Genomic DNA, 71829 nt, shown 5'->3' with positions numbered 1-71829 from the left:
GAGCCGGCTGCCTGAGACCAGCTTCTGCTGGGATCGAACTCAGGCCGTGGGGAGAGTTTCGGCTGCAGAAACTGCTGCTTTACCGCTCTGCGCCACACAAGCCCGAAGCAAATCATAACACGTCAAAAGCACACAACGTTTAAATGTGCTAATGACTGGGGAAAGCCAAGGTAAACAAGGCTTTTAATAAACATCAAAAGCCGGTACTGCAGAGGGGTGGGCATTCCAGAGGCATTCGAAATGCCAGCAAGGCTTTAAGAATAATCTAGTACGGTGAGCAAAGAAATGCAGCCATCCCTTGCTGGGATTTCTTGGCCTTGTCAAAAGTTAAGAAGAAGGGGGGCTAGCTACTTTGGGATGACTACAGAACAGCAACTTTCCCTGGGCACGTCCTTCAAGAGTAATTGGAGTTTCTGAGGTTAACCTCTCCGTGAATGAGTCAATGCTCAATTTTGATTTATGTGAAAGGCCTTGGGACAAGCCTTGTAATATTACGTTATTTTTGAGCACAGACCTCAGAGCGGACCTCCTCCAGCTGGTTCCAAATGGAAGGAGGGCGATGGGAAAAGGAGGAGCAAAATCTCCGTCTTTAAACAGAGCGTCAGGTGGTGCGGGAGTGCAAAGATTTCTTTCCATGCAGCCATTTCTGTGCCAACGAAGCGGATTGTCATTGTGGGACAGGCCTCCAGTTGTATGTCTCTTTTATTTGTGCTCCAGCCGCTTCCAAGTACTTCTCCCAAGTTATCTTAGGTTATCCCTGATTTTGTACTCAGGCAGCAATTATCCTCCATCTGTGTGTTTCATTATTACCTAAGGGCTCATCTACACCAAGCAGGATATTCCAGTATGAAAGCGGTATGAAAGTGGTATATAAAAGGCAGGAGCCACACGACTGCTTTATTTATTTATTTATTTATTTATTTATCTATCTATCTATCTATCTTATATACCGCCCCCATAGCCAGAGCTCTCTGGGCGGTTTACAGGAATTCTAAAATTAAGATAAAAACGAGTATACAAAATTTAAAATTCTAAAACAGAACATACACACATAAAGCATTAAAACCCGTTAAAAACAACTAAACATGTGGGTGATTAAGATGTGCCGCCATATGCCTGGGCAAAGAGGAAAGTCTTAACCTGGCGCCGGAAAGATAGCAGCGTTGGCGCTAGGCGAGCCTCGTCAGGGAGACCATAGTCTGGGGGCCACCACCGAAAAGGCCCTGTCCCTCGTTGCCACACTCCGAGCCTCTCTCGGAATAGGCACCCGGAGGAGGACCTCAGATGTTGAACGTAGTGACCGGGTATATTCACGTCGGGAGAGGCGTTCCGTCAGGTATTGTGGTCCCAAGCCGTGTAAGGCTTTATAGGTCAAAACCAGCACCTTGAATTGGGCTCGGAAACATACAGGCAGCCAGTGCAAGCGGACCAGAGCAGGTGTTATATGGTCGAACCTTCTGGTTCCCGAAATCAATCTGGCCGCTGCATTTTGCACGAGCTGCAGCTTCCGAACTGTCTTCAAAGGCAGCCCTACGTAGAGTGCATTGCAGTAATCTAACTTGAAGGTTACCAGAGCATGGACAACTGAGGCCAGGTTATCCCTGTCTAGATCATTTATTGTGGTACTGAAGTGCACTGACAACTGTTGGGGCCCATTGACAGGCCATATACCACTTTCATAGTGCTTTATCCTGCTTGGTGTGGCTCCTGCCTTTTATATACTGCTTTCATACTGCAATATCCTGCTTGGTGTAGATGAGGCCAGTGTGTCCTGGGCAGTAGTGTAGATCCTGCCAGGGACTGTAGACGCCAGCCTCATTGGGACGGTTCTTATGCCAGCTAAAGTATTGCTGAAATCTCAGCTAAGTCACATATCCGCTACCAAGGCTGCTCAGCTGTCCTTGACGTAGTCACGGACTGTTTGCAAGTAAAGCTCAACATTTTCTGTTTTTGCTGTTTTCAGACGGAGAATCTCCTAGCCCTGCTGGTCAAAAGGCGTGTCGCTCTTCCGCTTTTCTCTCCTTAACAGATTTTTTTCATCTGGTGAGAAAAATGATGGAAGAACCGATGGGAAAATGCAGGCAGGTTACAAATGGAATTATGCTTGGAAGAAAGGAGGCTGAAGGGGAGACAGGATAGAGGTGTACAAAATTAAGCATGATGTGGAGAACGTGGACAGGGAGACATTTTTTCTCCCTCTCTCAAAATACTAGAACCCACTGGGGTCATCCCATGAAGCTGATTGGTGGGAGATCCAGGACAAATAAAAGGAAGGACTTCTTCACACAGCGCAGAGTTAAATTATGGAACTCACTAACACAAGATGTAGTGATGGCCACCCATCTGGATGGCTTCAAAAGGGGTTTGGATCAATTCCTTGAGGAGATGGCTATCCATGGCTACTAGCCCTGAGGGTTGTGTGCTTCCTCCAGTATCTGAGGCAGTAAGCCTCTGTGCACCAGTTGCTGGGGAACATGGGTGGGAGGGTGCTGTTGCACCATGTCCAGCCTTGATGGTCCATGGACGGTGGCTGGTTGGCCACTGTGCGAACAGAGTGCTGAACTAGACGGACCCTTGGTCTGATTCAGCAGGGCGCTTTTTATGTTCTTAGCACCAGCACCTGGAGAGTGGGCATAGCTCAGTGGTAGAGCACTTGTTTTGTATACATAGAAGAGCAGAGTTGGAAAGGGCCTATAAGGACAGCAGGTGTCAGTTGTATGCATGCAGCACCTGATGAAATTCCTCCATCACAACAGTTAAAGCTCCCTACCAAGAACGGTTATGTCCCTCTGAGAAGGGTAAAGTGGAAACAGTAGGCCATGTTCTGCTGGACAACCATCTGTGAGGGATGCTTTGGGGTGGATTCCTGCATTGAGCAGGGGGTTGGACTTGATGGCCTTGTAGGCCCCTTCCAACTCTGCTATTCTATGATTCTATGATTCTATGCTGTATAGTTCCTTTTACCAAGATTTGCGCAAAACATTTATAACCTCTATCTTGCAGCGAACTCCCGGTAGATCAGATGAATATACCATAAAACATCTTCTATCGGATCAGAATCCTCAGGTTACTCTAAAAGTGGCCAGTTTTTGTGCAGCTGCCATGAGTCGACAGAAATTGATGTTGAAGAATTTTATTGTACTTTAGACTTAGGCTGAGACTGCCATTTTTTTGTATTTTATGTATGTATTTTATTGTATGTTGGGGTTTTCTAATATTATTGTTGATGATGTTTTCTGCTGTGCTGGTCTATGACCGAAATAAATAAAATAAACAATAATGAAATAGTTAAAGCTGCAGAAGCCCTGCCCCCTTTTGTAATTGGTCAAGAGGGCAGGGCTCCTGCAGCTTTAACTGTTGTGATGAAGAGGGAATTTCAGCCGGTGCATGCCTACAAATGACACCAGCTGAAATTCCAAACTGTTAAAGATACAGGAGCCCGGTCCTCCTTTCCAGATGGTCACCCCAGCGGTATAGAAATATATTATTATTATTATTATTATTATTATTATTATTATTATTATTATTAATTTATTTATATAGCACCATCAATGTACATGGTGCTGTACAGAGTAAAACAGTAAATAGCAAGACTCTGCCGCATAGGCTTACATTCTAATAAAATCATAATGAAACAATAATGAGGGGAAGAGAATGCAAACAGGCACAGGGTAGGGTAAGCAGGCACAGGGTAGGGTAAAACTAACAGTATAAAGTCTGCACAACATCAAGTTTTAAAAGCTTTAGGAAAAAGAAAAGTTTAATAAATATATAAAATTTATATATGCGCCAACACTTGAGGTTGGAAGCATTTATTCAGAATTCAAATACTGAATTCAAATACTTAAAAGGTTGTCACACAGAGGAGGGCCAGGATCTCTTCTCGATCCTCCCAGAGTGCAGGACACGGAATAATGGGCTCAAGTTAAAGGAAGCCAGATTCCAGCTGGACATCAGGAAAAACTTCCTGACTGTTAGAGCAGTACGACAATGGAACAGTGGGCTCTCCCACACTAGAGGCATTCAAGAGGCAGCTGGACAACCATCTGTCAGGGATGCTTTAGGGTGGATTCTTGCATGGAGCAGGGGGTTGGACTAGATGGCCTTGTAGGCCCCTTCCAACTCTGCTATTCTATGATTCTATGATTGTATGAAACTTGGGAATCCCTGCAGTCTGCATTGTGCAACAAGCTGGGCCCCGTTCATTCCAAAGGATGTCCTCTGCAAATCGGACCTGCCCTTTCAGTGGTTTGTGCTTTCTTCTGCATTTGTCAAGTCTTCCACTGAATGTGAGATTGATGCGTTGGGGTGGAGAGAGTGGTGGAAAAGGAATGGCCTGGTTTGAAAGGAATCCGTTTCGGGGGAGGCCTTTAGAGGATATCGAAGATCTTAAACCCAGCCATGTGTTAGAAAGGAATGAGCCACTGGAATGGGCCAACGGAGGCTAATAAAAATGGCTTTGTTGCTCTTCCCAACTCAGCTGAACAAATCTAGCTGATCTCTGCTGTTATTCCTAGCCCTTCGTTGTTCTCAGGCAGTTTCCTTTGTGACAATAAGAAAGCGCAGTTTGGAAACACATGTTTCGTTTTTTTTAAAGGGAGAAGTAAGAGGGTCTATTTGGACAGGCATCCTGTATCGCTTTTTAAAATTGCTTTAGACAAATCAGTGAGCCCAGCTAAGCTCGCCTTCTCACTGCCTTGGATAAACACACACCTTCCTTCTAACTTGTGCTGCTTTGTACTCTGTATTTTCCTAAAATAAGAATCATAGAATAGTCGAGTTGGAAGGGGCAGGAATCTACCTTAAAGCATCCCTGGCTGATGGCTGTCCAGCTGCCTCTTGAAAGCCTCTAGTGTGGGAGAAGAGCCCATGACCTCCCTAGGTCATTGGTTCCATTGTTGTCATACTGTTCTAACTGTCAGAAAGTTTTTCCTGATGTTCTGCAGGAATCTGGCTTCCTGTAAGTTCAGCCCACTAGGCCGTGTCCTGCACTCTGGGATGATCAAGATGAGATCTTGGCCTTCCCCTGTGTGACAACCTTTCAAGTATTTGACGAGTGCTATCATGTCTCCCCTCAATCTTCTCTTCTCCAGGCTAAACATGCCCCCAGTTCTTTCAGTCTCTCTTCATAGGGCTTTGTTTCCAGACCCCTGATCATCCTGGTTGCCCTCCTCTGAACACGCTCCAGCTTGTCTGTATCCTTCTTGAAGTGTGGAGCCCAGAACTGGACGCAATACTCTAGACGAGGCCTAACCAGGGCTGAATAGAGGGGAACTAGTACCTCATACATGGCTGGCTACGGGATGCTGGGAGTTGTATTTATTTGTTTGTTTTTTCTCTGGGAAATGTGTTTGTGGGGAACCAACTTGTTTGTTTTTAATTTGAGGGTTCCACTAAAAAAAGCATTGGGATCAATCAGACCTCAATTAAAGTGAAGGCGGGGGAGGGGGGAATGAACGATTGCATATCGAGGGTCCTGGGTGGGAACTCTAACAAAGTGTACATAATGAGACAAAGAGCAGTTTGAGGCAGGGGAAGAAGGCATTTTTTTTAATCAGGAAAGCAGCATGTTCTGGGGAAGCATTATGCCCCCACATCACAGTCACATCCCACTTGCTAAAAGTTAAACTTTGATCCAGTCATGGATTCCTGTCACATCACCTAGAGCTTGCTTTCCCAACACTGCTTTGCCGCTACGCCCTGTGATTTCACTGCTACGGGGTGGGGGGCAAGTAATCCCCATGGCAGGAGGCAGTGGGGGCTTTCTGGCGGCCATCCAGGGACTCCACCCCCGTCCCCTGCCCAGCTTCCGGTGACCAATCAGCAGTCACCATCCACCCTGGCACGTCCCTGGCTCAACGCCAAAGTGAGGCCACATGGCAGGAGGGTCGTGGTGACTTCGCTTCAAAGGGAAAAGTCGGAGTAAGTCCCCAACATTTTTAAGCCGCAGCTTCAGGGAAAAGGCCCACGGTGGCTTCAGATTGGTGGCTGCATAGTATAACTGATGCGGAGTCACCATGCAGCCACTGCAGGGCAAAGAAAACATACAGACAGCTCCTTCCTTAGGCTTATATAATGCTTTATAATCTTCCTTCCTTCCTTCCTTCCTTCCTTCCTTCCTTCCTTCCTTCCTTCCTTCCTTCCTTCTATCTATCCATCCCACCTTCCTCCAAGGAGCCCAAGGTAGCAAACATGATCCTCCTCCCCTCCATTTTATCCTCACAACAACCCTGTGAGGTAGGTTAGGCCAAGAGCCAGTGAATGGCCCAAAGTCATTCAGTGAGCTTCATGGTCAAGTTGGAATCTGAACCCTGGTCTCCCGAGTTCTAGTCCAATACACTAACCACTACACCACACTGCCTCTGACATTTACAGATGTAACACAGAGGGGGGCACAGAAGTAGGCACACAGGCAGGCAGCATTCGTTCCGCCCAAGACCAGCCCTGTCCCCCACAAACCAAACGGGGGTGCAGCCAGTGCAAACCTGAACTGCTGTGGCCCCCGTTATCTTTGTGAACACACTCTCCAGCCCCCGTTCACACGTTACAGAGGGTAGAGCAGGACTGCACCCCCTCGCCTCGCTTATTCAGCATAATTTCTATGTGAACAGGCAGCGTTCAGACCGGGTTTGGCTCTTCTCAGTGAGCAAATGCAGGGAGGGCAAGAAAACAACCACAAGAACCACTTTTAAAATTCCACATCTGGGGGGGGGGGGAAACCCTGTTAACGTCTTTCTCAAATCTGTCTCACATTAGAATCCCAGGCTCTGCCGCAAATTGCTGATTCTAATGATCTAAAGTGAGAACGGCTTGAAGATTGGTTTGCGTGCGTCCTGGCCAGCCCCAGCAATTTTATTAAATATGTACAGGGACTTTGCATGCTTGAACATGATGTTATGGGTTGTATGTGTGTGAGTGTGTGCTCAGCATTGTAATCGGCACGCTATACAACAATAAAACTGCGTTGCCAAAGGGCATCGAACACACTTGCAAGCCGGGGGACGAGGACAAGGGCTGTATTCTCTGTCCTCAGTAAAGCGCTTACTCTCCTAGCCATCAAGGAAGGAGCCTGTGCCCCATCTCCATCAGAATCCTCTGTTGCACGCAGGAAGGGCTGGACAACATGACACCCATGTTCGGCACACTTACTCTGGAGTAAGTCCCATTAAACTCAGTGGGTGTGCTACCTACCCCCCAAAGGCCAAAAATAGAAGCAGTGATTTATTTGCCATGAGAACATCAGAAGTGCCCTGATGCTGGATCAGACCAAGGGTCCATCTAGTCTAGCACTCTGTTCACACAGTGGCCAACCAGCCACCGGCCAGGAAAACATAAGCAGGACAGAAGTGCAGCAGCACCCTCCCACCTATGTTCCCCAGGAACTGGTGTATATAGGCCCCGTTCAGACAACACGCTAAACCATGCTGCTTAACCACAAAATGGTTAACGGAATGCATTATGCATTCCATTAACCATTTTGTGGTTAAGCAGCATGGTTTAGCGTGTTGTCTGAACGGGGTCATAGACTTACTGCCTCTGATTACGGTGACCCTATGGAAAGGAGGACAGGGCTCCTGTATCTTTAACAGTTGTAGAGAAAGGGAATTTCAGCAGGTGACATTTGTAGGCATGCAGCACCTGGTGAATTTCCCTCTTCATCACAACAGCTAAAGCTGCAGGAGCCCTGCCTACCATGACCAGATACAAAAGAAGGCATAACTGTAGAGATGAAGATGGAATTTCACCAGGTGCTGCATGCCTACAAATGACTCCTGCTGAAATTCCCTTTTCAATACAACTGTTAAAGATGCAAGAGCCCTGTCCTCCTTTCCATATGGTCACCCTACCCCCCGCCAATCACTTCCCCCACTGGAACCTCAGTCCCTCCACTTCGTTCTGTTACTCCTAGCACAGGCCCATCTCTTTTTCTAGCACGAACATCCTTTTATAATATGGATCTGATCTGGTTTGTGTGTGTGTCTCTGTGTGTGTGTGTGTTTTAACCATCAACTCAAGAGTTGAACTCATGGGATGAAAACAACTTGTGTGTGGTGGTCCAGCAGTTCGAAAAATTGTGCCTTGATCTTTTCCTATGTATGTCTGGATAACTTTATATATTGGCACATTATTTCTATTTTACAAAGCAATAAAAAATCTTTATGCAGACTTTTTCTCCAGCAACATGGCATTGTGCATGTGTTCCCAGTACACCCTGCTTTCAAGGATTGCCTTGACTTTTCTTTAGATCCTGACCCAAAAGGCCTTAAATCTTTTTTTTGGCTGCATTCACTGCCTGCTTCATAGGCTGGTGGGGCCTCTAAACCCATTGACAATGGCTCTTCTATGAACATTTTATTGATCTCCCAACCCACATGCTCCCCACCCCACCCCGTTCCTTTAAAGCACACACATATACACACACATGCACGCAAGGACCTGAGTCCACCAGATGTCCGGAACTGGCTCAAGCCACCGGCTGCCTTGTCTTCCCCTCCAGGACAATCTGCCAATCTAGAAATATAATATTGTGTCTTGAAACAGGTCCGCACAACTTGTAATGTCGGCTGAACCTTTAGTTGCCAACACAAAAGTGTTGATAACACAACGGTCTATTAAACAGGGTTATTATATACAGCTTCCTAGCATGATGCTAAAGCAGAGACCTGCAACCAGCTGGGTTCTTGGTAGCGCAACAAATGAAAGAAAAGAAGGACGCTAGACTCTGGGTTGTACCAGAGCTTGCACCATGGATAACTACTTTAGAGTTCTGAGTGGTTCTCGCTGAAACCCGGAGCGGATCCATTGCCTCACAGATGTTGGAGCCGCTGGCCTTCATTGAGTTGTACTTAAGGGGACAGGGCTGCAGGGTCTTGCTATTTACTGTTTTACTCTGTACAGCACCATGTACATTGATGGTGCTATATAATAATAATAATAATAATAATAATAATAATAATAATAATAATAATAATAATAATAATAATAATAATGCAGCATGTCTGGGTGCACCCTTTGCTCAGAATTGGCTTGAGTGATTGACTGGTTGCCAAGCCCAGCCTACACTAGATTGTCCTGGGACAGGTGTGAATTGCTCGTGACCCACCAAGCAAAATGCAGGTTGCCTATCATACATGGCACCGTCACAGGCTTGCAGGTAGGACTAGTTCAAGACACGGATGGCCAGAAGAGTCTGTAAATGTGGCATTTTATGATAGGGTGACCATATGACCGGATTTGCCCGGATTTGTCCGGTTTTTTGATGACAAATCCGGGAGGGGAAATCCGGATTTACCCAAAGAGCAGCTCTAATGGGAAATAATAAAAATGCTTATAACTCCGTCATTTTTTAAGATAAATACATGAAACTTGGCATGGTGGTAGCTCTTAGGAAGGGCTTTAGTTATATCAATTTTGAAACTGATCTGTTCATCCATTGATTTTTTAGAATTTTTTTAAAAATTGAGGTTTTAAAATTATTATTTTTATAATCATCATTTTTAAAGATAAAGAGCTGGAAGTTGGCACCATGATAGCTTTTAGGTAGAGCTTTAGCCATACCAAATCTGTTCATCCATTGATTTTTAGGAATTTTTTAAAATTTGAGGATTTAATTTTTTTAAAAAAATATGTTATTTTTAAAGATAAAGAGATGAAATGGCACCATGATTGCTCTTAACAAGGACTTTAGCTATGCTAAGTTTGAAAAAGATCTGTCCATCCATTGAGTTTTAGGATTTTTTTAAGGTTTGAGGTTTTAAAATTATTTTTTAAAAATAATTTTAACATGGCGACCATGTTGTCCTCCTTTTTGGTTTCCAAAATATGGTCACCCTATTTTATGAGTCACATTTGAAAGCCAGTGTGGTGTAGTGGCTAGGATAGGGTGGCCATATGAAAAGGAGGACAGGGCTTCTGTGTCTTTAACAGTTGTATAGAAAAGGGAATTTCAGCAGATGTCATTGGTAGGCGCGCAGCCCCTGGTGAAATTCCCTCTTCATCCCAACAGTTCAAGCTGCAGGAGCCCTGCCCTCTTTTGTGTCTGATCACTCTAGTATAGCTCCTGCAGCTTGAACAGTTGTGATGAAGAGGGGATTTCACCAGGTGCTGCGTGCCTGCCAATGACACCTGCTGAAATTCCCTTTTCTATGCAACTGTTAAATTCCCTTTTCTATGCAATTGTCCTCCTTTCCATAGGGTCACCCTATAGCGGCTAGGACTATAGGACTGGGATACAAGAAACCCATGTTCTACTCCCTACTCGCCCATGAAGCTCACTGGCACTTCTGGCAAACGTTGTAGGACTTTCTTATTTTTTGTCTAAATGTACATAGGATTGCACACAAGTGCTTAGAAATGCTCCCGATATGGGGTTATGGACAGCTCTTTGCTTTTGAACTAACTGCAGTTTCATATTTTGACCTGTTCAGACAACACGCTAAGCCATGGTGGTTTAATATTTTGAGCTAACCATTATAGCTTAGTATGTATTGTGAACCATGACTTAGTGTGTTGTGTAAACCATTCCTAATCATGGTGGCTACACAACCACGGTTTAAACACACTCACTAACCATTTGCTGCAAAAGGTAGGGTGTCCATATGAAAAGGAGGACAGGGCTCCTGTATCTTTAACAGTTGAATAGAAAAAGGAATTTCAGCAGTTGTCATTTGTAGGTATTAAGCAACTGGTGAAATTCCCTCTTCATCACAACAGTTAAAGCTGCAGGAGCCCTCCTCTCTTTTGCATCCTGTCACTCAAAAGAGGACAGGGCTCCTGTTATAATGAAGAGGGAATTTCAGCAGGTGTCATTTGTAGGCATTAAGCACCTGGTGAAATTCCCTCTTCAGCAGAACAGTTAAAGCTGCAGGAACCCTGCTTAGCATGATCAGATACAAAAGAGGGCAGGGCTCCTGCAGCTTTCACTATTGTGATGAAGAGGGAATTTCACCATGCCTACAAATGACACCTGCTGAAATTCCCTTTTCTCTGCAGCTGTGAAAAATACGGGAACCCTGTCCTCCTTTCCATAGGGTCACCCTAGCAAAAGGGTTAGTGGCCTAACCATGGCTTAGTGTGTTGTCTGAACAGGCCCATCCAGTCATCACAGGAAACGGGGCTTAGTTCTAATAGCCATGCTGGCTGGGGTTGATGGGATATGTAGTCCAACACATATGCAGGGCAGCAGGTTGTTCTAAAGCGGGAGTGTAAGTTTCTGTTCTCTTGTGAAAAAGTCCAGGAGAGGAAGGGCAGCGCTCCAGCGAGGCCCAAACTCACGTGTCGTGTGAAACTACGTCTGAACCCGCCCAACGTGCATAAGGAGTGTTCTCTGTTAACGTCAATATCTGGCATTGACACGAGCAGTTTGTCCACATTCTCTCTGTCTCTCACCTGCCGGATGCCCTGAGACAGCTACTTAGGAGTGATTCCCCAACCATTGGCAGTTGTAACAGTTTTGTCTCAAGGCTATATCACATTGTTAAAGCTGTGCAGCCGCTTAAAAGCCACTCCGAAAGCAATTAAGAAGCATTTCTATAGGCACTTCATCCCAAAAGCAAAAAAGGAAAGGGGGGGGGGGATTGCTTCCGCCAAGCCGGCCTTTAAGAGAAAAAGCAGCCTCAGCGAACAGCTTTGAAATGGAGGAGATCAAATAAGCGAAGTTGTGCGCTGCCGCCCACCGTTAAAAGCGCTATAGACAAACCTTACAATAGACAAAATGGCCCTTTAAAGGGGCTATTTACGTTAAGTAGTGGAAATAGCCCCCAGGAACTCCCTGGACCGCTGGAAAAGAAAATGTAGGGCTTCTGCATAGGATTTCTCTGTTCATTTTAAAAGAGAGAGTTTTGCATTGTGGACTTCAAAGTCTGGAGCTGGAACCTTTTCTTTCTTTTCAGGTCTTATGTGCCTATGTGCTTCTGGGTGGTTTTTTGTGTGTGTGTGTGTGTGTGTGTGTGTGTTTTGATATATCATAGAATCATATATTAGCAGAGTTGGAAGGGGCCTACAAGACCATCGAGTCCAACCCCCTGCTCAATGCAGGAATCCACCCTAAAGCATCCCTGACAAATGGTTGTCCAGCTGCCTCATGAATGCCTGTAGTGTGGGAGAGCTCACAACCTCCCTAGGTAACTGATTCCATTGTCGTACTGCTCTAACAGTCAGGAAGTTTTTCCTGATGTCCAGCTGGAATCTGGCTTCCTGTAACTTGAGCCCGTTATTCCTTGTCCTGCACTCTGGGAGGATCGAGAAGAGATCCTGGCCCTCCTCTGGGTGACAACCTTTTAAGTATTTGAAGAGTGCTGTCATGTCTCCCCTCCATCTTCTCTTCTCCAGGCTAAACATGCCCAGTTCTTTCAGTCTCTCTTCGTAGGACTTTGTTTCCAGACCCCTGATCATCCTGGTTGCCCTCCTCTGAACACGCTCCAGCTTATCTGCGTCCTTCTTGAAGCGTGGTGCCCAGAACTGGACGCAATACTGTAGATGAGGCCTAACCGGGGCCGAATAGAGAGGAACCAGTACCTCATGTGATTTGGAAGCTTATCTTGAAGACTGTTCAAAACTAGGACCCTACACTGGAGGAAGAGGTTTTTAGGCAGTGGAGGCTGGTGCCTCCGATGTCAGTGGGGCGGTGAATCCACTCCGAGTTTCAATCAGAACCCGTCAGAATTCTAAAGCAGCTTTCCAAGGTGCTTCCGAGATTCTGACTGATTTGGACTAAAACCTGGAGTGGATTCACCACCCCACAGACATAGGAGCCACCAGCCACCACTGATTTTACATCACCAAAATTGGGACTTCGTTGTCTGAGGCTCCATCCCTTCCAATTGTTAGGTAAAACTATCCAATTTAGCTTCTGATCATTTTTTTTTAACCTAATACCACATCTATAAAGAACCCTCAGCTTTAGTACTGTAAAGACGGTCTAGTAGATCTCTGCTTCTGTTTTCCACCAACCAAGGAAGCGGTCCAGTTCGCCCTGGACAGAGATAGTTTTTAGTTAACAGCTAGATTTTATGTTCTTGGAAATGAAGATCAACAATTATCTGAGATTTTGTTCTGCCCAGTGGTCCTATGGGGCACTGAAATCTGAAACCCTCACATCACCTGGCAGAGCCTAAATTGAATGACTGCAAACCTTATCTCCGCCATATCACCTTGGGACAATGACCAGACAGACATTGGCCCCGTTCAGAAGACAACTTAAACCACAGCTTTAACCACAGTGGTTGAGCCAGAAAGCCAGGCTGTGTTCAGAAAACCATGGCTTAACCACTTTTCGCTTTATTCACCATGGTTAAAGCCATGGTTTATGGTGTCTTCTGAACACAGCCTGGCTTTCTGGCTTAACCACCATGGATAAAGCCATGGTTTAAAGTTATTTCTGAACACAGCCTGGCTTTCTGGCTTAACCACCATGGATAAAGCCATGGTTTAAGGTGTCTTCTGAACACAGCCTGGCTTTCTGGCTTAACCACCATGGTTAAAGCCATGGTTTAAGGTGTCTTCTGAATGGGGCCATTGTGAGTTCAGCATCTACTCAGCCTTCCCCCACTTCCATTCCCACCACCAACCCTAACCCATCACCACCAACCTGCTTTTTGTAACATCTTGCCTGATAAAAGATCTCCAGGGATCTGATCATTTTTGGGGGGTAATTTAGGGTGACCATATGAAAAGGAGGACAGGGCTCCTGTATCTTTAACAGTTGTATAGAAAAGGGAATTTCAACAGGTGTCATTTGTAAGCATGCAGCACCTGATGAAATCCACTCTTCATCCCAACAGTTCAAGCTGCAGGAGCCCTGCCCTCTTTTGTATCTGGTCACTGTAGTATAGCTCCTGCAGTTTGAACTGTTGAGATGAAGAGAGGATTTCACCAGGTGCTGCATGCATACAAATGACACCTGCTGAATCTCCCTCTTCTCTACAACTATTAAAGATGCAGGAGCCCTGTCCTCCTTTCCACATGGTCACCTAGACTGTTGGTCTAATAAAGGTTTTCTATATATGGGTCTGGTGATTTTTCTTATGGTCAATACAGCTGCCTTTGTTGCCTTTCTTTTTTAACATATCAACTGATTCTTTAGTCCTAACTGAGATTTGATAGCACTGGAAATTGAAGCCCAAATAATTATAATAGTGATATTTGGCATTTCTATTTAGCATCCATATATTCAAAGAACTTCATATACACTATAGTACAAGAACTCTGTAGACAAATATTATTATGCCCATATTGCAAATGGTAAGCTAATGAATTCATAGCAGAAATGAAATTTAAACTAGGGCCCTTCTTAACCAGCTATGCTGGATCAGAACAAGCAGGCTAAGGGGTGACATGATGGAGGTGTACAAAACTATGCATGATATGAAGAATGTGGATAGGGAGACATTTCCCCACTATCCCATAATACTAGAATCCAATTGGGGTCACCCCATGAAGCTGATGGTTGGGAGATTTAGGAGAGTTACAAAGAAGTGCTTCTTCACAAAGCACATAGTTAAACTATGGAACTCACTACCACAGGATGTAGTGATGGCCACCAATTTGGATGGCTTTAAAAGGGGGTTGCATAAATTCCTGGAAGAGAAGGCTATCAATGGCTACTAGTCCGGATGGCTATGTGCTACCTCCAGTATCTGAGGCAGGAACCCTGTGTGCACCAATTGCTGGGGAACATGGGTGGGAGGGTGCTGCTGCACCCATGACCTAGTCAACAGCTGGTTGGCCACTGTGTGAAGAGTGTGCTGAACTAGGTGGACCCTTGATCTTATCCAGCATTGCTCTTTTTATCTTCTTATTTCCATCAAATTTTATTTTATTTCACGGTGTAAACTACTCTGGTCTCCAAAGAAGAAATGGGTAGTGATGTTTTACAATAAACCATTAGAAGCCATCTTGGGAGTATGGTCAAAAGATGGGAATAATAATTATTAAGAATATTCCCCCCTTCGTTGAAACCTGCTTTGTGTAATGTAGAGATCTCGAGGGCTTGCACATTTTTATTTTTATCGTTGGTGATTTTCAGTTGGCCTAATAAAGGTATTTCAGGAATAATAAATCTGTAATTGGAGTAAACTGGACCATCACGGGCTGCATCGTCAAAGACCCTGCTGTTAGTGTAAAGTTGGTTTTCCTGCAGCAAAAGGACCTGCCGTACATGATGTGGGCTGTCTGTGAACGGATCTGTTTTAATATAATTCACCTCTGGGGAGGCTGCCTGAATTGATTGGCACAGCGGCAGGGGAAGGGGTGTGTTTTAACCCTCCCTCACCCCATTTCTCAATCTATATTGCTTACCTAGCTGCTGTTTGCTCTGCAGGAGAAAAATGCAGGTAGCTGAATTCTGATGCCGAGTCCTTAATGAACTGATCTCAGGCTGTTGCCGTGCCTGGTTCCTGGGTGACTTGTGTCTAATGAATTCATACCAAGTGCCGCCTTCGCTCACCTTCCTGGAGGTATACATGTATTTCTCCCTATTTACCACAATGCAATGGCAAGCACACACACACACACACACACACACACACACACACACACACAGAGAGAGAGAGAGAGAGCCTTCAGGCATTTTAAATACACTTCTAATTATTTACGAGTCTTTTCGTGGGAGTCGGGCAAGTGCATTGGGATTAAAATGCCATTTAATGCTCGCTGCACCCGGCTAATAAAATCATGTTGGGCAAAGACTTCAATTAGCCAGCGTATCATCCGAGCCTTTCAACTAGGTTAATGATGGCTGGGTGGAAGAATGTGACACCCCTGGCGTCGTTTCTTGTGGCCCGCGCCACGGGTGCGCGGGATAGCAGGTTAGTCATGTGTGCCGAATGCTATGCAACGTCTTCCATTATTCATGGGTGTCAAGCAGAGAAGGGGTGCTTCTTGTGTTTGCTGTCACTCCGTGGTGTAGACAGATCTATCTCTGCCATTAATACGCATGATTCTAAAGGTGCTGACACTAATGATATGGGAGCACATTATTCCATGGACTCGGGCTCCATGCGCTAAAGAACAGGCAGTGTTCGCAAGTCTTCTCCGGGGGGGGGGGCACCCGCGGGAACCATAAATTTCACAGCAGAATCGAAACCCTTAGTTTTCCTTGTTCTTGTCTGTTGTGCCTTAACACTTCAACAGACCTGGACAAAGCACAGATTCGCTTCATTTTTTAATGGGAGTCAGTGCCATTCACTTCACTGGTATTGACTCTCGAGTAAACATGCGTAGGCTCAGGCTGCACTTGTGTAAAAAAAAAAAAGGAGGAGGAGGAGGAGGAGGAGAAGGAGGAAATAGAAAAAGAGAGGGCATGGTGGAATAAAGATTTTATTTATTTATTTATTTATTACATTTATTTTGTTGTTTATTCGTTCAGTCATTTCCGACTCTTCGTGACTTCGTGGACCAGCCCACGCCAGAGCTTTCTGTCGGCCGTCGCCACCCCCAGCTCCCCCAAGGTCAAGTCTGTCACCTCCAGAATATCATCCCTCCATCTTGCCCTTGGTCGGCCCCTCTTCCTTTTGCCTTCCACTTTCCCTAGCATCAGCCTCTTCTCCAGGGTATCCTGTCTTCTCATTATGTGGCCAAAGTACTTCAGTTTTGCCTTTAATACCATTCCCTCAAGTGAGCAGTCTGGCTTTATTTCCTGGAATATGGACTGGTATGATCTTCTTGCAGTCCAAGGCACTCTCAGAATTTTCCTCCCACACCACAGCTCAAAAGCATCTCTCTTCCTTCGCTCAGCTTTCCTTATGGTCCAGCTCTCGCAGCCATAGGTTACTACAGGGAATACCATTGCTTTAACTATGCGGACCTTTGTTGTCAGTGTGGTGTCTCTGCTCTTAACTATTTTATCCAGATTTGTCATTGCTCTCCTCCCAAGAAGTAAATGTCTTCTGATTTCCTGGGTGCAGTCAGCGTCTGCAGTAATCTTTGCGCCCAGAAATACAAAGTCTGTCCTCCAAGGAACCCAAGGCGACATACATAATCCTCCCTCTCTCCATTTTATCCCAACAACAGCCCTGTGAGGTAGGCTGGGCCGAGAGTCGGTGGCTGGCCCAAAGTCACCCAGTGAGCTTCCATGGCTGAGTGGGGACTAGAACCCGGATCTCCCGACTCCCAGTCCAACACTCTAACCATTACACCACACTGGATAAGAGAGGCATGCTCAGCTCCAAGAAAGCCGTGATATATATATATATATATATATATATATATATATATATATATATTATCACCACTCTTTATTTCTTTATTTAAGATATTTCTGTACCACCTTTCTGAAACCAACCAAGGAGGTATGCAAAAAATAAAAAATAAAACAGGAATCAAATAAAAAAACACAATAAAACAATAAATGCAACATTAAAAGATGCATCTTGTTCCTCGTCCTGAATGCAGAGAGAGAAGGGACCACATTCAAATACCAGAGTTTGGAATCAACACAGGAAGAAGCCTTTTCCCATGTGCTCGATAGGTGTCATGTCTAGCCCTGCTTCTCCTAGTTTGGAAGAAGGTGTTTCAGGTGATCAATCAGAATCAGACTCTGAAGTAGAGGAGTCGGTGCCAGACACAGGCCAGCCTGTAGCAGTGGGGGAGGAAGCTCTCATGGGCTCTTTGCCAGCTGAGGTGAACCCTCTCCAGAGCATATCTCCTCAAGTTCAAACAATACACAGTCACTGGGAAGCCAACATTCTTCCGAAGGAGAAAGCACTGACAGGTTAGCCAATCCAAGAGTACATCGCAGGCTAAAACAGGCAGAGCGAAAGGAAGGTGCGAGAAAGTCAACCCGGTTCGCATCATGTCTGAAGCCACCTCAGAACTAGTCACTCTGAAGTTAACACATCTTAGGAAAAGGCTTTCTTGTTCTTGAATGGACAGTTGTCTCGCTTAGTTTGCATAGTTTTGCATAGGGGAAATTTCCAAGAGATTAGACTCTCTTCAGGAGGGAAGAGATGTTTATTGCTTGAATAAAGCTTTGTGGATTACTTAGCAGGCCTCGTTATTGTCTCCCAAGAAGGCAGGAGGTTAAAGAGAAACACCACCATAGCTGTCCCTCTGCAAACAGGGGTGTCTTCGAAAGTGTCCCTCGTATTGACATGCAGCACAAGCCTGCATGAAAGGCAAATGCTATTTTGGGCTGCATTAATAGAAGTATAGCTTCCAAATCACGTGAGGTACTGGTTCCTCTCTATTTGGCCCTGGTTAGGCCTCATCTAGAGTATTGTGTCCAGTTCTGGGCTCCACAATTCAAGAAGGACGCAGACAAGCTGGAGCGTGTTCAGAGGAGGGCAACCAGGATGATCAGGGGTCTGGAAACAAAGCCCTATGAAGAGAGACTGAAAGAACTGGGCCTGTTTCGCCTGGAGAACAGAAGATTGAGGGGAGTCATGAGAGCACTCTTCAAATCCTTAAAAGGTTGTCACACAGAGGAGGGCCAGGATCTCTTCTCGATCCTCCCAGAGTGCAGGACACGGAATAAAGGGCTCAAGTTAAAGGAAGCCAGATTCCGGCTGGACATCAGGCAAAACTTCCTGACTGTTAGAGCAGTACGACAATGGAATCAGTTGCCTGGTGAGGTTGTGGGCTCTCCCACACTAGAGGCCTTCAAGAGGCAGCTGGACAACCATCTGTCAAGGATGCTTTAGGGTGGACTCCTGCATGGAGCAGGGGGTTGGACTCGATGGCCTTGTAGGCCTCTTCCAACAATGCTATTCTATGATTCTATGATTCTATGCCCACATTTACTCTGAAATGAGACCCGCTGGCGCAGTATAGGTTTTATATGATCAAATCACTTCACCCCCATCAACACTTGGGCGGCCATATTCTGCACCAGCTGAAGTTTCCTGGCCACTTTTAAAGGCAGCCCCACGTACGGTGCATTACAGTAGTCCAGCCTGGACAACACTAGTGCAAGGAGAACTGAGGCAAGGTCCATCATCTCCAGATAAGGCCCAAGTTGCTAAAACACGCTCCTGGGGGTTGTCTTTTTGGTGCTGGGTTGGCGCTGCCTCCCTCTGAAACCCAACGCTTTCGCTCTCCCAGGGTGGTGTCGGGTAATCCCGACATCGCTGAGGCTGCTCAGGGTTTCTGGGCGGCCATCTGGGTACCGAAGCCACCTCCCACCCTCTTCCTGGTGGAAGGCGACCAATCGTCAGTCATCTTCCACCAGGCACTACCCTGGGATTGGCCCTGGATTGGCCCTAAGCGATGTCATTCACTAGAAGTGCCGTAGTGACGTTGTCCTGATTGAAGATGTCAGGGTAAATCCCAGACTTTTTCAAGCTGCAGCTTCAAGCTGCACCTGCATTGTCTAAGTGACCCAGCACAGATCTGCAAAGGCTTTCCCTGTGTATAGGCAGCCCCTGGACACTGCAGCCACCTGGGCTTCACATTTAACATCAAGTCCAGGAGGAGTCCCAGACTATAGACTAAGGCCTTAGCTAGACCTAAAGTTTATCCTGGGGTCGTCCCTGCTTGCTCCCGGGAAATCCTGTGTGTCATTTACATGAACAGGGATGACCCCGGGACGATCCCGGATTAAACCTTAGGTCTAGCTAAGGCCTTAGGGCTCATCTACACCAAGCAGGCTATTCCACTTTGAAAGCGGTATATAAAAGGCAGGAGCCACACCAAGCAGGATATAGTGGTATGAAAGCGGTATGAAAGTGGTCTATGGTCTGTGTCAATGGCCCCCGGCAGTTGTCAGTGCACTTCAATACTGCTATAAAGCAGTCGTGTGGCTCCTACCTTTTATATACCGCTTTCATAGTGGAATATCCTGCTTGGTGTAGATGAGCCCTTAGTCTTTTATGGGGAGTACAGCCCTGTCTAAGTCCAGCTATAGACTTCCATCCAGAGTAGTTGGTTTTCCAGTCCACAACACCTCCGTCTTGTCTGGATTAAGTTTCAGCTTCTTTACTCTCATCCGCCTGAAAACAGCCAAAACCACACGTGTGAAAGGCAGGCATGAATGACTGAGATTAAGCCAATGTAATGGCGCGAATTGCAGTCCAACAACAGCTGTGTACGATTCTGGGCTCCACATTTCCAGAAGGACATTGGCAGGTTGGAACAGGTTCAGAGGAGGGCCGCAAAGATGATGCAGGGACTTAAGAACGAGCCCTATGAGGACAGGCTGAAGGAACTTGGGATGTTCAGTCTGGAGAAAAGAAGGCCGAAGGGAGACAAGTTAGCAGGGTTCAGGTACGTAAAAGGGGCCTGCAGGGGAGATGGTCAAGAACTATTTTCCATGGCCACAGAAATTAGGACCTGAGATAATGGGTGTAAGTTGCAGCTAATTAGATTTCGATTAAATATAAGGGAAAACTTCTTGACAGATCTGTACAACAGTGGAGCTGTCTACCTATGGAGGTCGTGGGTTTTCCTTCTCTGGAGGTTTTTAAGAGGCTCAACAGCCACCTCTCACGGATGGTTTTTCCTGCACATTGCAGAGGGTTGGACTAGCTGATCCTTGGGGTCCCTTCGAACTCAACAATTCTATGATTCTATGATTCTAGGAGGCTGGCATGCTTCCAAATGAAGGGCAGCCCTTCAGTGCAATCTGTATTTTGGTTCAAAAAGAGTGGTTTTCCATTTTTGAACTCTGATGCCACCTCTGCCCTTTAGTTTTTTTGGGGGGTGGTGGTGGTAATTATTTTTCTTTTAGTGTCACCAGTGTGCCTTTTGGGAAGTATTTGATCAATTCTTATTTGGTAAGAACTTACCAAAATTCTCAAAGTTCACATTCAGGAGAGAAAGAAAGTGGGGTTTAAAAATAAATAAATCAAATTGCTTTTCCTGCACATTGCAGAGGGTTGGTCTGGATGATCCTTGTGATCCCTTCCAACACCACATTTTTATGATTCTTTGAAGGCTGCACGGCTTCTGTCCCTGGGATAGAGTTTATGAATATGGGATATAAATGTAACCAACACATAAATAGCCTACTGCAAAGGGTTGTTGTGAGATCATAATGGAAAACACAATTTCCCACTACCCTGCCCTGAACTCCCTGGAGATTCTAAGAATGCGCTCAGTAATAAGTGTGGGATGTGTTAATTTGAGTTAAGAGCTATGGTCCATCTCTCACAGCTGTGGAGGGTTTAGATGACACTCTTGTCTGTGATTTTCTTTTTCCTGCTGTTCTTGTTCTCATCTGGGTGGCAACGGATGGTTTTCCTCAACCATCCATGCGGCATTTCAAGACACAGAGGTTATTTAAACGTCTGCCTCCCGCAGTTCAACTTCTCTGTTAAGGATGGGAGATACATTGGATCAGATGCACAGATGATGTGAAACTTAGAATTACAGTCTCCCTGGAGTTAAACATTCAAAAGGAATTCTACAAACTAGACCGCTGGCATCTCTCATGTTCTCCGTCACCTTGTAGCAGAAAGCAACTCATTGTGTGGGGTGATTGGTTGGTTGCTGAACATGTATCTGCCCTGGGGATAGGACAGAAAAAGATCACACCAGTCCACAGAATTCTAACAACATCACCTAGACCAGGGGCCTTCAACTAGTCCAGACCAGAGACCCACCTCAAATTCCCAACTTGCAACATGGGACCCATGCCCAACATTTCTCCACGCCCAACATGGTGGCAACAGCTTTGCCATGACCCATCTGGGCTGATCTCGTGACCTGCTTTTCGGTCGTGACCCACCGGTTGGAGACCACTGATCTAGACTGTTGTAGTTTAAGGACAGATTATTATTATTATTATTATTATTATTTATTTATATAGCACCATCAATGTACATGGTGCTGTACAGAGTAAAACAGTAAATAGCAAGACTCTGCCGCATAGGCTTACAATCTAATAAAATCATAGTAAAACAATAAGGAGGGGAAGAGAATGCCAACAGGTACAGGGAAGGGTAAGCAGGCACAGGGTAGGGAAAAACTAACAGTAGAAAGTAACAGTAGAAGTCTGCACAACATCAAGTTTTAAAAGCTTTAGGAAAAAGAAAAGTTTTTAGTTGAGCTTTAAAAGCTGTGGTTGAACTTGTAGTTCTCAAATGTTCTGGAAGAGCGTTCCAGGCGTAAGGGGCAGCAGACGAAAATGGACGAAGCCGAGCAAGGGAAGTAGAGGCCCTTGGGCAGGCGAGAAACATGGCATCAGAGGAGCGAAGAGCACGAGCGGGGCAATAGTGTGAGATGAGAGAGGAGAGATAGGAAGGAGCTAGACCGTGAAAAGCTTTGAAGGTTAACAGGAGAAGTTTATATTGGATTCTGAAGTGAATTGGAAGCCAATGAAGAGATTTCAGAAGCGGAGTAACATGGTCGGAGCGGCGTGCTAAGAAGATGATCTTTGCGGCAGAGTGGTGAACAGAAACCAACGGGCTGATGTGAGAAGAAGGAAGGCCAGAGAGAAGAAGGTTGCAGTAGTCCAACCGTGAAATAACCAGTGCATGAACAAGCGTCTTGGCAGAAGAGACAGACAGACAAAAATGATCGAATCCTGGCAATATTATACAGGAAAAATCGACAAGATTTAGCTACTGCCTCAATATGAGGAATAAAGGAGAGCGAGGAGTCGAAGATAAAGCCAAGGCTACGAGCTTCCTTGACCGGAGTAAGCGTAACATCATTGACAGTAAGAGAGAATGAGAGATGAGGAGAAGGTTTAGGAGGAAAAACAAGCAATTCAGTCTTTGCCATGTTAAGCTTCAAGCGACGATGAAGCAGCCAAGCTGAGATATCTGAAAGACATGCCGAGATACGATCGTGAACATCAGGAGAAAGTTCCGGAGATGACAGATATAGTTGTGTATCATCGGCGTACAGATGATATTGGAGACCATGAGATTGAATAAGCTTGCCCAAGGTGAGAACAGGCAGGCTTCTCTCCTTCGGGGCTGCATCAGGACAGTGGGGTTGGTGATGGCATTGGCATTGTCTTTTCCATCCCTTCGTTGCTTATCAAATCCAATGAGCTTTTTTGCTGGTGTAATAGTAAAGAAATGTTCCCCAACAGTGTGCCACCCAAATATTTTGGATTCCAATACCCAACAGCCACATCCCGCACGACTGCTGCTGGGGGATGATGGGAGCAGTAGTCCAAAACATCTGGAGGGTGGCAGGGTTGAGCCTTTGCAGGATACATTTCCTTACTGTCCCTCTCCCTCAAATAACTGCAGCCCGACGCCACACAACTGGAATGAGGAAAGCGGATTTTGAAGGTCATGCATGCACAAACAAGGTGTCTGAAGCCCCCAAACATCGTTTCTTCTTCAAAACGGTTTGCCTCAGGCTTAACGTTGCCTGTTTAATTTATTCCCTCCTAGCCTCTCAAGGCTTTCCGTAAAACAAAGGCAATTATCAGAACCCAGCTACCTTTGTGGCTGCACCTTGAAAAGAGCCCAATTAATTTCGTGCATTTTACAGTAATGTATACATTAGAGGTGACAGCTTGCAACGTGGCACAATTCTCTCTCTCTCTCTCTCTTAGGGAAACTTGCCTCTACCTTTTAATTAAAATGGGGATTTCATTGGTCCTTTCTTCAGTTCTTTCTTTCGTGGTCAAATTATTTGGAGATGTTCCTCCAGGAAACCACCCACTGAGTTGCAGTGGCTCAAGTCCTCGTGAGCGCACAGGCGTGTCACTGCTATTTAAGGGGAAAGAAAAGCCCTTGCATGCGATAATTAGTGTCATCCCAAATTCATATTTATGCTGCTAATTGCAGGGCTAAGTGAAGCTCCAGTTTAGCCACAGACGAATCAGCTAAACAAACAGAGACAACCAAAACACACAGATGCGCTTCTGTCTCAGAATCTGCATGCTAATTGCTGTTTGCAGTCTTCATAATCCCCCCACGCCTCTCGCCCCCCCCCCCCATTACACCAATACAAAGGGATACAGCAATCAACACTTCAGAGGATTCAAAAACAGCTTGGCAAATGGGAAGGACAATAAATCACCCACCCCGGGAGAACCTTCATCAAATTTCCTTCCCCACATCTAAGCTTTTCCTCTTCCAGATACGATTTTCCTCAAGAATTGTTTTAAGGTTAGCAGGGCAAGGGTTGTGTATCCGGTGTTCATAGAATCATAGAATAGTAGAGTTGGAAGGGGCCTATAAGGCCATCAAGTCCAACCCCCTGCTCAATGCAGGAATCCACCCTAAAGCATCTCTGACAGATGGTTGTCCAGCTGCCTCTTGAAGGCCTCTCGTGCGGGAGAGCCCACAACCTCACCAGGCAACTGATTCCACTGTCGTACTTCTCTAACAGTCAGGAAGTTTTTCCTGATGTCCAGCTGGAATCTGACTTCCTTTAACTTGAGCCCGTTAGTCCGTGTCCTGCACTCTAGGAGGATCGAGAAGAGATCCTGGCCCTCCTCTGTGTGACAACCTTTTAAGTATTTGAAGAGTGCTATCATGTCTCCCCTCAATCTTCTCTTCTCCAGGCTAAACATTATTATTATTATTATTATTATTATTATTTATATAGCACCATCAATGTACATGGTGCTGTACAGAGTAAAACAGTAAATAGCAAGACTCTGCCGCATAGGCTTACAATCTAATAAAATCATAGTAAAACAATAAGGAGGGGAAGAGAATGCAAACAGGCACAGGGTAGGGTAAAACTAACAGTATAAAGTCTGCACAACATCAAGTTTTAAAAGTTCTTTCAGTCTCTCTTCATAGGGCTTTGTTTCTAGACCTCTGATCATCCTGGTTGCCCTCCTCTGAACATGCTCCAGCTTAGGGTGACCATATGAAAAGGACAGGGCTCCTGTATCTTTAACAGTTGCATAGAAAAAGGAATTTCAGCAGGAGCTATAAGAGGGCAGGGCAGCTGCAGCTTTAACTATTGTGATGAAGAGGGAATTTCACCAGGTTCCCCATATATACAAATGACATCTGCTGAAATTTCCTTTTCAATACAACTGTTAAAGATACAAGAGCCCTGTCCTCCTTTACATATGGTCACCCTACTCCAGCTTGTCTGCGTCCTTCTTGAAGTGTGGTGCCCAGAACTGGATGCAATACTCTAGATGAGGCCTAACCAGGGCCGAATAGTGGGGAACCAGGACCTCACTTGATTTGGAAGCTATACTACTATTAATGCAGCCCAAATTAGCATTTGCTTTTTTTGCAGCCATATCGCACTGTTGGCTCATGTTCGGCTTGTGATCTACAACAATTCCAAGATCCTTCTCGATTGTAGTATTGCTGAGCCAAGTAACCCCCATCTTGTAACAGGCTAGTGCCTGTGCCATCGTGGCCATCCCACCCATATAACTTACACAACATATAAACAGGTGCATGTTCAGGTGGTACTTTAAAATGTAATTTGAAAGGCAGGCAGCTTGCCTGAAATATGGAATGGGAGGAGGGTTAAGGCTGGCAGCAGATGCAGTAAGCAGATCAGTGACATGTACATCTATCATTCACATTGCAAAACCAGGAGGAAGCTAAGCTTACAATACAGCTGAAGAAGTCACTTACCCCCCTCTTTTTATATGATGTTGATCTTCACCAAAAGAGTTAAAGGTAGGGAGACCATATGGAAAGGTCTCCTGTATCTTTAACAGTTGTATTGAAAAGGGAATTTCAGCAGGTGTCCTTTGTATGCAAGCAGCACCTAGTGAAATCCCCTCTTCGTCACAACAGTTGAAGCTGCAGGAGCCCTGCCCTCTTTTGTAAAGTGACCAAATTTAAAAGAGGACAGGGCTCCTGCACCTTTAACTGTTGTGATGGAAGAGGGAATTTCACCAGGTGCTGCATGCATACAAATTACCCCTGCTGAAATTCCATTTTCTATACAACTGTGAAAAGAGCTCTGTCCTCCTTTCCATAGGGTCACCCTATGTGTAAGTGGCCACCCTATAAGGCTTTTCTCCTCTCCAGCAAGAGAGAGATCTGTTTTCATCAGCAGGCTTCTTCTATATGGATCCTCTTCCTCTTCCACATCTTGAGTTGACACCTCTCCTCTTGAATTGTCTGGACGCATCCTCTGATAGGAATGGGGGAAGCCCCTCCAAAGGCAGGACCAGTCGTGGTTCCATGTAACTAGGTGCCTACAATGACAGCTGGATTGGGACCATTGGCAGGCAGGCATATGCAGTGGAGGCTGGTGGCTCCAATTTTGGTGGGGCAGTGAATCATAGAATCATAGAATCATAGAATAGCAGAGTTGGAAGGGGCCTACAAGGCCATCGAGTCCAACCCCCTGCTCAATGCAGGAATCCACCCTAAAGCATCCCTGACAGATGGTTGTCCAGCTGCCTCTTGAATGCCTCTAGTGTGGGAGAGCCCACAACCTCCCTAGGTAGCTGATTCCACTGTCGCACTGCTCTAACAGTCAGGAAGTTTTTCCTGATGTCCAGCCGGAATCTGGCTTCCTTTAACTTGAGCCCGTTATTCCGTGTCCTGCACTCTGGGAGAATCGAGAAGAGATCCTGGCCCTCCTCTGTGTGACAACCTTTTAAGTATTTGAAGAGTGCTATCATGTCTCCCCTCAATCTTCTCTTCTCCAGGCTAAACATGCCCAGTTCTTTCAGTCTCTCTTCATAGGGCTTTGTTTCTAGACCTCTGATCATCCTCGTTGCCCTCTTCTGAACACGCTCCAGCTTGTCTGCGTCCTTCTTGAATTGTGGAGCCCAGAACTGGACGCAATACTCTAGATGAGGCCTAACCAGGGCCGAATAGAGAGGAACCAGTACCTCACGTGATTTGGAAGCTATACTTCTATTAATGCAGCCCAAAATAGCATTTGCCTTTCTTGCAGCCATATCGCACTGTTGGCTCATATTCAGCTTGTGATCTACAACAATTCCAAGATCTTTCTCATTTGTAGTATTGCTGAGCCAAGTGTCCCCCATCTTGTAACTGTGCATTTGGTTTCTATTCCCTAAATGTAGAACTTGGCATTTATCCCTATTAAATTTCATTCTGTTGTTTTCAGCCCAGCACTCCAGCCTATCAAGATCACTTTGAAGTTTGTTTCTGTCTTCCAGGGTATTAGCTATCCCACCCAATTTGGTGTCATCTGCAAATTTGATCAGCGTTCCCTGCACCTCCTCGTCCAAATCATTAATAAAAATGTTGAAGAGCACTGGGCCCAGGACTGAGCCCTGCGGCACCCCACTCGTTGCCTCTCCCCAGTTTGAGAAGGTTCCATTGATAAGTACTCTTTGAGTCCGATTCTGCAGCCAACTGTGGATCCACCTAATAGTTGTTCCATCTAGCCCACTTTTAGCTAGTTTGTTAATCAGAATGTCATGTGGTACTTTGTCAAAAGCTTTGCTGAAGTCAAGATATATGACATCCACAGCATTCCCACAGTCCACAAGGGAGGTTATCCTATCAAAAAATGAGATCAAATTAGTTTGACAGGATTTGTTCCTGACAAATCCATGTTGGCTTCTAGTAATCACTGCATTGATTTCAAGGTGTTTACAGATTGACTTCTTTATAATCTGCTCCAGAATTTTCCCAGGGATGGATGTCAGGCTGACTGGTCTGTAGTTCCCAGGTTCCTCCTTTTTGCCCTTTTTGAAGATAGGGACAACGTTAGCCCTCCTCCAGTCGTCCGGCACCTCACCCGTCTTCCATGATTTTGCAAAGATAATAGACAAAGGTTCTGAGAGTTCTTCCGCTAGCTCCTTCATTACTCTTGGATGCAGTTCATCGGGCCCTGGGGATTTGAACTCATTCAAGGAAATTAGGTGTTCTTTGACCATTTGTTTATCAATCTCAAACTGCAATCCTGCCCCCTCAACTTCTGCTTCACTTTTTCCAGGGGGGTCATAGATCCGCTTTTGGGAGAAGACCGAGGCAAAGTAGGAATTGAGCACTTCAGCCTTTTGTTTGTCGTCTGTTATCAATTTGCCATCCTCATTAAGCAGTTGAACCACCATTTCTTTCCTCTGTCTTTTACTACTCACGTATCTGAAGAAAGCCTTTTTATTGCTTTTAGCATCCCTCGCTAATCTCAGCTCATTCACAGCTTTAGCCTTCCTGACGCCATTTCGGCACTTCTGCGCCACTTGTCTGTACTCTTCTTTTGTAGCCTGGCCTTCCTTCCACTTCCTATATGTATCCCTTTTTGTTGTTGAAATCCATCCTGGGTTTCAACCAGAACCAGCCAGATCTCTAAAGGAATGAAAATCTATTCCTTTCGAGTTTTGTCTGGTCCTACTGAAACCCAGAATGGATTCACTGCCCCACTGAAATTGGACCCACCAGACTCTACTGCTTAAATGCATGATTTCAGGATACCATGAGCAAGCATGGAATCAAATGACCAATGGACGGGCCCTAGTCATGTAAACAATGTTTAGTCACCAATTATCTCTTGCTGGGTCCATCCATGGTAACAGGACATGTGGGAAATGTGTCCTGAGATCTAAGTGATCAAAGCTAGGTTTCAAGCCCATTTAGAGTGGCCCAAGTATAAGGTGACCATATGGAAAGGAGGACTGGGCTGCTGTATCTCTAACAGTTGTATAGAAAATGGAATTTCAGGAGGTGTCATTGGTATGCAAGCAGCACCTGGTGAAATTCCCTCTTCATCACAACAGTTAAAGCTGCAGGAGCCCTGCCCTCTTTTGTATTGGGTCACCCTAGCCAAGTACACATTGCAAAAAGAAAGAAAGCCCTGTCCTTTTCATATGGTCGCTCTATTTTATGGCACTATATAACTGGCCACCCTATTTATTTATTAAATTTTTATATCACCTAATAGCCGAAGCTCTCTGGGCGGTTCACAAAAATTTAAACCATGAAAAGCACAGCAAAACAAGCAACAGTGAAAAAACACAAATACAAAATACAATATAAAAAGCACCACCAGGATAAAACCACACAGTAGAAATTGATATAGATTAAAATACGGAATTAAAACAGCAAAGTTTAAATTTAAGTTAAATTAGGTGTTAAAATACTGAGAAAATAAAAAAGTCTTCAGCTGGCGACGGAAGGAGTACAGTGTAGGCGCCAGGCGAACCTCTCTGGGGAGCTCGTTCCACAGCCGGGGTGCCACAGCAGAGAAGGCCCTCCTCCTAGTAGCCACCTGCCTCACTTCCTTTGGCAGGGGCTCGTGGACAAGGATCCCTGTGGATGATCTTAAGATCCGGGCAGGTACATATGGGAGGAGGCGTTCCTTCAAATAACCTGGCCCCAAGCCGTTTAGGGCTTTGAATGTTAGTGCCAGCACTTTGAATCGGGCCCAGACCTGGACTGGCAGCCGATGAAGTTGTAAAAGGACTGGCGTGATGTGGTCTTGCTGACCAGTCCCTAGGCATTTGTCACTTGTATATAATTCATATACCTACATGCCATGGTGCCATGTCCAGCTATAAATACAAATCAGGCAGGCAGAAATGTAAAGAGCTTGTTCAAAGGAACTACAAAGAGCTAAAAGAACATCAGTTAGTAATCCTCCTCCTCCTCCTCCTCCTCCTCCTCGGCCTTTTTTGTCAGTGGGCCGGGAGTTGCAAGTTTCTACCTGGCCAAGAGAAAGGATAATAGTTCCTTGAAGTTTGGGCATTAAGTGCATTTAATGGGGGAAGCTGAAAAGAGGCAGGTCCTGGTAATGCCCTGAAGGATCTTCTTGTTCTAAGCCTGTAATGGAAATACATGAAAAGCTAATGCCCTGGTAAAAGATGCTAAATGAAGCCATGCATTATGTATGGTGATAACATTTAGAATCCCAGAGCTGCCGAGAGTTCAGCCCTCACCAGAGAGCAGCAGCATCCAGCCAGAAACATATGCAGCTGTTTCAGGGTCCGGCAGGGGAATTTTCTCAGAGCTGGCTGCCAGATTAAACTTCTTAAGTAAGAAAAATGGTTTTTCTATGTGTGTTTTCCTGATTGCAATCGGCGGTGCTTTCCAGGGTCTGAGCAAAACTACGACGGCAACTCCTACGCGGTTATGGATGCAAGTTTGCTAGAATTTCCATAATGATAGTAGTTTGGGGGGGTTGAGAAAAATCGGAGAAAAATAGGCAAGGAGAAAAATCGAGTGATCCCACCCACCCACTGACCGAGGAGTGTTGCTGAGCACTCAAGTGTTTCAGGCCCAGGCCCACAGGACACACATTTGCATAAAGCCTGTATATCTGTACGTGCCAACTTAGAAAGAATTGCGAGGATTTATTTACGGTAAATTTCACAGGAGGCAAGACCAGCCAATTAATTTCTCATGCAAATTAATAAAATTAATTCAGAGGGTTCCCTCCCCCCCCCTAAGTTTCGTTGCCATGAAAGGGAAGGTTTTGAGGGTGGGGTGAGAGTGTGTGTTGCAGCACCTGGGAAGGAGTGAGTTAACCCTTCACTTCCCTACTGAAATCCCCCTTGAAAATTGCTCCCCTGCGTGGCCATTAAGCTGAGAAAAAACATCTTCCATCTGCAAGAATGGACACTTAGGGCTCCAGAGAATAAGACTGAGGCCCTGGGCAATCCGTTTGCGACCCCCTTGCACCCCCCTGAAGAATCAAAGCATTGTCTTGCTATATCAGACCTTCAAGCCTAGGATTCTGTTTCCAACAGTGGGCAGCCAGGTTCCTAAAAAAGCACACAAGCAGGGTACATAAGAAGAGCCTTGCTATATCAGACCAGGGGTCCATCACAGTGGTCAACCGTCAACCAGGGGCCTACAAGCAGGATATAGGTACAACAGCACCCTCCCACTCATGTTAACAACATATAACATCAGAAGTGCCCTGATGCTGGATCAGATCAAGGGTCCATCTAGTCCAGCACTCTGTTCACACAGTGGCCAACCAGCCATCGGCCAGGGACCGACAAGGCAGGACATGGTGCAACAGCACCCTCACGCCCATGTTCCCCAGCAACTGGTGCACACAGGCTTACTGCCTTGAATACTGGAGGTAGCACACAACCATCAGGGCTAGTAGCCATTGATAGCATTTATCTCCTGGAATTTAGAGAGCTTCGGCTATTGGGCGGTATAAAAATGTAATAAATAAATAAATAAATTTATCCAACCTCTTTTTAAAGCCATCCAAACTGGTGTCCATCACCACACCCTTTGGCAGTGAGTTCCATAATTGAACTATGCGCTGTGTGAAGGACTTCCTTTTCTTTGTCCTGGATCTTCCACCAATGAGCTTCATGTGATGACCCCATTGGGTTCTAGTATTTTGAGAGAGGGAGAAAAATGTCTCCCTGTCCACATTCTCCACACCGTGCATAATTTTGTACACCTCTATCATGTCTCCCCTTAGCCTCCTCTTTTCCAAGCTAAACAATCCCAGTTGATGGTTTATATAGGCTTACTGCACTACACTGACAACAAAGGTCCGCATAGTCAAAGCAATGGTATTCCCCGTAGTAACCTATGGCTGCGAGAGCTGGACCATAAGGAAAGCTGAGCGAAGGAAGATAGATGCTTTTGAACTGAGGTGTTGGAGGAAAATTCTGAGAGTGCCGTGGACTGCAAGAAGATCCAACCAGTCCATACTCCAGGAAATAAAGCCAGACTGCTCACTTGAGGGAATGGTATTAAAGGCAAAACTGAAGTACTTTGGCCACACAATGAGAAGACAGGATACCCTGGAGAAGATGCTGATGCTAGGGAAAGTGGAAGGCAAAAGGAAGAGGGGCCGGCCAAGGGCAAGATGGATGGATGATATTCTGGAGGTGACGGACTTGACCTTGGGGGAGGTAGGGGTGGTGACGGCCGACAGAAAGCTCTGGCGTGGGCTGGTCCATGAAGTCACGAAGAGTCGGAAGCGACTGAACGAAGAAACAACAAAACTGCCTCTGATGCTGGAGGTAGCAGCACATAGCCATCAGGACAGGTAGCTGTGGGTCTTCAACATCTCATGGTCCAAAGATATACTACCTTGGAATATGGAGTTTCTAGGCCAGGGATAGGCGATGTGTAGCCTTTTGGCTCTGGATGTTGTTGGACTGCAATTCCCATCAGTGCTAGCCAGCACCGCCAATTCTAATGCACGATGGGCATCGTTCAACAACATCTGGAGGCCCACAAGTTGCCCACCCTGTCCTAGGGGCACAGTACAAGGGTGGCTGCCAACCTGTTTCAGCCCTTGGAGCAAGTTCAGTTTTAGTGAAGATCTCAGAGGCTGCAATCCAGTAGCCGGTGGAGCCAAAGGCAGAATCAGTAAGGGCAAAACACAAAAACAAAACATCACCCCAGCTTAGTCCAGCTAAAAGGTCTTTCTGCCAGTAACTAAACGTCAGGAGAGGCATCTCGACCCTTTAAAAGTTGGGAAACCACACAATGATCAGTAGTTGGGAAAGTGGGTGTGGCCAATGGTTGGGGGTGTGGCTCTAAGTCGAGACTCGACTTCTGCAATGCGCTCTACATAGGGCTACCTTTGTGCGTAGTCCAGAAACTTCAACTAGTGCAAAACATGGCAGCCAGGCTGGTCACCATCACACCTAGGGGTGACCATGTTACACCAGCTTTAAAATCACTACACTGGCTGCCAATTAGTTTCTGAGCGAAGTATAACGTGTTGGTTATCACCTTTAAAGCCCTACATGGTTTCCTACAAGGCTACCTGTGGGATCGCCTTCTCCTGTTCAATCCACACCTCACACTCAAGTCCTCTGGGAAGAATTTACTCCAGTCAACAAAAACAAGGCTGACAACCATTACCCAGAGGACCTTCTCTGCTGCTGGTCCCAGATTGTGGAATGGCCTGCCGGGAGAGATTCGTCAACTAAAGAGTTTTCCGGAATTTAAGAAAGCCATAAAGACTGATCTCTTCTGGCAGGCCTTCCCAGTTGAATTTTAAGATGCCTTTTAATAATGTGTTGCTTTTTAATAATGTATTAGTTTTATATGTTTGAATTAATTATATGTATTTTATGGTGTTTTGAGTTTGTGTTGTATCCCACCTCGATCCAGAGGGAGAGGCGGGTAATAAATAGACATTATTATTATTATTATTATTATTATTATTATTATTATTATTAACCTGGGAGTGTCAATTTGGGGGTTCTGGAGATCTGGATTTGCCCCCTGGTCCTGAGGTTCCCCATCCCTGTGTTAGTAGTTCTGTCCAACCTTGGGGTCAGCGCATGGTGTCCTTACCACTGCAAATGCGCACCCTTTGGGAAAGCGTCTGTGTCTGGGAGCTGCCATTTTAATTTCCCACCGTGCCATTGAGTGACGCTACATCAGAGGCTTTCTGGGAAATTTGAAATAGTGGCTCTGGAGCGCAATGTCTGACGCTGCTGCCAGGGAATCTGGAGGAGACCTTTGACGTAACCTTTCGGGACGCACCGTCCTTGCAAGGAGACTTTACAATATTACAAAGAAGTGGACATACAATGACGAATTAAACACACAGACATCGGCAGCTAATGGCTTTAAAGCACCAGATTCAAGCTGTCTTCAGGGCTGCACAAATTGAAAAGTATCGACAAGTGGGGCCCAAAGTTATGCCCGCCCGCTGTGCATCAGCTATGGCATCCAAGTTGGCACAGAGACGATGGATTTTTATTTGCAAAGTAGCCTGCTGTGACCAATTTGCATGACGCTTTGCAGATAAAATCGATCGTATCCGTGCCAACTTGGATGCCATAGTTGATGCAGGTCGGGCGGACATAACGTTGGCCCCCGCTTGTCCAGTTACAGTGGATACTTTTCAACTGAAGCCTAAGGAAGTGGCCAGGATCTTTGGAGAAGTGAGGCCTTCTAGTTCCATGCTGGGCCCTTGCCCTTCCTGCTTTTAAGACAAGCGGTGAATGTGTCTTTACAGCAAAAAGAGACTCCTGTTTGCTTTTGTTTTTAAACCTCTCTGAACCCCACTGTATTGGATAACTTCTCGCTGGTCTCCAATATTCCATTCTTGGGCAAGCTGCTGGAGCATGTATTGGCTTCTCAGATTTCTGGATGAAGCAGATTATTTAGATTTATTTCAATCTGGCTTCAGGTCTGATTATGGGACAAAGATGATGATGATTTTTTACATTTATATACCACCCCATAGCCGAAGCTCTCTGGGCAGTTTACAAAGATTAAAAACATTGAACATTTAAAAACCAATATACAAAATTTAAAGCCACCAAAAGCATAAAAACAGACTATATATCAACTAGCCAGGGGTCAGTTTAAAAACTCAACCTATGCTGCTAAATGCCTCGGAGAAAAATCTTGATCTGGCGCCGAAAAGGATAACAATGTTGGCGCCAGGCGAGCCTTGTCGGGGAGATCGTTCCGTAATTGGGGGGCCACCACTGAAAAGGCCCTCTCCCTTGTTGCCATCCTCTGAACTTCCCTCGGAGTAGGCACCCGGGGGAGGACCTTAGATGTTGAGAGTAATGTACAGATAGGTGCTTGTCGGGAGAGGTGTTCCACCAGGTATTCTGGTCCCAAGCCATGTAAGGCTTTATAGGTTAAAACCAGCACCTTGAATTGGGCTCAGAAATGTAGAGGCAAGCAATGCAAGTGGGCCAGAGTCGGTCTTATATGCTTTGGTTGCTTTAGTGGGTCATCTACGCCAGGAACCGATATAGAATAGGAGCAATATCATCCAAACGCCTAGCTGCCACAGGTGTTCTGGCTGCCTGTACCAGTTACAGTTTCTGAATCGTCTTCAAGGGCAGCCCAACATAGAGCCCATTGCAGTAGTCTAATCTGGACATAACTAAGTCATGTGACAGCTTCCTCTAGATAGCCCAGGGGTGGCAAAGCAGCTCTCATCTGGTAAGTGTTCCCGAAAGCTTGATCCGGTGTTTGATCTGTGGTGTGGATTTACACGTGCAGGTCACAGGGTGCTGCTGAGATGTCAAGTGTGGAACAAGGAATGTTTATGATTCATAGAATCATAGAATAGCAGAGTTGGAAGGGGCCTACAAGGCCATCTAGTTCAACCCCCTGCTCAATGCAGGAATCCACCCTAAAGCATCCCTGACAGATGGTTGTCCAGCTGCCTCTTGAAGGCCTCTAGGGTGGGAGAGCCCACAACCTCCCTAGGTAACTGATTCCACCGTCGCACTGCTCTAACAGTTAGGAAGTTTTTCCTGATGTCCAGCCGGATTCACCATCTGCCACCAAAACAAAAACAAAGTAGACGTGTAACAGAAACCCCTTTCCTACGATGGGCAGTCCACGATACTCCATGGCGATGTAATGGGATGAATTAGGTTAGCAACGTCTGGGAGGTTATTCCTGAGCCTGGAACTGAGACGCATTCCACAGTGCTGAGTGGGTCCTGCAGAGCGTTTCTCCCGTGAGCCACATCTGGTCCTCATAAAACAGCAACAAGCGAAATGCCGGGGATCCGATTTCCTCCATCAGCTGCTCCATCATGAGATTTTCAATAGACTGGGTTGGGGATGGGCTTGTTTTCTTTGAAAAAGAAACAAACTGGATATATATATAAATTAAAATATCTTCCTGGACGGCTAAGTCTCTTAGATCTTTTCTCTCGTTCCTTTTTTCTTTATTCCTTTCCTCTCTTTTTCTGCTGCGGTTTCCCCAACTATGGGTAGGGTGTAGAGAAATGTCAGCAGGGTGGGCTGGGGGGGGGGAGAGGAATGGAAGAAAGAACACAAATACGGCCATGTAGTGTCACTGTAGCAAATGTTGTGGCACAAACGTTGAAATCTGTGTAGAGGGGCGAAGAAGGCGCCTCCTAGTTCCATTCCGCAACCTCTGCTATTGGGGTTCTCATCTGTCCAGGGCCTGAAGAGCGAACGACCCAATGGAGGTAGACTTTGATTATGTGATCAGGCGGCTGTCTCTACGGCGCTGCTTTGCCTGCGAATTCCCCCCAAACTCTGCAGCACTGCTGCTGTGAAGTGGCATCTATAAGCAGCAGTGAACACTTGCTATCCAGCCGGGGGGAAATCGCTATGCCAGATGGTGGCAATGGCCAGCAAATATTAAGGCAGCCTTCCTCAACCTGGGGCGCTCCAGATGTGTTGGACTGCAACTCCCAGAATGCCCCAGCCAGCTAGCTGGGGCATTCTGGGAGATGCAGTCCAACACATCTGGAGCGCCCCAGGTTGAGGAAGGCTGTATTAAGGGATCGAAAACCTTTTTGTTACAGTTGTTTTCTGGCAACACTGTACCTTTGAAAGTCTGTAGCTGCGCAGCTGCAGTTCATTGAATTTATGCATGATACGTCCTAACAGCCCTTACTTTCGTTCACCAGACTTTAATATCACCATGGTGCTCATTCCTAGGCTTGTCAAGACCAGCCTCTGCTTTGGGAACTGCCCCTAACCACGCCCACTCTCTTAACCCGAACTGAAGCCACCACTGACAGATGAACAAGCAACCGTGGTGACATCGGAGCGATGTAAAAAGTTGTGGTGAAACGACCCATCGAAACAGTGCAGCTTTATGGGGAATGGCACGATGTCGCTGCGAGTTGATTGCATCATATACACAACAGGGTGCAACTGTGCAACCACAATGGAGTTTATCGAGCGTACAGACAAGCCCCAGTCATCCACCAAATCGTGATGTATGTGCACAGGCTGCGGTCTACCGAGATGGAAAGCATCATTTCAGCTGGAGGACCCTGCTGAAATACCAGTTTCATTAGGCTCCTCCTTGCTCTGAACTGTTTCCATTCCAGCTGGCCATTATAAGAACAGCTATGCAATGTTAAAAAAAAAAAAAGTGCCTGCATTAGTTTATTTTCCTCTTCCCTCCTCATCTCCTTCTCCTTTTGTGTCATAGCGTGTGTCTTTTATATTGCAAGTGTGCAGGCAGGCACTTCCTTGTCTTCATCAGTCGTAGGTTAATAAGTTCGCAGCTCTGGAAATTCCTTTCTCGCTCAGCTTCCTTGCACAGCTGGGTTAATAGGAAAGACGGTTTGCATTAGTAGAAAGGGAGGGGCGACATCTTCCCAGCTGATGATTTGGAACTAATGCTTTAAAAAAGAACCCAAAGAGGGGTAACTTGAGAAATTCAGCCCAAAGGGCAAATGTATTATTGAACCATCTATCAACCTATCTATTAGCAAAGTCAAAGGCAGATTTGAAGAACAATGCTAGGCATTTGTGATGGCTGGGTTGCAGGAAGGCGAATGGGGGATCAAATTAAAATACAAACATAAAAAGTTTTTCAGAGAACAGTAGTGGTTTGGGCGATTTGCTCTCCAAACCAGATAAATTTTGACAGAAGAAAAACACACATCCTGCCGGCTGTGCATTTTTAAAGGTCTGGAGCTATGGACTGTAAGAGCTCTGGCTTTGATAGATTGAAATGAGATTTTCTGAGCTGTTAGCTGAGCATTCCAGGTTCTCACAACTGGCTCTTTAACTAGCAGCTCATTAGGTCTAGGGACTGGGTGGAACCAGTGGTGAGGAAAGGTACAGAGGAGGAAGGACTCAGCACTGTCACTATGGGAGTGAGCCCATGGTTTGTTGTCGGATTAACTCTGGTTTACTTAATCCATAAACAACCCAGAGTTTCCGGGTTCACATGTCATGAAACAACCAAGGAATGGAGCGTTTCTGGGTTGTTAATTGGAAATGGAAGTGGCGAGCAGAATGCTTGCTCGCTCCTGGGCACCTCTGCCAATTCCTGGGTTTAAAAAGCATAAAACGATGACTGCACGGCTTGTTGCATCACTCATCCTGGCAATTCCTGGCAACTGCTGTCAAGATGTGTGAACTGGGTCTAGCCTATGATTTAATTTGTAGTTAACCCATGGTTTGTGATCATGCATGACCCAGGGCTTAACTGGCACAGAATTGAACAAATCACAGTTTGTTTTCTGAATCCCTGGGTTGTTTAATTCCCACCCTTGTTTGCCCTCTCCCTCCCTGCATCTCAAATGCTTGCGGTGTTTGTAGCGCTGCCATAAAGTCATTTTTTTGGAACACGCCTGCCCCCCATGAAACAACCCATAAAGAACCCAGAGTTCTGGGTTCACATGAAAATCAACCCATGGCTTAAACAACCCAGTTCACAGCCCAGCAACAAACCATGGATTCTTTCTGGGTTGTTTGTGGTATTCAACCATGGTTGCTAGCACAAATGGGTTTATACAACATGACAACCCAGAATTCAACAAAACATACCATGGATTAGTGTTATGTGCAAATCCAGTGGACCGGTTTGCATATCACAGCCAATTCCTGCACTGTTTAACCCAGGAATTAGAGGAGGCAGGTGGGTGTGAGCATGTCATTCAGCCCTTCCATTTTCATCTGGGACATTCCTGGATTATTTTGTAACATCCAAATCTGTAACTCTGGGTTGCTTATGGATAAACAACCCAGAGTTAACCCTATAACTACTGATGGTTTGTTGTTGGGTTAAATCCTTCCATCTCCCACCTCCATGGGGTCATATGGATCTTTGACCACTGCCCAGTGAAGGCCATTGGCTTATGGAGGCTTACCCAGCATAATCAATGACCAGGCACCATATGAGTTGTAGCCCAAAACCATCCAGTGGGCACCATTTGATGACTTAAGGGAATGAACTTATGGGTGGCCAGAGTCCTATTTTACAGAGGACAGTCATTCCTCTCTTTGAAGGTGTCCTCTAATTTGAGAAGTTGTCCAGTCTAAGTTTGCTTTAAACTCACAGGGGTCGCCCATTAACAATTAGTACTTGGACAGCAGGGGTCACCTGGTATTATTATTATTATTATTATTATTATTATTATTATTATTTCTTGCTCCAGGCGGTTTTTCTAGACAGACATGACGGGCTTTGCCAGGTCATGCTGCCTTTTACTGATTCAGGAATTTCCTGGCAATTGAGCCTGTTTAAGCGTGACTGCTTTCTGGATGTTGGCGTCGATGTATTTTGGTAGGCCCGGTTTCTGAACGTTTTCTGTACAGTTTCTTGATGTGATGCCAGTGACAGATGTGATGTGATGATGATGTATATAGTGCTTTCCAGAAAGGTATCGAAGTGGTGAACTTAAAATACAAAGCAACAATAAATATAACAATAGAAACACCACCATACAAATTCATTGGTATAACACCGGACGCTTTTCTGTGCGCTACAAACCGTAGGGGGGGTCACACTTCAAGGAAAGCTGTTGATAACACCTGTAGAAAGGGATGACTTTTAACTATGATGAGAGGTCTTGTATTTCTATTTAAATAATAGTGGGTTTTTTCCTACATTTGCACCTACGTGTGTAAATGTGCATATGGAAATGTTCTGCAAATTGGGGTCCTCTTTTTTGATGATGCATCTCCTCTTTTGGGGTGACGCCTTACTTACGTCCCCTGTCCTTTCCACACAAATCTCCGAGAACGTTTCTTCTCCTGCAATCTTCCTCTTTCTTTCACGTCGGGCCAGCCATGGAGGACACGGTGTTCACTTTGGCCTCCGACGCGGCTGTTGGCTTTCTTTTCCCCTTTGAAGCCTGCTCTTCCTGGTCTTCCCTCCTCACAACCCCACGCTGTAATCAGTTTTTCCACCGCCGAACATTTGCTTTATCATGGCTGCCCGGTTGACTTTGAAAGCAGCTGCGCCGCTAACGCTTTTGATCACGGCCTGCTACAATTTGGGGCTGCCCCATCATGTTCAAAGGGCTCTTTCGTGCTCCCCCGTCCACACCTCCTCAGCCGCCTTGTCTCTGCTCCCCAGGAAAACAGCTTTGCTCAACACCACGTTCTTGTGTTTTACATTTCTGGTTGCGACTGTCGGTAAAAATGGTACAGTTCAGAAGCGCGGAATGGGGTACAGCAGCCTCCCCCAACAGATCACCTCAGATAGTGTAATTGTTATTATAATTATTAGCGTTACTACTTGCATTTCTATTCCACCATTCGTCCAAGGGAGTTCTGGGTGGCATTCTTGGTTCTCTGCCACACATCACAGCGGCAATTCCTGGGTTGTTGAGCCCAGGAATTGCCAAGGATAAGCAGAGCATGTGAGTTGTAATTGGGTAATTTCCACTTTTAATCAACAAGCCAGGAATGCTCCTGGGTTGTTTGTGATGTTCTCTTGGAAACTCTGGGTTGTTTACGGGTTAAACAACCCAGAGTTAACCCAACAACAAATAGTGTTTTACCCATAAGCAAACCATTATTTCCGGGTTTGCACATCCTGAAACAGCTCAGGAACGCATTCTACTCATCCCTGGGTTAAACAACCCAGGAGTTACTGTTGTGAAGAGCAAACCAGACTGGCCCAAGGTCAACCAGTGAGCTTCATGGGTAGGTGGGAATTTGAGCACCAGTCCAACACTCAGGATGGTGAAATTCAGTGCACGTGGTAAGAAACTCCAGTAGGATCTCTCCCAACGGTGAACAATGACCCAAAAGGAGGAACATCGAAGGAGATTCAAGGTAAGCAAGCGTAATAGGCAAAAATAATAATAATAATTAAAAAAATGCTAATTTCACCTATAAACCGACGGAGTCCGAGCTGGCCATGGAAAGTCACCTTGGGCTAGCGAAAGCCTTGGCTTTAAAAAACCAGTCAACCGAGTTCCATCATCACACCCATACTCAGCTGTATCCAAAGTAGCCCGGCTTAGAGTGGGCCCACTGATTTCAATGGGTCTACTCTAAGCAGGCGTGTACCCTTGGGCAGAACCCACCGTTGCGAGGTTCCTCCGCTCGCCACCTGGGAGCCCCTCGCGGTGGCTGCTCTGGGCCGGGCAGGCCGCTTGGAGCGTGCGATCTGGCGGCGGGCTTTCTTCGGGGCGGCGTCGGCTGCCGCTGGCGGGCGAGGAGGAGGGAGGGACGGAGGGAGAGAGGCAGGCGGGGAGGGAGGGAGGAGGGGACAGGCGGAGGAGCCGGGGGCGCCAGAGGGGAGGAGCCGGGCAGCAGGGGAAGGGGGGGCATTGGAAGGAGAAGCCGGGAGAGGCAGAGAAGAGGGAGGCGGCGGCGGGGAACCAACCAGCCCCGCTCGAGTGGGGAGCGGCGGTGGCCGGGATGCTGCTGCTGCTGCTGCTGCTGCCGGCGCGGAGCTGCGCGCTCGCCGCCGTCCGAGCGCCGCTGCGGAGCCGCTGAGGCCGGCGCGGCGTCTGCAGCGGCCGGAGGATCGCCTGCGCTGAGCGGCATGAAGGCGAGCCCGGAGCAGGGCCAAAGCCAGGCGGCGGCGGCGGCGGCGGCGGCGAGGGAGCCCGACGCGCGCTGGCCCCGGGACGGCGCCAAGAGCGAGACGACGGAGGCGGAGCGGCTGCGCACCCGCGAGCGCCTGGAGGCCACCCTGGCCGGGCTGGCCGAGCTGGAGTTCCTGCGCCAGCGCCACGAGCTGCGCGTCCAGCGGCTGCTGGCGGCCGGGCCCGCCGCCGCCGCCGCCGCCCCCCTGGCCGGGAGCTGCTCCGAGGAGCCGCCGCCGGGCGACGGAGCCGCCGCCGCCCCGCGCAGCTTGGAGGAGAAGTTCCTGGAGGAGAACATCCTTCTCCTGCGGAGGCAGCTGGTGAGCCGCGGAGCGGAGCGCTGCCTGTGCGCACCGGGCGGGGAGGGTTTCGGTACGCTGCGGAAAGCCCGGCTGGATGAACCCCCCCTTTCAGTCTGGATGAACCCCCCCTTTCAGGCCCCGAACCCCCTCCCCTCCTGCCAAGAATCGAACCTTGGAACGTGTGACGAGAGCACCTCTGAGCGCGCGCAGAGCGCCCTTGCCAATGCCGCGCCGACTGTCCGCGCGCGCCTGGGATTTTGCCCTGCAGTTGGGAGATTGGCTTCCTCGACCTCCTTCCTGCACCCCCACCCCGGAAAGAGGCTGGGAATGGGAAGTGGGTTCTCTTTTAGCATCCATTGTGCCCGATTGATTCGGTTGCAGATTTGGAACAGGGGATCGGGTGAGGATGGCTCACATTTTGGGGAGCGGGGCGGGGGGCTGGCATTCGAGCTGTCTGTGCACGCAGCGGCTGGTCCAAGGGCAAGGTGGTGAAAGGCACATTGAAATGCTTCTGCTCCTACAAAATAAACGGTGGAGGCAGAGAGGGACCCCCCCCCATACCTCCCCATGCAAGACGGGAATGGCGCCCCCTTTCCCGTATTTACCAGTGGGCGCCACAAAGAGAGGCACTGGGCGCTCTGTCATTTGAAGTGGCATCCCTGTGTCGGGAAGGTTTCTTTCCCAGGATTCTGAAATATCATTGTTCAAGGACACCCAGCGTCCATTTGTCTGTCTCTTTTTTTCAAAGAGCAGTGTGGTTTTGTTTGAACACCGCAAAAGTATTCTCTTTTTAGAAATAATAATAATAATAATATAATAATAATAGGTCTGTGCAAGGCAGCTGGCCTCCTTCCTCTTTCAGCCTCCTGCACCTCTGTCCGCCCTGCGCTCATCTTCTTTTGGGCTGACAATAGCAGCCATAGCTGCTAGTATATAGTGATTAATTACTGCAGCTTCCAAATGAGGGTGGGTTTTTTTTTTTTTGCTACCCTGGAAGTGGCCGTAGGGAATAGCCTCTCCCCCCAACCCTGGAAATCCAATATTTTCCCAGATCTTACAAGCTGGTCTGATTCTTTCCACTGGAGAGTTGGGGAGGTCACTTTGACACACTGTGTGTGTGTGTGTAAAACGGGTGTGTGTGTGGGGGGGGAAGAGACCAGGGTGTGTGTGTGCCCATCTAGGCTACCAGTCGCCTGGATGGGCGTTGAGTTGAATATCAGACTGCCTGCTGTCGGAAAGCGGTTTGCCTCCTGTTTATGCTGTCCCTGTCGGCTGCAGTCAAGAGCAGGTATTGGATGGGTTGGGAATAAAACACCTTACTGAATTTCCCTCGGTGCTGCTGGGGCCTTTGTGGGACAAAACTGAGGAGCGTCGCCTGGCTTCTCATTTCTATCCTTGCTCCGTGGCAAAGAGTCAGATTAAATGTACTTGCATGAAGCCCAGGGGGGAAAGCTTTTACGGACATTGGTGCCCCCCTCCCAGGAATCAGTCCCGCTGGAAGGTGACCCTGGTGAGCTCCCTGTAAAGTCAGCAGAAGAATGCCTTCTGCAGCACTTTGAGGACACCGGCAGCAAAGCGGTGGAGTTGTGGGGAGACCCGAGAGCAAAAATCAAAATCAGGTGCTGTTTTGCTCAGCTGACATTCCTCCCCCACACTTCTCCCAGCTACATTCCAGCAGGGCTTGTTTTCCAAAGGGGTCCTTGCTTGCTGTGGTGATGACGCTCTTCCCCCGAGATCTCATTTCTTTTCAAATGGGCTTGTGCGATGACAGTCCCTGGAATACGCCCCCCGCTGGTCCAAGGGACTCCCTGGGCTTCCTTTCCATAGGGGTCTGTGCAGGAGAAGTTCCCAGGGGTGTATATATGTGATTTCAGCCAGCATAAAAAAAAGAAAGAAGAAGGATTGGCAGAGCTACGGACTTGCGCCGCTTTGCCAAGGTGGCCAGGCGGTTCGTGATTTTTGTGCCAAGGAGAGGCTGTCTGTCTGTGCCAGCGAAACTTGGTTTCTGCAGAGTCAGTGATGCAGAAACAGTAAAATAGATGGAAATGTTGCTGATGGTAGAAAAATGTGCTTGACTGATGTGTTTTATTTTGAACCCGATATTAAGTGGTGTGTGTGTGTGTGTGTGCAGAATTAGAACTTCTTGGAAAAGGGGAAATGCAGGAGGTGGCCGGAAGGATGATATGGGTAGGTGAGAGTGGAGGACATGACAGGAGGCCAGAAGAAGTGGCTGGGGGTCATCATGAATGGCAGTGGTTGCTGAAGAAACAAGAAGGGCCCAGAACCTGTGCCACAAAACTCTTTCTGTTCCCTAGGACCTTTGTGAGGTTTTATTCCCAGCCAAATGGACAGGTTTCCCTTCACTCACAGAATTTGGGCTGCAAACATTCCAACAGTTCTGCTCCTTGAGAAGTTGGAACGTCTGTGAATATTCCGTGCCATCGCACTAACTCAGCCCATCCAAACCGCAAATGCAAAATTGAGTGCAGATGTGGGTGTGTGCGGGGGGGGGGGGGCAGCCTCTGCTTTGGGTGTGTGAGCTGGGAATGGGGCAGAGCAGAAATAAGGAAAGCTTATTTGCATGTCTAGCAGCTGTAATTCCAAAAACGGCCACCTGTTTATTCAGTCAGGAAAGAGATCAAAGTAATTTATTACGGTGAGAGAGCACTGGCTCACCTAGAGTTCCTCCCAGCAAACGGGCAAATAAATGTTTGCAAAGGGGGGAAGAAAATTCCTTCCTTTCTTTGAGAGCAGACGTGTGGTGCAAGTTATTTTACATGTGGGCCAGCAGGCCTTTGGACTTTTTCTGCATGGCCCTGGACGTAATGTGCATGCGGAACTGCGTCACAGACGTCTGCTGCGGCCTGCGTGGTGCAGCTCAGGGTCTCCCTGGCCTGGGGTGACCAGGCCTTTGAAGGCGGCAATAGTCCCGGAGATCTCATTGGCACATGTTGGATCGAAAGCAGCTGTGGTTCTATCTCCCTGCATCCTCCATCTTTAAATACAATCTCTGATTCCTCCCTGGGAAGGAAAAAGAAATCAAAGCCGTGGGCGAGTTAAAGAGTAGGGTTCTCCTGTCAAGGGGAAGAAGAAATGGGTCTGGCGTTCTCTCCTCTGCAATGGAATCAGAGGGTTTAAGGTGGGGTCTCCTTCCTGGGGAGGTGGTGTATGGGTCTTCAGTGGGGCGGCTCCTGGAAGCAGACCTAGAGCTTTGTTTCCTGAGCTGCTGCCTCTCTCTTGCATGGTGATTCTGCTCCGGGGTTCAGTCAGAACCAGTCAGAATCTATTGTTATTGTTTCTTTCTCGCTCATGGTAGTTTTTCTAGGCGGACATGTTAGGCATTGCCAAGTCATGCTGTCTTTTACAGATTCAGGAATTTCCTGACAATTGAGCTTGTTTTAAGTATGACTGCTTTTTGGATGTTGGTGTGGATGTATTTTGGTAGGCCCAGTTTCTGAAGGTTTTCTGTATAGTTTTTTGATGTGATGCTAGTGAGTGATGTGACTATTGGAATAACTGTGATTTTTTGTTGTTGCCATAGTTCTTTGACTTCCGTGGCCAGTGGTGTTCATTTTCAGCAACATTTTTGTCATTCGGTATTGCTATGTCGATGAGGTATGTGTGTTTTTCTTTTCTGTCTATGATCATTATGTCTGGTCAGTTGCAAGTTCTGTCCCAGTATATTTTATGATCTGCATTTTCCAAGATAGTTTGGGGTGAGTATGTATAGAATGGTGTAGGTTGTTTGATAAGATTAAATTTGATGGCCAGTTGTTGGTGAATTATTTTTGCAGCTGTATTGTGTCTGTCCATATAGTCTATTCCTGCCAAAACTTTACATCCTCCTGTTACATGGGTGATTGTTTCTTGAAATTGATGGCATTTCCTGCATAGGTCTGTTGTTACATTGTTATCTTTTATGATGTATTTTTGGTAGTTCTTGCTATAACTTTATCCTGCATAGCTATTATTATTATTATTATTATTATTATTATTATTATTATTATTAATCTAAATAAATTCATAGACACGTTCATACAAAAACTTTGAAGAAAAAGTAGCCATTGCAGCCCGATCCAGAATCTACTCTGAATCCATTCGATTTCTGCTGAAAATCGCCCCTTCCTGCCATGCTGCTCTTTGCAAACAGCACCTTCAGGGGCAAATAGCCCAGGAGCTCGGCTTGGGCAGGAAATGATGCTGGCCTTTGATTGAGAGCACATTCTAGATCAGGTCCCTCCAGCTGCTTTTCCCCTCTTCAAAATAAAAGTGGCCAGTTTTATCCACATTATATGTAAAAAAGTGTTGGGGTCACACGCATGGGAAGCTGTCTTATATTGAGTCAGATACGTCGTCTATCGAACCCAGTATTGTTGACACTGGCTGGCAGCAATGCTTCTCCAGGGATTCAGGCAGGAATTGAAGAGGGGGTTGGACTCGATGGCCTTAGAGGCGCTTTCCTACTCTACGATTCTTTGATTCTGGGTCACTTGATCTGACTAGTTTGACAATCCTGCAGTAATCACTGACCATTACAGGAGTGGTGCTGCAGAGCAGCAGAGATCGTGCATTGTAGTCTAAGAGGATGTTTCAAACTACTTATGTCCTATAGTTAGTGTGACCGTATGAAAAGGAGGACAGGGCTCCTGTATCTTTAACAGTTGTATTGAAAAGGGAATTTCAGCAGGTGTCATTTGTATATATGGGGAACCTGGTGAAATTCCCTCTTCATCACAACAGTTAAAGCTACAGGTGCCCTGTCCTCTTTTGTATCTGGTCACTCTAGTATAGATCCTGCAGCTTTAACTGTTTTGATGTAGAGAGAATTTCACCAGGTTCTCCATATATACAAATGACACCTGCTGAAATTCCCCTTTCTATGCAACTGCTGAAGATACAGGAGCCCTGTCCTCCTTTTCATAGCAGACAAACCCAGGCACTTGAACCTGCAGAAATTTACAGCAACGGCCTCCGATGTTGCCTTGAAGTTTATTTATTTATTTATTTATTACACTTATATACCGCTCCCATAGCCAGGGCTCTCTGGGCGGTTTACAGAAATTCTAAAATTGAGATAAAAACAAGTATACAAAATTTAAAACTCTAAAACACAGAACATACACACATAAAGCATTAAAAACCGTTAAAAAAAACTAAACGTGTGGGTGATTAAGATGTGCCGCCATATGCCTGGGCAAAGAGGAAAGTCGTAACCTGGCGCCGGAAAGATAGCAGCGTTGGCGCCAGGCGAGCCTCGTCGGGGAGATCATTCCATAGTCTGGGGGCCACCACCGAAAAGGCCCTGTCCCTCGTTGCCACACTCCGAGCCTCTCTCAGAGTAGGCACCCAGAGGAGGACCTTAGATGTTGAACGTAGTGACCAGGTATATTCTCGTCGGGAGAGGCGTTCCGTCAGGTATTGTGGTCCCAAGCCGTGTAAGGCTTTATAGGTCAAAACCAGCACCTTGAAGTGTGCTTGCACTATTCACAGTGGCGTGCAAATGCCCCCGGAGTGCTAGTTGATTTGGGTTGTACGAAACTGCCCTCGAATGTCAGTCATCAACAAGTCAAGGTGTCGGCTTGTTTATGTCACTATAAATGAATGCATTTTCCATCCATCCCCTTTCGAAGGCGCAATGCGTTCGCGAAGGCAGCTCAGCGAAACATTTTAAGATACAAAGGAAAACGTCTGTAAAAGCTTTGCACCACTGGGGTGGGTGTTGATGGATAGATATAATTATAGGATTCAGCAGGAAAACTGATTGCTCTGACCTAGGGTTAATGAGCTTATTTTAAACTCATTCTTTATAGCAGTTTGCATCAAGAATACCTTTGCAAAATTGCTTAAACACTCTAGTTATTTTGAGAAAGTAATGCATTTGTATAATTGAGGGTAGAGAAGGGAATTTCATTGCATTGATCCAACTCTTATAATCTTGCCAGCATAGTTGTACAGCTATAGGTCTGTGACGTGCAATTGGGGTGGTAACTAAATGCCTGCATTATAAAATGAGGTGAAATTTCTGTCCCCAAAAGCAAGGCATCCGATTCTGTGGAAGGACAGAAAAAGGGCAGAATATGGTATTGCATTCAAAACTCAGCTTCTTGATTTATTGTTTTCCAAAGTAAGTTTCTAAGTCTTATTTTTTTTAAAAAAAAAATCCTGTCTTTCCATTTTTTTAAAATAAAAGCATTCAATGCAGCTTGGAATAAACACTAACAACCTTAACTATTCCCCCCCCACTAAAAAATTACCAATATACTAAAATAAAGCCTACCTGTACAATTGCACAAAGCCCATCTGACCAAGATAAGCAAAAGCTCCCAGAATAAATACTATTGATGTTAATTAAAAACTTGGGGAAAAAAGGAGGCTAAATGTAGACATGATAGGTGTACAAAATTATGCATGGTGTAGAGAATGTGGATAGGGTGACATTTTTCTTCCTCTCTCAAAATACTAGAACCCGACCTGTCCCATGAAGCTGATTAGTGAGAGATTCAGGACAGATAAAAAAAGTACTTCTTCACACAGTGTATGGAACTCACTACCACAAGATGTGGTGATGGCCACCAATATAGATGGCTTTAAAAAGGGGGTTGGATAAATTCCTGGAGGCAAACGCTATCAACGGCTACTATCCCTGATGGTTGGGTGCTATCTCCAGTACCTGAGGCATTAAGCCTATAGGCACCAGTTGCTGGGGAACATGGGTGGGAGGGTGCTGTTGCACCATGTCCTGCGTGTAGGTTCCTGGTTGACAGCACTTCTTCACATGGCACATAGTTAAACTATGGAATTCATGACCACAATTTATTTATTTATTTATTACATTTTTATACTGCCCAATAGCCGAAGCTCTCTGGGCGGTTCACAAAAACTAAAACCACGAGGAACATAATAAAACAACCAGCAATCTAAAAACCCAAATACAAAATACAATATAAAAAGCACAACCAGGATAAAACCACACAGCAGAAATTGATATAGGATTAAAATGCAGAATTAAAACAGCAAAATGTAAATTTGTTAAGTTAGGTGTTAAAATACTGAGAAAATAAAAAGGTCTTCAGCTGGCGACGAAAAGAATACAGTGTAGGCGCCAGATGTAGTGATGGCCACCAATTTGGATGGCTTTCAAGCCGGGTTAGATAAATTCCTGGAATAGAAGGCTATCTGTGGCTACTAATCCTGATAGCTGTGTGCTGTGTCCAGCAGTAGAGGCAGTGAGCCTATGAACACCAGTATCTGGGGAACATGGGTGGGAAGGTGCTGTTGCATTCGTGTCCTGCTTGTCGGTTCCTGGTCCACAGTTTGGCCAATGTGTGAACAGAATGGTGGACTAGATGGACCTTTGGTCTGATCCAGCACGGTTCTTCTTATGTTTTTGGGAGAACAGGAGAGATTCATCCTGGTGCCTACGTGATAGTAAGGAAGGCATCAGGTTATCCTTTCTCAGGAAGAAATTCCCAAGCCAGGGTACCACCACAGAGAAGACCTTCTGTGCGTTACACCCCTACCTTGCATCTGATGGGAGGGGTTTCTGGAAAAGCACCTTAGGGTGCAGTCTTATGCATTTTTAGACAGAAAAACCTCTACTCCTCTCAACATTCCCTGGATGTGGCATGCTGGGACTTGTATTTATTTATTTATTTATTTATTTATTTATTTTGCCTAAACATGCATGGGATTGCACACTTAGAAGATTAGCTTAATTGCTTGGTGGGTTCATGTGGCGGATATGCTTGAAAATCGGAAGGTTTGTTTGAAGAGTGGGCCACTTTGCATGTCACAATGGCAAATTGTGTATTAATAACCTAAGAACAAATTATGAGTGAATTTGGGGTTGTTTAACCCACAAACAACCCAAAGTTCAGACGTCACACTAACAACTTACGAATGGCCGTTCGTAGGTTGCTTGGCAGCCTGGAAGTGGATTGCGCACTCTGCGTGTCCCTAGCTGAAGCTCCCTGGGCGGTTCACAAAAACTAAAACAATTCAAAGTACAAAACAAACAGTATAAAAACATGATATAAAATACACATTAAAACGGATTGAAACATACCATACATGATTAAAACATCTTTAAAACATCCTGAAAACATTCTAAAATTCCACTGGATAGGCCTGCCGGAATAGATCAGTCTTTATTGCTTTTTTAAATTCTAAAAGATTGTCAAGTTGACGAATCCCCTCCGGCAGGCCATTCCACAGTCTGGGAGCAGCAGAAGAAAAGGTCCTCTGGGTAACAGCTGTTAATCTAGTTTTTGCTAGCTGAAGTGGATTCTTCCCAGAGGACCTGAGTGTGCGGGGCGGATTGTACGGAAGAAGGTAGCCTGGACCCAAACCATGTAGGGCCTTAAAGGTAATAACCAACACTTTGTACTTTGCCCGGAAACTAATCGGCAGCCAGTGAAGAGATTTTAAAACTGGTGTAATTTGGTCACCCCTTGGTGTACCAGTGACCAGCCTGGCTGCCATATTTTGGACTAATCCGGACTAGGCACAAAGGTAGCCCCATGTAGAGCGCGTTGCATAAGTCGAGCCTCGAAGTTACCAGTTACTACCGTCTTTAGGTCTTCCAACGCTAGGAAGGGGCGCAGCTGGCATATCAGCCTAGGAGGAGGGCCTTCTCTGCTGTGGCACCCCGGCTGTGGAACGAGCTCCCCAGAGAGGTTCGCTTGGCGCCTACATTGTTTTCCTTTCGTCGCCAGCTGAAGACCTTTTTATTTTCTCAGTATTTTAACACCTAATTTAACTTAAATTTAAACTCTGCTGTTTTAATTTCATATTTTAATCTTATATCAATTTTTGCTGTGTGGTTTTATCCTGGTCGTGCTTTTTATATTGTATTTTGTATTTGTGTTTTTAAATTGTTGGTTGTTTTATTATGCTCTTCGTGGTTTTAATTTTTGTGAACCGCCCAGAGAGCTTCGGCTATTGGGCGGTATAGAAATGAAATAAATAAATAAATAAATAAATAGGCACTCCTGGCTGTCATTTGGAGCGACGGATCCAGAAGCTGCGAACACAGTCTTTCAGGGGAGTGTAAGAGGAGAAGGATTATGTACGCCGCTTTGGGTTCCTTAAGAGGAAAAAAGGCAGGATATAAATGAAATGATGATGATGATGATGATAATGATGATGGCAGGGAATGCTCCCTTCAGGCGGCAACCTGCCATGGGCCGGATCTGGCACCGGGTTCAAAAGGGAAACACTTTGCCTCTGCAGGGCGGGAATCGAGAAAGCTGGCTGGCTACTAGACAGAATGTTTGGCCCAGCCAAAATGTGTGGAACCCTTTTATTGCGACACATTTGTTCTTCCTGGCCCGTCGCGTCTCAGCGTTGTTTTCTTCTTTTGTCGCTGTAGAACTGCTTGCGGAGACGGGATGCCGGCTTGTTAAACCAGTTGCAAGAACTGGACAAGCAGATCAGCGACCTGAGGCTGGATGTTGAGAAAACGGCAGATGAGCACCTGGAGACGGACAGCCGCCCCAGCTCAGGTAGGTGTTCCGGGTGGCCACGCCGGGGCTGTCAGGAGACACGCGTGAATTCTTGGAAGCGTGCCGGTAGAGGTGCTTTTGCAGCCCTGGAATGTACTCGTGCTCCACACCCCGAATCTTGCAGCCCAGAGGCATCGTGCATGGATTCCTTCCGTCCTGCCTGTCCACAGAGAGGGCTGTGAGTTAGGGTGACCCTATGAAAAGGAGGACAGGGCTCCTGTATCTTTAACAGTTGCATAGAAAAGGGAATTTCAGCAGGTGTCATTTGTAGGCACGCAGCACCTGGTGAAATCCCCTCTTCATCACAACAGTTAAAGCTGCAGGAGCTATACTAGAGTGACCAGATTTAAAAGAGGGCAGGGCACCTGCAGCTTTAACTGTTGTGATGAAGAGGAATTTCCCCCAGGTTCTCCATATATACAAATGACACCTGCTGAAGTTCCATTTTCTATGCAACTGCTAAAGATACAGGAGCCTTGTCCTCCTTTTCATAGGGTCACCCTATGTAAGTGGTCGTGTCATTTGATATCAGGATGGCAAAGATTGCACTAGGCATCTGTTAAGAACAAACTGCAAGTGATAAAGGAAAACTTCCAAGGAAAAGTTGCAACGATTAAGGGTCCGAGGCTATCAAGCACGAGTTGCTGTAGCTGCTGACATCTACTTTAGTCTTGAGTGAAGGTCTGTTCTCATATTTATTTATTTATTTATTTACATTTATATACTGCCCCACAGCCAAAGCTCTCTGGGCAGTTTATATTGCTTTCTTATAGAAGGCCCGTATTTATGGAAGCCTCGCTCTGCCTGCACTGGCCTTCCTTTTAAAACTGCCTGCAGTGCTGCATTTTGGGCCTCTTTCTGTCTTGTTTTCCTGGCGAGGAAAGAGCCACGGATGCATACACACTGCATCAAAGAAGCATCTAGCTTTTCCTTACCAAAGGGAAACGGGAATTGCTTTTGCCTTAGTCACTGTGGTTAAAGCTGTGGTTTAAGGTGTCTTCTGAACACAGCCTGGCTATCTGGCTTAACCACGATGGTTAAAGCCGAGGTTTAAGATGTCTTTTGAACGGGGCCTCTGAGTGTCTGCTGAATATTCACACCAAATGTTTGTTATCTGTCCTTGACACAGGATGCTGTGTGATATGACAGTTGATATTTAACTGTAATTTAATAATTAAACACACAATGGTCCAGCTTACTTGAAAGTTGGCATGCACTGGTACTTAGTATTTGTCAGTAGGAGGCTGATGAGATCTTGTATTTTGATGCCTGCCAAAAATAAAAATACAAAAATAATCAGAAGATGCCAACAAGTTTAAAGCTCTAGAGCAGCTTTCCTCAACCTGGGGCGCTCCAGATGTGTTGGACTACAACTCCCAGAATGCCCCAGCCAGCTGGCTGGGGCATTCTGGGAGGTGCAGTCCAACACATCTGGAGCGCCCCAGGTTGAGGAAGGCTGTTCTAGAATTTGCAAAATTTGGGGCAAAATGCTGCATTCAAAATTTAATCATATAAAAGAAAGATAAAATTGCATTGAATCCCTGGATGCTAAAAGTATGACACTTTGGTAACTCTGAAACATTTGCCAGTATCCACTTGTGCTCTGCTGCTAACCCTGGTTATAAATCTATCAAGCTGCAATACAGGGGCTTTATTTTCACTTCCAAGGAATCGAATCACATTAACTTATAGTGAACTCGGGGTGTTGAGTCGTGATGGGTTGTAGCGAAAACAGGGTTACTGAGAAAGAGTTGGAAGGGTGCCAGCGTGTTTGGGAGGGACCTCAGGGGTTGGAGAAGTAGAAAAACTCATTAGGGTAGTGGCTAAAGCCAGGGTGGTGTAGTGGCTAAAGTGTTGGCCTGGGAGTCGGGAGAGCCGGGTTCTAGTCCCCACTTGGTCATGGAAACCCACTGGGTGACTTTGGGCCAGTCACAGGCTCTCAGCTCAGCCTACCTCACAGGGTTGTTGTTGTGAGGATAAAAATGGAGGAGGAGGAGGATTATGTATGCCGCCTTGGGTTCCTTGAAGGAAAAAAGGAGGGATATAAATGCAATAATAATAATAATAATGGGGAAAAACACCCTGAGGCAGCAACACCTCCCTCTCCCAAAACAGCCCATTGAGAACTGAGCCAGGGGCAGAGGTGGCGTCACGGGTAGGCGTGGTTGGGCCACCTGCGGTAGGGTCCTCACTCCAGGCAGGGGCCCACTGACAGGAGCCCCCTGGAGTTGCATGGCAACCGGCTTCTTCACCTGCCTCTCGCTCTGGCCCAGACAGTGGTGATGGGGAGGAGGAGGAGGAGGAGACGCCCCGGCTTATTGGCTTACAGGTTCTCTGCTTGTAGTAGCAATGATGAGAAGGAGGAGGAGGAAGTGTTCCAGGAAGTGTTCAATTCGATAACCGGACAATGGGTTCACTTAGCTCTGTTATATTTATATTGGGGATCAGATATCAATCTGTTAAACAAGGAATTAGTAAGCCATCTACTCCTAGCGGCCAGGTGGTTGATAGCGAAACATTGGAAGGATGGCAAAGGGTTTCATATTGATCGTTGGTATCAAAGGGTTTGGCGGATGGCCCTCTTAGAAAAGCTGATACAAAAAATGAGGGAAGTACGAGGACAACAGAGTGAAGATAAATTTGAGGGGCTATGGAAGAGATTTATTGACTATGTGGATAAAGAAGATGGGGGAACACCCCCATCAGCATATATAGAGCTATGGAAAGCATAGGTGGACGGGTAAAGAGATTTAGCAATTTAGGGTGCCCTAAATTAAATCGAATTAAATTGAATTTATTGATTGATTGATTGATTGATTGATTGCACTTATATACCGCTCCCATAGCCAGGGCTTTCTGGGCAGTTTACAGAAATTCTAAAATTAAGATAAAAACAAGGATACAAAATCTAAAATTCTAAAACACAGAACATACACACATAAAGCATTAAAAACCGTTAAAAAAACCTAAACGTGTGGGTGATTAAGATGTGCCGCCATATGCCTGGGCAAAGAGGAAAGTCTTAACCTGGCGCTGGAAAGATAGCAGCGTTGGCGCCAGGCGAGCCTCGTCAGGGAGATCATTTCATAGTCTGGGGGCCACCACCGAAAAGGCCCTGTCCCTTGTTGCCACACTCCAAGCCTCTCTCGGAGTAGACACTCGGAGGAGGACCTTAGATGTTGAACATAGGTACCAGGTATATTCACGTCGGGAGAGGTGTGTAAATCAAATCAAACTAATTAATGTTAAACACTCTTAAACCCAAGCAGGAATAAGTATAAATATGTGTATTGACTCCGAATGTACATATGTGATGTATTACCGTACTTGACCTATGTAACCAGAACTGTAATAATAATAATAATAATAATAGGAGGAGGAGCTAGAGGAGCTGGTAAAAATGGCGGTGAGAAGGTAGGCTCACTGAGGGAGGAGTCCCATGGAGGGGGCCTTGCCCAAAGTTCCTGAGGGACCTGGACCTGGCACTGCCTGATGGGCACGGAACACTGACTGACTGTTGGGGTTGAGGAATGGGGTAGCAGCAGGGAGGGGGGACGCAATGGAGTGTCCTGGGAGGGGGCATGGCTGGAAAACGGGACAGGAGCACGCCGTGTGGCAACCTTTCGGCGCGAGCCCCGCTTGTAGCACGTAGATACCTTTCCGTCTTTATACTGCCAGCCGGGCGTGGCGTTAATGGGTCCTCTTGTTTCTCCTAGGGTTTTACGAGCTGAGCGACGGGGCTTCTGGGTCACTCTCCAACTCGTCCAACTCTGTCTTCAGCGAGTGCTTATCCACTTGCCCCTCCAGTAGTTGCTTCTGCAGCCCTCTGGACGCCTCCTTGAATAGCTCCGACGGACGGCCCAAGTCTGCAGGTACAGCAGGGGCATAGAAGGCCCTGGAACCGCTTCTGGGGCGACTTAGGCTGTTAGCTGTGGTGTAATGGGAGTCAGGGCTTGTGAGGACACCGCAGCAACACTTCTTTGTTAGCAGGGACTCTGCCACACACACCCCTCAGAAATTCCACGTTCCTTCTGAGCTTACTTGCAACCCTCCCAGTAGCTGGCAGGAAATTTGATTTTTTTTCAATAACCAATATATTGTTCTTGATGTAAGGCAAAGACAAAACGGGAGAGAAGTCTCAGGATGCTGTGGCAAAGATGCCCAACGTTTTTCCAGCCTCTGGCTTTTTTATTAGGCCTTCTTCAAGGGCTTGTAGTAATGTAGGGTGACCCTACGGAAAGGAGGACGGGGCTCCTGTATCTTTAACAGCTGTGCTGAAAAGGAAATGTCAGCAGGTGTCACTTGTATGCGTGCAGCACCTGGTGAAATCGCCTCTTCATCACAACAGTTAAAGCTGCAGGAGCCCTGCCTCGCGTGACCAGGTACAAAAGAGGGCAGGGTTCCTGCAGCTTTAACTGTTGTGATGAAGAGGGACTTTCATCAGGTGCTGCAGGCACACAAATGATACCTGCTGAAATTCCCTTTTCTATACAACTGTTAAAAGAAGCAGGAGCCTTGTCCTACTTTTCATACAGTCACCCTATATCATAATGTCTGCAGAAATTATTAACAACAGATTTGTTAAACTTTTCTACAGCAGACTTAGACTTCGCTCCCTTTTTGTGTTCCTCGTGAGTGCTCACCTGCCTTGCACCCTTTGTCTTGAACGAGCAATTGAAGAAGAGTTTTGCTCCTGAACCATCCATATTTATTAAAAGTCATATTCCTCTTAGAAGAGGTTTAGAAAGGCTCGTGGCGAGGGCCCTCTGTGATTTTCCACGCACGGCTTTTTCAAAATCTTGCAAGACGTGTTACTGGGGATTACAGCAGTGTATTAAGTTTGTCCAGAATTACCTTGGCAACAGATCACATCAAGTAGAGCAGCGTTCTGCAACCTGGTGCCCTCCAGATGAGTTGGGCGACAATTCCCAGCATCCCCTAGCTGGCTGGGGGATGCTGGGAGTTGTAGTTCAACACATCTGGAGGGCACCAGGTGGGGCAAATTAAAAAACGTGTGCTCTGGCTGGACTCTTTATTTTCCAACCAGGAATGTGGAAAAAGCAGAGGTACCTTTTTTGTGACACCTGTTGTTTATTCGTTCAGTCGCTTCCGACTCTTCGTGACTTCATGGACCAGCCCACACCAAAGCTTTCTGTCGGCCGTTGCCACCCCTAGCTCCCCCAAGGTCAAGTCTGTCACCTCCAGAATATCATCCATCCATCTTGCCCTTGGTCGGCCCCTCTTCCTTTTGCCTTCCACTTTCCCTAGCATCAGCCCCTTCTCCAGGGTATCCTGTCTTCTCATTATGTGGCCAAAGTACTTCAGTTTTGCCTTTAGTATCCTTCCCTCAAGTGAGCAGTCTGGCTTTATTTCCTGGAGTATGGACTGGTTTGATCTTCTTGCAGTCCAAGGCACTCTCAGAATTTTCCTCCAACACCACAGTTCAAAAGCATCTATCTTCCTTCGCTCAGCCTTCCTTATGGTCCAGCTCTCGCAGCCATAGGTTACTACGGGGAATACCATTGCTTTGACTATGCGGACCTTTGTTGTCAGTGTGGTGTCTCTGCTCTTAACTATTTTATCGAGATTTGTCATTGCTCTCCTCCCAAGAAGTAAACGTCTTCTGGTTTCCTGGCTGCAGTCAGCATCTGCAGTCATCTTTGCACCCAGAAATATACCGGGTCAGTCCATTGGTGCAACGAGGATGAACGAGCTGGAGTTGTTACATTTTCATCTGACAAGTTTTTTAAGGAAAGAGAGTTTTGGGGATTAATAATCACTCTGGCAGAGACATCCTGTGTTAGGTACCAAACAGAATCTGTGCTGCTTTGGTTAGCAGCAGTTCGGGCAATTAGACATTTAATGCTGGCTCTTGCTGATGTCACTCAGTTGTACACCCTTTTCCCCTACAATATGTGAGCAAGGTGGATGCCCTCTAGGTAGGTTCAAATCACCATCCTTTTAGTTAGGAGCCGGATACATCAGCCAGTTGAGCCAGAGAGACAAGGCGATAATTTGGTGCTGCCTGTAAGAAGCTAGCCATAAGAACATAAGGAGTGCCCTGCTGGATCAGACCCAGGGTCCATCTAGTCCACCACTCTGTTCACACAGTGCCCAACCAGCCATCGGCCAGGGATGGACAAGCAGGACATGGTGCAACAGCACCCTCCTGCCCATGTTCCCCAGCAACTGGTGCACACAGGCTTCCTGCCTCGAATACTGGAGATAGCACACAACCATCAGGGTTAGTAGCCATGGATAGCGTTCTCCTCCAGCAATTTATCCAACCCCCTTTTAAAGCCATCCAGATTGGTGGCCATCACTACATCTTGTGTTAGTGAGTTCCATAATTTCACTATGCGCTGTGTGAAGAAGTACTTCCTTTTATTTGTCCTGGATCAGCTTCATGGGATGACCCCGGGTCCTAGTATTTTGAGAGAGGGAGAAAAATGCCATGTGGACGTGGTGACTGTGGGTCATGTCCTGGTTGGTGTAATCCATACGGACTGGTAAGGGGACCAGTGATGGTAGCTGGATTTCATAATCTGGACACTGGGAATTTATACCGCTGAAACGGCACACCCCGTTTCCCCCCAAATTAGGTCTGTGTGGGTGTGTCGTAGGAAATTCTGTCTGACAAGCTGAAAGAATGAAATCAAACTTTGGCCAAAATAGACTAAATTTCCAAACTTACGGCTTGAAATTGGATGGAAACGTTCACGTTTTCAGTAAAAAGAAAAAAGTCAATGAAACCCAGAGTCCCTTAATTAGAAAAAAGAGTGGTGTTTGAAATCCCCTGTTGTTGGGAGGTTTTGATGTGGGAGGTGGATGGGGCCCTCGGATCCCTAATTTCAATTTTTTTGGATGTGGGGAAAGTTGGGCACCAGCCTCAAAATCCAAATTCTACGGGAACCTGGTACCCTTGACCATTTTCTGATTTGGATTTTGAATACAAAACTTAGTTTTGCTTTTCACAAAAATTAAACGCCCCTAGAGTCTTTACTATAGTCATAGACGTTATTATTTGTATTAAACATGGAACATTTCCTTACTCATTTCTCCTCCTCCTCCCTTCCACCCCCAATTCCAGATCTCATTGGCTGGCTGGAGTATAACAAAGGAAGCCAACATGAAGACCAGTCCGTGGGGATGGTCTCTCGCTCTCCATCCACACCCCACTCAAATTCCCTTGACGTCATCGCGGACGTGCATCCGAAATATCAGTGTGATCTGGTGTCCAAAAATGGGAATGATGTGTATCGTTATCCCAGCCCCTTACATGCCGTTGCTGTCCAGAGTCCCATGTTCCTTCTGCCGGTGACCTGTAACCCCGCAAGAGAAGAGGAAGAGCGAACTGATGACCATCTTGTTGATGTTTGTGTTGGTCCGGAGCTCGATTTGGCAAAAACGGGCGCTCCCTGCCTCCCGCAAAAATCCCATTCTGCAGCCTGCCCTGTGGCCAACAGAAAAATGGACGGCTACATCTTGAGCCTGGTGCAGAAAAAGACCCTTGCGGTGAGGACTAACAAACCGAGGACGAATCTGAACGCAGATCCCGCCAAAGGGATTTTGAGACACGGGAGCCTGTGCGTCCGGCAGATGGCTGGTGTTGCTCACAACAACGCTGCCAGTCTTAAGAATTTGAGTCCAGCCTTTCCACATTCCAGTGGAACCCCCGCCGGACTAGATAACGGGGCCTTCTCCCCCTTAAAACAGCTTTCGAGAGAAGCGGAGCACCTAGAGACCAAAAAGACGCTTCCGCCCACAGTCTTCCCACCAAATGCCAACCATGAACTTCAAAGCAAACATCCGCCAAGGAGCATCAAACCTCTAGAGGCGGCCCACTGTCCGGTGGCAAACAAGGGCGACGCCCCCAAGGAAAGCGTCCTGACCTTTGCGGCGTGTCCAAAAGAAAGCCCTTGCAGGCACACGACGCCCCTGAAGGACAACAAAGCTCTCCAGCTGCCCAAAAAGATACTGTTTAAAAGCAACGGGGTGGTGCAGACAGCCTGCTCGATTGCTCAGGAGACCAGGCCTCCTTTGGATTTCAAGAGTGAGGGGTCATCTTCTCAGAGCCTGGAGGAAGGGCTGTTGGTGAATGCCCAGTACATACCCGCTCAGCCGCAAACGGTCCGACTCCACAAAGGCACCAGGAGCATCAAAATTCTCAAGAGTTCATTGGCCAAACACAGGTCCCATCTGGTCCCGGTGCTGGAGAACGGGCCACAGGCCGGGCGGGAGAAAAGCAAACCCGCGGGCAAGAAGTGCCGTTTCCCCGACGACTTGGATACAAATAAGAAGCCGAAAAAGGCCACCTCGAGAGGGAAGAAAAGTGGCCACCTGCAGCCGGAGGCCAGCCTTCTGAGCCGGCCGCCGGGCGCACCGAAGTCCGTGGTGCGGCCCCACGGACACGGGCGAGAACCCGTGGTTGCGAAACCCAAGCACAAGAGGGCTGACTATCGCCGTTGGAAACTCTCGGCCGAGGTGTCTTACGAAGAAGCCCTCCGGAGGGCGAGGAGGAACCGGAGAGAAGCCCTTGGGGTGTATTCGCAGGCGCCCCCTCCCTACGTCAGCCCCTACGCCTACGTGGCCAGCGACTCGGAGTATTCAGCCGAGTGCGAGTCCCTTTTCCATTCCACGGTGGTGGACACCAGCGAGGACGAAAGGAGCAACTATACCACCAACTGCTTTGGGGACAGCGAGTCTAGCCTGAGCGGGGTGGAGTTTGTCGGCGAAAGCGCCACCACCAGCGACTCGGACGAGAGCGGGGGGCTCATTTGGTCCCAGTTTGTCCAAACGCTTCCGCTCCAGGCCGTGGCCGCCGCTTCGGAGCTCCACGAAAACGCAGCCAAAGCCTTTGTGAAGATCAAAGCCTCGCATAACCTGAAGAAGAAAATCCTCCGCTTTCGATCCGGCTCGCTCAAACTGATGACTACTGTCTAAATACACGCTGGGCGCACATAATAACAATGCTGATGTTGATGACGATACATATGCCCACTGGGGGGACGAGTGTGTGTGTGTGTGTGTATTTTGTATTTGTGTAAGGGTATGTAGGAACCAAGTTCTTGGTGGGTCTCGGTCACGTTCGTTCACGCAAGCAGTGTCAGCTCAGATGCGACTAGGGTTGTCGCCAACGTCTGACTGGGTCGGGGAGGCCAATGGACACCCCTTCCCCCCCCCCCAATCCCCCTGGATCCAGTTGGATGTGCTCGACGCAAGCACACCCAATCACCCTGGCTGCCAAAATCATGCACTTTTCCCCGCCACATTAATGGCGTCCGCCAGTAACTCAGCAGGGGGTAAGTGAGCGATTCCTGGAGCCTCTGGAAATGGCGGCCACCTTTAATGCAGTGTGTGTGTGGGGGGGGGGGAGTGCACGCTTTCGGCAGCCAGGGTGGGCGGCTGCTGAGCGTTTGCTGGGCCCAGCCGGGCCTCAGAAGAGGCTCGCGCGCCCCAGGGGCAGATGGGCGTGGCAAAGGGAGAGCATCTGCCAAGACAGGCACAGGCGGTTTCACCCACGCCCTCCCTTGAGAAAAGACCCTCCAGGTATTTGAACAGTGAAGCCCGGAGGGGAAAGGATAACCCTTTCCGCCTGTGCTGCACTCCTTCTGAAAATCGGCCCTACTGTTGGGTATGGGAGGGACGCTGCCACAGGCAGCAACGGCCGCTTTCCTTCAATGCCAAGTAGCACCAAGGTACACTTATCAGGAAGTTTTTCGGTATATTATTGGGGTGTTTTTATCAGGATCATGGTGCAAGGGGGAAGGCTTAAAAAACCTTGGTGCAGCACCTCAGGCCTGGGGACCCAATCCTAATCCCCCTGCCCCCCTCTTACTGATTGGTTGTTGGTTTCATGGCGTTCGTGCAGTTTTTTCCCCATTCTAAAATGCCCCTCTTAAGTCTGAGTTACTGGCACTGAAAGCGTTAAGCTAAACTGTGCTTTTTTTGGCCCCACCCCTTTTTGAATTTAGCCACGCCCACTTCTGGAGAAAGCTTCCCCGGAATTAAGTTCAGCCCACAGGGCGAAAGAGGGTTGAAAGAAATTGATGCAACGCTAAACAGGGTGCTCAACGTAACATGTAATTTTACGGGGATGGAGTGCGTCGTGCGCCTGGCACATCTGGTGTGCCCCAAGACATACCCTGTGGCAAACCTGTGCAACCTCCCCCCTCCCCAGGTAAACATTTCAAAATGTTTACTCTCTCTCTCTCAAGGATCTACCAGGAAAATCACACACACACCCACACCAGCTCTTTTCCAGTTTACAAATGTTTTTATGCTTGGTCACCTGAAGGCCATCTTCACTTGCCATAATGCACCGGGCGAGCGGCTATTTACAAGCCCGGTGTTGCATAGCAGAACGACCCGCCAAGCCTTGCTCTATGCAGAACCTTTTCTCGATCTCCGGTGCTGCTTTTACCTTTCCAGATGTGCACTAATATGCCAAAATGAAGCTCTCCTGCAAGCATACCGTGGGTGAGCCCTGTGCTAGCGGTCATGCGCACATCTCCCTCCTGAAATGAAACAAGGTGCTTCGTGTAAATACTTTCCCAGAATGCTGTTGTTGTTGTTGTTGTTGTTGTGGGTTTTTTTCTGTTTCTCGTTCTAAAAAGAAATGCACATATTTAAATCTGAAGGGACTGCTTAACTGATGTCACTTGAACCTCCAAACGTTTGACACTAGTGCCTTTTAAGTGGCAAAGCAAAGACCAGAGTGCTAGTTTTTAAGAGAGGAATAAGACCGCCTGTTTTTAACTGTGACAGCTTCAAGCGCGTAGAAACAAGACATCTGGAGCAAGTGTTGGTTACACTGCTCCTCTTTGGCCATATGTGCGTGTGTTAAAAGACATCTGAACCCTGTGTTGATCCTTACTTTGTTTTCTACAGATCCTTTGATTCATACAGAACAGCCTCCTTCTCTGCCTGCATTCACTGAGGCAGAAATGTGCTGGGTTCATACACGCAGGCGAAAAGAGCAGTGGGTGGTTGGAACAAGGGGCGAGTGATTTCAGCCCACTGGTTTGTGTTACGTTTACAAAGTTCAGTTCAGATTATTGCTCGATAGCCAACCAGGAGGCTGTCTGTACACGGGGAGAAGTCCCGCAGTGGCTGTAGATCTGTGCTGCGTCAGGTATACGACGCAGACGCAGCTTTGCAGCCACTGTGGGACTTTCCTGCAAAGCTGCACATTGAAAAAGAGACTTATCCCAACTTTTTCAATGGAAGCGATGTCAGTACAGTCTTCCTCCATCTGATGTCGCTCCGGGTCCAAACTAGGGGGAGTCCCTGGTGGAAGGCAACCGAAATTGGTTGCCTTCCACCAGGAAGAGGGCGGGGAGGGGGGCTCAAGTACCTGGGTGGTCGCCAGAACCCCCCGCCTCCCTCCTTGGTGTTGGGATTATCTGATCCCACCCCGAGAGACAAAGACTGCGTGGTTTTGGAGGGAGGCAGTGCCAACCCGGCTCCGTAAAGACAGCCCCCAGGCATTTGCATATACATCAGACTAAAACACAAGCCTGAAAGACACACAAGGTCAACATGCAAGAAAATCTGGCTAGATAACAATAATAGGAAAGCCAGCCATAATAACCATCAACAACAGATTTGTAGCTACAAGTTATTGGCCCCGTTCAGGAGACACCTTAAACCACGGCTTTGACCATGGTGGTTAAGCCAGAAAGCTGGGCAGTGTTCAGAAGACGCCTTAAACCATGGTTTTAACTATGGTGAAAAAGGCCTTATTCACCATAGTTTAAAGTGTCTTCTGAACAGGGCCCTGCTTTCTGGCTTAACCACCATGTTTAAAGCTGTTGTTTAAGGTGTCTTCTGAACGGGGCCAATGATTAAATTAGCTCAATAACCTATATTGTCATTTGTCAATATTAAAAAAACCAAACTCTTCCTATTCCCTAGAGCTGATGTAACAAATGTCACTGTGTGTTATCCCACAAAAGATCTCTCCCAGCACGAGATCATTTTCAGGATCTCGCAGGAAGCTGCCTTAGACCAAGAACAATCTATTTGTCCATCTAGCCCAGTGTGGTCTTTTCCAGTGGGCAGGGGGAGGAATCTGAGACCCTTCAGATGTTGGACTCCCAACTCCCATCAGCCCCAGGCATCATAGCCAAGGGAGAAGGGAGTTGTAGGACAGCACACATCTCCGGGACCACAAGTTTCCTCATCTCTGGTCTGTTCCCACTGGCCGTGCCTTGCTAGGGTCTCGATTAAACACTATTTTCCATCACTTGCTACCTGCTCACTTTTTACCTGGAGATGCTGGCGATGGAAGCAGAGAGCTTCACGCAGAGCTGGTGCTCTGGCACTGAGCGATGGCCACATGAAGCTGCCTTGGGCTTGAAGAGCCAGTACTGTGCACTCCGGCTAGCAGCCATTCTTTCTTAAGGCCTTTCTCAGCGCTGGTATCCAAGAACTGTGAGATACTGGAGATTGAAGCTGAGACCTTCTGCGCATGTTCTACCTCTGAGCAATCAATCGCTCACTATCCTTTAACAGTTACAGCAGCTTTCCCCAACCTGATGCCTTCCAGATGTGTTAGTTTCTCCTGGTGTAAAAGGCTATCAAGGGCTACTAGTCCTGACGGCTATGTGCTATCTCCAGTATCGGAGGCAGTAAGCCTTGATACACCAGTTGCTGGGGAACATGGATGGGAGGGTGCTGTTGCATTGTGGATTGCTTGTGGATTGCTGGTCAACAGCTAGTTGGCCACTGTGTGAACAGAGTGCTGTACTAGATGAACCTTTGGTCTGATCCAGCATGGCTCTTAGATTTTAACTTCTAGCATTCTCCAGAGCAATCCTAATAGCCTGTTAGTCTTGTTAATGCCCAGAGGCTCTGCGTAAACGTAACAACTGAGACAGAAGTCCAACTTGCTCTGCATTCGGTGTAAGAATCTCCACAATCAGCAGATCCTAGGTGGTCCATCAGTGGGTTGTGCTCTTTCATCCCTGCTTTAAAAACCTACTTAGCTGTGACTACAGAACGTGGCCTGTGGCAGAATCGGGTGGGTACTTCGGAATCCACAGAACATCTCCTCTAAATGTTTATTTTAAGAGCACATTCTAGCACTCAACGATCGAGAATTAAAACATGAAAAGGTGTGGACGCTTTGTGTCAGACGCTGAAGTAGCACTGAATCAAAATATTGCACAGATTTTGAAATCCAGCGAAATTCCTGAATTTTGAATTCAAAGTTCCCAATTGCAAGCTGATTGTCAGGTCGTTGAGGTTTTTGAACTTCAACGTCTTGTAATGGTCCATATCAACTTGCCAAATGTCATGCTGTTGAATCATTTTATCCATATTCCAGAACCTCCTAAATCTTCCATTGGAAAGGTTAACATGTCAAGGAAACGTGTTCATTATTTATTGTCACAATTTTGTACATAAGTGTATTTGTTTTGCCGTTGAAACTTACAAATTAGGGTAACTTGTTTTTGCAAGCAGGTTGGGGTTTGGAGAAGATGCTTTAGCGCAGGAGGTTCTCCAGATGTTGTTGGGCTTTAATTGCCATCATTCCCAGGCAACATGGTCAGTGATGCTGGGTGTAGCAATCCTGCAACATCTGGATGGCCATGGGTTCCCGAACGCTGCTTTTGAGATGCTTCCCCTTGGTTTGTTTCAGCTTAAATCTGCTTTCAGTCTTAAAAGGGCTTTCAGCGTTGAGATTTCTATAGGTAGCACAAGTTGAAGGAACTTTGGATGTTCAGTCTGGAGAAAAGAAGACTGAGGGGGGACATGTTAACAGGATTCCACAGGGAAGATGGTCAATTTTCCATGGGCACAGAAAATAGGACCTGAAATAACATGTGTAAGTTACAGCTACTGAGATTTTGATTAAATATAAGGAAAATCTTCCTGACAGTAAGATCTGCAGAACAGTTGACCTACGGAGGTTGTGTGTTCTCCATCTCTGGAGGTTTTTAAGAAGAGTCTGGACAGCCACCTCTCATGGATGATTTAATTGGTTTTCCTGCTCATTGCAGAGGGTTGGATTAGATGATGCTTGTGGTTCCTTCCAACTCCACAATTCTATGATTCTAAGCCTGTGCCCCTCTGCCTCTACATACAAAAGGCTCTGATGGGTCATAAGAATAAAATCACGGGATTTGCCATCAGTGGTGCAGAACCCAAACAAACAGCCCTGCCCCTTAAACCCAGGCGGAAGAAGCCTGCAAGTGTTGCCAACATGTCCCCTTCCCCCACTCCCAAAGTCTGCAACCCAAACGAAATGTTGGCAGGTTTGCACCATTTATTCCAGTTTTGCGCAATTTTGCTTGCAAAATGTGGGGTGGTTTGCGTACGCCGGTTTCTAGACTTCTGCCCATTCTGCTCCCATTCCTAGGCTAGATTTTTTAAAATGTCCCAGAAGTTAGAACAGGAGCCTTGGCTCTTTTTTCAAGTGAAGAGGAACAACTTTCGTAATGTTGTGAGGCAGAGCTTCCGACGAGGAAGTGCTTTAAAGGGCTTCAGTAGAGAGGCATAAAGCAGCAAAGCTAACACAAGGAATGCATTTGATCGATTTCCCATCATAAAAAGTCTTGGTGTTCTAGTGTAGGCCAGCTTTTCCCGGACCTGGCGCTCCCCAGATGTATTGGACTCTCAACTGCTATCATCCACAGCCATGGGCTGTGCTGGACGGGGAAGATGGGAGCCTAGTGCCAACATATATGGAGGGCACTGGGCTGGAGGAGGCTGGGCTCATTGAGAACTCCATTTCAGCAGGACCACATGCTCTAGACCACACATACGGTGCTTCATCTGGCCCTGCCTTCGCCTAGTGCTTATATCGCCAGGCCTTGTACTGGACTATCAATAACATAAAGCAGGCTTTCCCAACCTGGTGTCCTCCAGATGTTTTTGACCATAGCTCCCATAAGCCCCAGACAGCATGGGCAGTGGCTGGGGATTATAGGAGTTGTAGTCCAACACATTTGAGGACACCAAGTTGGCATAAATCCTAGAATATGTGTAGGGAGGTTAGGGCAAGTGGTGCAGAAAAGGGTTCTGCACTGTTTGGGTCAGACAGTTCCTTTGGTCTTCCAGTTGTCTTAGGTCAGGTCTACACTACTGCTTTATCGCGGTACTGAAGTGCACTGACAATTGTTGGGGCACATGACACATTCCATATACTGCTTTCACAGAGCATGTTCAGACAACTTACGAAGCCATGGTTAGGCTGCTAACCCTTTTGCAGCAAATAGTTTGTTAGTAAACCGTGGTTCGTGAGTAAACCATGGTTATGTAGTCACCATGGATAGGAATGGTTCACGTGACACACTAAGTGATATGGTTTAGCTCAAAATGCTCCACCACCACGGCCTTGTGTGCCGTCTGAACAGGCTCGGTGTCTTATTTCCTGCTTTTTATTCTACAGAATCCAAAATACTGCAACTAATGTTATTGTGTGTCCTATGAAGTATAAATGCTCAAGACGGATATAGCGCTACCACGATGGAATCATGATTTGACCCAAGGTGTAGATCTGGCCTTGGAAGAGCTGTGTAGGATTGAAACCAAGGCCTACCCACACCTTCACCCTGATTCCCACGTTGACCACCAGATTCCTCAGGGAAACCCACAGGTAGAACATGAGGGCAATGGCTGCCTTCCCCTGTTGCTCTCCAGCGACTGGAATTCAGAGCCATGCAGCCTCTGATCCTGAAGGTGCATATAGCCATCCTGACTAGTAGCCACTAGTAGCCTTACCTTCCATTCATTTGTCTAGTCTATCCAAGCCATCCTAGCTGAGTAGCAAATTCCATAGTTTAAAAATGTGCTGTGTGAAGAAGTTCCTTCCTTTCGTCTGTCCTAAATCTCCCACCGTTCAGCTTCATGGGATGACACCACTGGGTTCTAGTATTGTCAGAGGGATGAAAATATCCACCATCTCACCATGAGTAATTTTACCAGACTCCATTATCTCTCCCCCTTCTTACCTTTTTCTCTACTAGGAAGGGAAAGGAACCTCTCGTGCAAGCACTGAGTCATCACTGACTCTTGGAGGGACGTCAGCTTTTGCTGACGTTTTCTTGGCAGGCCTTAAAGCGGGGTGGTTTGCCGTTGCCTTCCCCGGCCATGATTACCTTTCCCCCAGCTAGCTGGGTACTCATTTTACCGACCTCGGGAGGATGGAAGGCTGAGTCGACCTGAGCCGGCTGCCTGAGAACCAGCTTCCGTTGGGATCGAACTCAGGCCGTGGGGAGAGTTTCAGCTGCAGAAACTGCTGCTTTACCGCTCTGCGCCACACAACTAACCTCACTCCAAATGTAACCTTTCCTCATGGTGGAGTTTGCTCCAACCCCTCAATCATTTTGGTTGTCGTCTCTTGCAATATCCAGTTCTGCAATATCCTTTTTTAAGATGTGGTGACCAGAACTATGTGTAATACCCTGGCCGTTATCTGACTCAGTTTCCCTTCCTTTGGATTCCGGGAAAAGCCAAGACGTCTTCTGAGTATATTGTGTAATATTTGTTTTCTTAAAAACCCACACAAATATGCATGTTGAGAGCATGAGCGTCAATTGTGTCAATCATTTCTGTTGATGTCCAATAATTGTACATCATAAGCAGCTGTGTTTTATATCTATATATAAATCATATGGCTTTGTAAATTAATATAATGCATCAATATGCTGTAATAAACACTTGTCTTTTAATCCTGTGTCATGTGCGATGGATGGACATATAAACCCAATTTCGTTTTAAGATCATAAGAATTGCCTTGTTGGATTTGACCAAGGTTCCATGGGCAGGGCACTCCTACAGGCACAGGAAAAGGAGAAGAGGAGGTGAAAAAACTGGCCATCATGGTTGTTTTCGCCATCTCCGTTGTTGGAGCACCAATGGTGGACCTTTTAACAGCTTCTGGGAAGAAGCCTTTGAGTATAGACCTCCCTCTTCAAGAGGGGACCTCCTTGGACTTGATGGCCTTGTAGGCCCCTTCCAACTCTGCTATTCTATGATTCTGCAGAGAGGGCAGGCTGCAAATTTTATGGCTCCTGGGATGCCCTTCTGGAGACGGGAGACATTAAGGTTGTGCCCGTTGTCCTGTGTTCTGTCTTGAGAAGCAACCAGCTCAGCTAGGTGGACCTCTGGAAGCTCACAAGTGAGATGTATGAAGGCCTTGCCATGTGGTGTGCTTCAGAAGATGATATGCCGAGGTATTCCACCCCTATACATGGAGGTTCCCTTTACCATCATGCTTGGTTGCCTTTGATGTATTTGTCTAATCCAGCCTTCCTGACCTTGATGCCCCAAAATGTTTTGGACATGACCAATGGTCAAGAGTGTTGGGAGTTGTAGGTCAAAATATCTGGAAGGCCGCAAGTTGTCCATCTCTGCCTTAAGAGAATGTAGCAATTCTACTAGCTGTTCCTGGTTTGTTTTGGGGGATTAGTAAAAACAGTAAATAAATAAACGCACACGGTGATTTGCAGGCTACACAGGAAGAGCACAAAGAATTGTGTGGTTGGAAGGCTGTGGTTGGATTCTTTCCAGGCAAGAGCTACGCCCTCTTCCTTAGCTGTCAAAGGGTCTGATCCACACATGTGCACCTTTTGGGGGGAATCCCAAGGGAGGGGCAAGCTTCCATGGGCCAGTTGCCTGTACGGCAAAACTTCAGTGGGAGATGTTTGCAAGACTGAAAGAACTGGGCATGTTTAGCCTGGAGAAGAGAAGATTGAGAGGAGACATGAGAGCACTCTTCAAATACTTAAAAGGTTGTCACACAGAGGAGGGTCAGGGTCTCTTCTTGATTATCTCAGAGTGCAGGACACAGAATAATGGGCTCAAGTTCCAGTTAGCCAGATGCCGGCTGGACATCAGGAAAAACTTCCTGACTGTTAGAGCAGCACGACAAAGGAACCAATGACCTAGGGAGGTTGTAGGCCCTCCCACACTAGAGGCCTTCAAGAGGCAGCTGGACAACCCTCTGTCAGGGATGCTTTAGGGTGGATTCCTGCATTGAGCAAGGGGTTGGACTCGATGGCCTTGTAGGCCCCTTCCAGCTCTGCTATTCTATGATTCTATGACTGGTGTGCTGTTGTCATACCCAATGCTCCTGAAGAAGAAAAGTATGATACTTCCCACAAATGGAACATCGCTCAGTGTGAGTCCTTTCGTGCTATTCTGAGCACCCGCTTCTCAAGGAAGGAATGCTCTGGCTTGCTCAAGATGGAACAACTTCCTGCCACTTCCCCCAAGGGGGAACCCAGGCTGCTTAAGCTCAACAACAGTCTCTGAATCATAGAATCATAGAATTGTAGAGTTGGAAGGGGCCTAAAAGGCCATCGAGTCTAACCCTCTGCTCAATGCAGGAATCCACCTTAAAGCATCCCTGACAGAGGGTTGTTCAGCTGCCTCTTGAAGGCCTCTAGTGTGGGAGAGCCCACAACCTCCCTAGGTCATTGGTTCCATTGTCATACTACTCTAATAGTCAGAAAGTTTTTCCTGATGTCAAGCCAGAATCTGGCTTCCTGTAACTTGAGCCCAAGATTCTGTGTCCTGCATTCTGGGAGAATCAAGAAGAGATCCTGGCCCTCCTCTGTGTGACAACCTTTCAAAGATTTGAAGACTGCTAGCATTTGAATTCCAAGACAACATGTTTTGCTACCTTTCCTCTCATTTTATAAATACCGTATCAGCATTTTAAGAAATCATCTCCGTAGAGGCAATTCTTTTCCTCTCCCGTAAGTAATCTACCCAACCCCAGAAGGTGATTTCCCCAAGTTCTGTTTGGTCAAGATTTATTCCGCAGTCTCGCTCCCTGTCCATCCTCCCACTCCTGTTCCCAAATATTTGTAATTGCGCCACCAAATCCTTCAGCAAAGTTCAGGAATTCCCAGCCAATCTCCCCAAGGGGCAGGGGGTCATGTAAACAGAACAGTGTTGCCACAAAGACCTTGCGGCCTTGTGAGGCGGAAGAAGTGCAGCTTTTGAACAATGGCCACGAAGCACAGCGCAATTGCCCTATGAAGAGAGACTGAAAGAACTGGGCATGTTTAGCCTGGAGAAGAGAAGATTGAGGGGAGACATGATAGCACTCTTCAAATACTTAAAAGGTTGTCACACAGAGGAGGGCCAGGATCTCTTCTCGATCCTCCCAGAGTGCAGGACACGGAATAATGGGCTCAAGTTAAAGGAAGCCAGATTCCAGCTGGACATCAGGAAAAACTTCCTGACTGTTAGAGCAGTGCGACAATGGAATCAGTTACCTAGGGAGGTTGTGGACTCTCCCATACTAAAGGCCTTCAAGAGGCAGCTGGACAACCACCTGTCAGGGATGCTTTAGGGTGGATTCCTGCATTGAGCAGGGGGTTGGACTCGATGGCCTTGTAGGCCCCTTCCAACTCTGCTATTCTATGATTCTATGATTCTATGCATCTTGCACAATGACGACAGCCCCCCTTTAGTAATAAAAATAAATCGAGCTGCTTAAGGAATTGCCTTTTCCATAACTGGGCAAGGAGGTTATTATCCCCACCACCATATAAAAGAAATGGGAACCATTGGCCGATAGCAGCAGCAGCAGCTACATCCGCGCCTGGTGCTCTTGGAAGAGTTGGTGAAATGTTCTGATCTTATCGCTCCCTTAATTGTGGGTGGCTCCTTGCAGCTGAGAGAAGGAATGTGCGCTAGAGGAAAGGAAGAAGCAGAAGCAATCGAGGAAAGCCCCGAAGGAGCGTGACTTGCGAGCAAATGACTAGGCTTTCTTTCGCGGAAATCCTGAAATAACAACAACTACTGCTACTATTTTTAGAATCCTAGGGCATGTCTAGATGAGGGCTTATCCTGGGGATCGCCCTGGGATCATCCTTGTTCGTCCACATGACGCACAGGGGATCCAGGGGGCAGGGAGGGGAGATGATCCTTCCCTTTCTCCGGGATAACCGGGATGGCTTTAATCCTAACTTTTCCCATGGTCTCGGGATCGAGACCGCGGGAGGTGTGGGTGGCTGTCCCTGTTTTGTCCTATTTTCTCGTGAGTAAACACGAGGAGCCGAGAATTGGTCATGGGGCGTGGAGCTCTTCAGGAGTTCCGGGCCCATCAGGGGTGGGAGAAGGGAGAGAGGGATCTCTCTCTCTTTTTTTAAAGAACCTTTTTGATGGAGCGCTCAAGCGCTCAGCTTCAATAAAAAATATATCAAAAATGGCGGCCATTGCATCCTCTTTCCTCCCGGGATGTCACGCATAGCATGTGGACTGAGGGGAAGGATCTCGCGATCACCATATTGCGAGATCCTCCCCCTGCCCTCCTTAGGTCTAGACATGCCCATAGAATCATAGAGTAGTAGAGTTGGAAGGGGCCTATAAGGCCATCAAGCCCAACCCCCTGCTCAATGCAGGAATCCACCCTAAAGCATACTTGACAGATGGTTGTCCAGCTGCCTCTTGAAGGCCTCTAGTGTGGGAGAAGAGCCCACGACTTCCCTAGGTCATTGGTTCCATTGTACTGCTCTAACAGTCAGGAAGTTTATATAAAGCTACATAAGTTTTCCTGCCCCCATCCTGCATTGAGCAGGAGGTTGGACTTGATGGCCTTGTAGGCCCCTTCCAACTCTGCTATTCTATGATTCTATGATTTATGATCTAAATGACAATTGTGGCGATGGGGATGAATACAAGGGTAGAAGGAAGGAAACCACACTTTTGAATGCACAAGAATCCAGCCTTACATCCGCTGGGTGGATTTAAGATTCCCATTTCAACTTTTACATGCTTCTGGTGTCACAAAGACCAAATCTACACCATCAGACGGGAAAAAACCGTGTTTCCCGCACACTTCTGTCCCACGATACTTTCTCTTTCTTCACATAGGGAAGAAAGGAAGTAAACAATGACCACGTGGCCCATTCAGTCGGTGTTTTTATCCCTCCACTATTCCTGCAGACAGCAGGAAATGCTGGCACATTTCATTTCCAAAAATAAAAATAAAACCCGGATTTACCGGGGTATACTTTGTGACGGAAAGAAGGCCAGAAGAAGCGGGAGTCACATGGGACGCAGTTGAAAGC

At 46.8% G+C, this 71829-nt stretch overlaps 1 protein-coding gene across 1 annotated transcript; it reads left to right on the top strand.

The window, feature by feature from the left end:
- Positions 1-40946: 40946 nt before the first annotated feature.
- Positions 40947-60053, top strand: DACT1 (dishevelled binding antagonist of beta catenin 1). The gene is made up of 4 exons (XM_063118501.1): positions 40947-41309; positions 50662-50794; positions 54511-54666; positions 57885-60053. Exons 1-4 carry the CDS (start codon positions 40947-40949, stop codon positions 59735-59737), a joined length of 2505 nt encoding a protein of 834 aa, XP_062974571.1. The 3' UTR covers positions 59738-60053.
- Positions 60054-71829: the final 11776 nt, after the last annotated feature.

This window comes from Elgaria multicarinata, chromosome 2, assembly GCF_023053635.1.
Source record: "Elgaria multicarinata webbii isolate HBS135686 ecotype San Diego chromosome 2, rElgMul1.1.pri, whole genome shotgun sequence".
NCBI lineage: Eukaryota > Metazoa > Chordata > Lepidosauria > Squamata > Anguidae > Elgaria > Elgaria multicarinata.
Note: the sequence above shows the minus strand (reverse complement) of the source record. Positions and strands in the feature narration are given on the sequence as shown.

Coding starts and splice junctions, on each gene's coding strand:
- DACT1 (XM_063118501.1), top strand. CDS start 40,947: ATGAAGGCGAGCCCGGAGCAGGGCCAAAGCCAGGCGGCGGCGGCGGCG. Junction 41,310..50,661: donor TTCTCCTGCGGAGGCAGCTG/GTGAGCCGCGGA, acceptor TTGTCGCTGTAG/AACTGCTTGCGGAGACGGGA. Junction 50,795..54,510: donor GGACAGCCGCCCCAGCTCAG/GTAGGTGTTCCG, acceptor TGTTTCTCCTAG/GGTTTTACGAGCTGAGCGAC.